This window comes from Choloepus didactylus, chromosome 6 (genome assembly GCF_015220235.1).
Source record: "Choloepus didactylus isolate mChoDid1 chromosome 6, mChoDid1.pri, whole genome shotgun sequence".
NCBI classification, from domain to species: Eukaryota; Metazoa; Chordata; class Mammalia; order Pilosa; family Megalonychidae; genus Choloepus; species Choloepus didactylus.
The window spans coordinates 12657058-12729146 of record NC_051312.1 but is presented as its reverse complement, the minus strand read 5'-3'; the positions used below and the strand labels follow the sequence as shown (position 1 = coordinate 12729146).

Genomic DNA, 72089 nt, shown 5'->3' with positions numbered 1-72089 from the left:
TTAACAATTCTGAAACCACCATACATGTACACTGGAACCAAACCATTAAGTGGATGGGAGGAGCCAGGTTCCTTGCTTGTTGGTGTGGAAAGTTACAGACAAGGAAAGGGAGGAGGAGAGAATGATCCAGGTGGGAATAGATTAGAGCTACAGACATCAGTATGAACTCATGTTTAGCTTAATGTAGGTATAGATAGTTGCATAAAGAATTATTTATAGATATGTATATATACATGAGTGAGTATACACACATCTATTTCCTTGCTCTGTTAGCTGAAAGGGTCTAGAAGAAACAAATGCAGTAGTGACCAGCACATCTGGTGCCCAGATTTTGGTTTCTAATACCACTCTCTAATTAGAAATGACTGATTCTAGGATTGGGTCAGGAAACATACAAGATGAGCCCAGAGCTACTTGTAACGCCAGAAAGTAAGAAAGTGCCCACCACCCACCCACAAAAGAAAAGCATGATGCTAGGGTATGTCAAAACAGTATGGGAGCCACCTGAAAGTGTTCCAATGGCCAAAGCTGGAAAAATTTGAGAAATAAAATAAAGTATTAGATTATAAGGGATTTATAAGCATAAAATAAATCCCTTAAAAAAAGGACTGTGAGAAGATACTATGCACAACTGTACACCAACAAATTGGATTACCTAGATGAAATGGACAAATTCCTAGAAACACACAAACTACTTACACTGACTCAAGCAGAAATAGAAGACCTCAATAAATCAAAACTAGTAAAGAGATTGAATCACTAATCAAAAACTTCCCAACAAAGAAAAGCACAAAACCAGATAGCTTCAGAGGGGAACTTTACCAAACATCCAATAAGAATTAACACCAATTCTGCTCAGACTTTTCAAAAAACTTGAAGAGGAGGGAACATTTCCTCACTCATTCTATGAGGCTAATATCACCCTAATATCAAAGCCAGATAAAATAAATGCCACAAGAAAAGAAAATTACAGACCAATATTCCTTATGAATATACATGCAAAAACCTCAACAAAAGACTAGCATGCTGAATCCCATAGCACATTAAAACAATTATACTCCTTGATCAAGTGGTATTCCTCCCAGGTATGCAAGGGTTGTTCAACATAGGAAAATCAATCAGTATAATATATCACATTAACAGAATGAAGAGGAAAAACCACATAATCATCCCAATTGATGCATAAAAGGCATTTGACAAAGTTCAGTACCTGTGCCAGTTTGAATGTATTGTGTTCCCCAAAACACCATTATCTTTGATGCAATCTTTTGTGGGTAGATGTATTAGGGTTAATTAGTTTGTAATCCTTTGATTGAGTGTTTCCATGGAGATGCAACCCACCCAACTATAGGTGATAACTCTGATTGGATAAATTTCCATGGAGATATGGCCCTGCCCACTCAGCATGGGCCTTGATTAGCTTCCTAGGGCACTATACAAGCTCAGACAGAAAAAGCGAGCTTGCTACAGCCAAGAGGACACATTGAAGAATGCATAGGAGCTGAGAGAGGAGCTGCAGTTTACAGAGACATTTTGGAGATGGCTGCTGAAAGCAGATGCCAACCACATGCCTTCCCAGCTAACAGATTTTCTGGACAGCAATGGCCATCCTCCAGTGAAGGTACCCAATTGTTGATGCATTCCCTTGGACACTTTATGGCCTTAATACTACAGCTGTGTAACCAAATAAACACACTTTTATAAAAGCCAATCCATTTCTGGTATTTTGCAAAAAGGCAGCGTTAGCAAACCAGAACAGTATCCCTTCTTGAAAAAAACTTAGAAAACTAGGAATAGAAGGAAATTTCCTCAACATGATAGAGGGGATATTTGAAAAACCCAGAGCTGATATCATACTTAACATGAGAGACTGAATGCTTTCCTTCTAATATCAGGAGAAAGACAAGGTTGACTGCTGTCACCACTATTTTTCAACATTGTTCTGGAAGTTCTAGACAGAGCAATTAAGCAACAGAAAGAAATACAGTGCATCCAAATTGGAAAGGAAGAAGTAAACTTTCCCTATCTGTAGATGACATGATCCTATATAGAGAAAATTCTGAAAAATCCCCAAGAAAGCTACTAGAGATAATAAATGAAGCCAGCAGGGTGGTAAGGCACCAGATCAACACCTAAAAATCAGTGGTATTTCTGTACACTAGTAGCAAACATTCTGAAGAAGAAATCAAGAAAAAAATTCTATTTACAATAGCAACTAAAAGAATCAAATATCTAGGATTAAATCTAACCAAGGATCCACAGGACTTGTACACAGAAAACTATGAAACATTACTAAAAGAAATCAAAGAAGACCTACATAAATGGAAGGACATTCTGTGTTCATGGATTGGAAGACTAAGTATCATTACCATGTCATTTCTACTCAAAGCAGTTTACAGATTCAAAGCAATCCCAATCAAAATTCCAACATCCTTCTTTGCAGAACTGGAAAAGCCAAGCATCAAATTTATATGAAAGGGTAAGGGGCCCTGAATAGCAAAAGCCATCTTGAAAAAGAAGAACAAAGTTGGAGGACTCAGATTTCCCAATCCTAAAACTTACAAAATCACAGTAATCAAACAGCATGGTAGGACAGAAGATGGTGGCATAGTGAGGAGTAGAAGCTAGTCTGTCCCCCTGGAAGAACTAATAAACAACCAGGAAGAACTAATAAACAACCAGGAGCAACTAGTAAATAATCTGGAATAACTGTGGGGGTGAGACAAACGTGACTGTCCACGCATAATACACCAACCTGAATTGGGAGGAATGCCTGAGATCACAGCAAGTAAATAAAAACTGCAGATCCAAGCCAGGAGCCCCTTCCCCCCATGGCCCAAACTGCAAAGCCTCATGGTGCTAGAGAGCAGCACTCTCCAAGCAAGTGAATATAGCTCAGCTGAGCTCCAACTGGGGTTTTAGTTAACAAACATGGACTGCTCAATACAAGATACAAATCCCTAACAAGCAGACAGAGGCTTTTGGTGATGACTGGCCTTGGAGAGCCGGAGGGTAGCCACAGACTGGTCCTGAAGGGGGTTTTCTGTCCCTTTTGCAGCTCAGTGGAGAAAGCCTCAGCCATTTTCAGTTCCCAGCACTCTGATCCAGAAAAGGGTGGAGATAGCTCAGGCAGAGAGACTATTCAAATATAAATGACCTCTCCCTAGGGGGTGTATCTTCCCCAAGAGGAAGAAGGTGGTGCCAAGCTCTACTACCTGCCTTCCATTCAGAACCAAACCCCAGAGCCTGGGGGAAAACAGCCATGGGCCACACCCCCTTACACCAGTCAAGAGCTACAGGCTGACAGGCACCACCTGCTGGGCAGAAAAGCACAGTGACTTAAGGTGTCACAAGGTGTACCAATCTTCTAAGACACAACCTCAGGGAAACATGATACTATTGTCTCCTTCTGTGCCTGAGCCCATTCTGGTGTGACCTGATTGGGGTAACCAAGGAAACCAGAAGCCTAGACAACAGAAAACTACAACCTACACAAAGAAGAATGAAGTTATGGTACAGTCAAAGGAACAAACTTACACTTCAACTGAGGTACAGGAATTGAAACAACTAATAATAAGTCAATTCAAAAAGTTTAGGGAAGATATAGTGAAAGAGATGAACCATATAATGAAAACATTGGGCATACATAAGGTAGAAATTGAAAGTTCAAAAAAACAACTGGCAGAACCTATGGAAATGAAAGGCACAACACAAGAGATGAAAGACACAATGGAGACAAACAACAGCAGATCAAAACTACAATGAGATACCATTTCACACCCACCAGAGTGGCTACTATTTTTTTTAATGGAGAGTTAGAAGTGTTGCAGGGGATATGGAGATATAGGAACACTCATTCATTGCTGGCAGGAGTGTAAAATGGTGCAGCACTGTGGAAGACAGTTCAATGGTTCCTCATAAATTAAGTATAGAATTACCATATGACTGGGCAATCCTATACCCAAAATTGTGAAAGCAATTTTTATACAGATATTCACACACTGATGTTCATAGCCATATTATACATAACTGCCAGAAGATGGAAGCAACCACGTCTATCAACTGATGAATGGATAAACAGAATGTAGTATATACACACAATGGAATATCATTCAGCCATAGAAAGGAATGAAGTTCTGATACATTCAATAACCTGGATAAACCCTGAAGACATCATATTGAGTGAAATAAGCCAGACAAAGAAAGACAAATATTGCATTATCTCACTGATATGAAATAATTAGAATAAGCAAATTCCTAGAATATTGGTTACCAGGGTCTAGAGTGGGGGTAGGGAATGGGGAGTTAATTCTTAACTTGCACAAAGTTTCTACTGGGATGATGAAAACATTTTGGTACATGATGGTGGTGATGGCAACAAAACATTGTGAACATAATTAACAGAACTGAATTATATATTTGAATATAGTCAAAAGGGGAAATTTTAGGATGTATATATATGTTACTAGAATAAAAGTTTTGTTTAATCCATAAAACTATACAACGCAAGCAGTGAATCCCAAAGTAATCCATGGATTATAGTTAATAGAATAATTATAGAAATGTTCTTTTATCAATTGTACCAAAATGCCACACAAATGCAAAGTGTTAATAATAGGGTAGTATATAGGAACTCTGTGTTTTATGTATGATTTTTCAGTAAAGCTAAAACTTCTCTTTAAAAAAATGAGGCAGAGATTAAGACATTCCCAGGTAAACAAAAGCTAAGGGAACTCATTGCCTCTAGACCAACCCTACAAGAGTTTCTAAACTTGAAAGGAATGGACTCTTGACAATAGATCAAAGGCACATGAAGAAATAAAGATCCCCAGTGAGGGTTTTGATATGGATAACAAAAATGCCAGCACTACTGTATTTTTTCTTTCTAACTCCACTTTTCACTTCTTAGGGGATCTAAAAGGCAAATGTATAAAATGTAATGATAAATCAGTGGTTTTGGACTCACAATACATAAATACGTGATTTGTGACAAGAACTACATAAAGGAGGGGGACAGAGGGGTATAGGAACATAGTTTGTCTATATTATTGAAGCTAATTTGATATCTAAGCAAACAAGATTATTATAGATTTCAGATGTTAAAATTAAGCCCATGGTAACTATGAAGAAAATATCAGAGAACATGAAAGCTCATAGAGAAAGAAATTAGAGTACAGTTTGCCATGAATGGGGGGCAGGGAGAATGGGAGTCAATTCATAATAGGTATGGGGTTTCCATTTGAAAAGAGGGGAAAGTTTTAGTAATGGAGAGTGGTGAATGGATCACAACATCATTTATGTGGTTAATCCCACTATATGGTATGCTTGAGAGTGGTTGAGATGGTAAAGTTTAAGTTGTATATATGTTCCCACAATTAAGAAAAAAAAAAAGAAAAAGCAACTAAAAAAACAATGACAATTAAATGTGACATGTGATCCTGGAGAGGATCTAACAAGGGAGGAGAAAAGCTCAAAGAGACACAATAGGGACATATGAAAAAAATTGGATTATAGACTGTAAGCTTTGTATCAATGTTAAATTTCTTAAACTTGAAAACTGCACTTAAGGTGGTTACATAAGTGACATTCTTGGGAATGTACATGGCAGTATTAAATGTTCAAGGACCATGATGTATACAACCTACACTCAAGTGTTCAGAAAATAAATTGATAAATAGACAGATAGATGAATAGGTAGAAGGATTGATTAATATATGGATAGATCAGTGAAATGATATGGCAAATGTAGCAAAATGTTAAAATTGGTGAATCTGAGTATCTGGGTTGTATTTGGAATATTTGGAGTTCTCTATATTGGGTTTGTATTTTTGTGCAACTATCCTGTAAGTTTGAAAGTATTTCAAAATTAAAAATGTAAAAATATTCATATGGAAGGGTAAGGGACCAGAATAGCCAAAAAAAAAAAAAAAAAAAAAAATCTTGAGAAAGAAAATCAAAGTTGGAGGACTCACACTTTACAATTTTAAAACTTACTACAGTGTTACAATAACAAAAACAGTGTGGTATTGTCACAAGGACAGACATTGAACCAATAGAAAAGAATTGAGAGTTCTGAAATAAACCCTCATCACTACGGCCAATTGATTTTTTTTTATTAAATTCAGTTTTATTGAAATACATTCACACACCATACAATCATCCATGATATACAATCCACTGTCCACAGTATGATAACATAGTTATGCGTTCATCACCACAATCTATCTCTGAACATTTTCCTTACATCAGAAAGAACCAGAACAAGAATAAAAAATAAAAGTGAAAAAAGAACACCCAAATCATCCCCCCATCCCACCCCATTTGTCCTTTAGTTTTTATCCCCATTCCTCCACTCATCCATACACTAGATAAAGGGGGTGTGATCCACAAGATCTTCACAATCACACTGTCACCCCTTGTAATCTACATTATTATATAATTGTCTTCAGGAGTCCAGACTGCTGGGTTGGAGTTTGGTAGTTTCAGGTATTTACTTCTAGCTATTCCAATACATTAAAGCCTAAGAGGTGTTATCTATATAGTGCATAAGAATGTCCACCAGAGTGACCTCTCAACTCCATTTGGAATCTCTCAGCCACTGAAACTATTTCGTCTCATTTTGCATCCCCCTTTTGGTCAAGAAGATACTCTCAGTCCCACGATGCCGGGTCCACATTCATCCCCGGGAGTCATACTCTGCGTTGCCAGGGAGATTTACACCCCTGGGAGTTGGGTCCCACGTAGGGGGGAGGGCAGTGAGTTCACCTGTCGAGACGGCTCAGTTAGAGAGAGAGAGTGGCCAATTGATCTTTGACAAGGTTAGAAGTTCACTCTTGAACTTCCAAGAATGGGGAAAGAATATTCCCTTCAACAAATGGTGCTGAGAAAACTGAATATCCACATGTAAAAGAATGAAAGTAGATCTCTGCCTCAAAATGTGTCAAATACCTAAAACTAAGTATTAAAATTCAAAAGCTCCTAGGAAAAATAAATAGAAAAACATCTTCAGGACCTTGTGTTAGGCAATGGTTTCTTAGACTTTATACCAAAACCCTGAGTAACAGAGAAAAAAAAAAAATGGTCCTCATCAAAGGACATTATCAAAAAGTAAAAAGACAACCTACAGAATGGGAGAAAATATTTGGAAATTATTTTGGAATATTTGGAAATTGTTGAGTTGGTTAAGTTGGTTTTTGAATGTTATGTATGGGTAGAGGTCAGGTGTGACACAATGGGAAACTGAGTCCAAAATGCATGAAAAGAGATAGTTTGTTGCTCACAGGTCCTAGAGAGAGAGGGATGCCATGGGGAATCGACAGGAAACACACCTGCCTCAGGTGGCTCAACCAGCAGGTGGAGAGCACACAAGCAGAGCAAGAGCAACCCATTAGCTGGTTCCTTTGTTGTGGTCCATGGGTGGAGATTAGTAGACTTCCCTTGAGAAATACCTTGGTTAATTTGTGAAACATCTTGATGTCTGGAGGCATCCTTTGTAAGTTAATTTTGACCCGCCCCATTTATTAATATATGTGCAGCAGGAGGTGGTTCTTACAGTGCAGACACCCCATTTTTTGGGCCAAGAGATAGTCTAAAGCTAGGGGGCTGCCCAAGATTACTTGGGCTAATGAATCTATTTGTCATTGTATGAGCTCATATTAGCCTACAGAGAGATGAGAGATCAGGCAAAGGAAATGAGGGCAAAAATGTGGGCCTGTAGATGTTGGAAGGCTGTGCCACAGAGGCTGGCAGAGTATAAGGCAGCTTTAAAATTGTGGGCGGTGTGGGATGCCACCTGCAGAGGAGAGGCCCACGTCATTTTAACCAAGTAGCATTTTGTTGGTTCTCTTTCCCTTTTCATAAGGCAGCATTTGGGATCATAAGCTGGCTCGAGCATAGTGGTGACTCTGGTTCATTTGGGTGACAGAAGCAGTGGTGGGTGACCCTCAGTGGTGATTTTGGAAAGTATGGTCTCCAGCAGTGAATTCATGGGCTGGGATGACACAATCTGAGGTGAGATGATGATCACCAAGGGTGGGTATCTCTCCTGATAGTAATCTATAAAGGAGGGGGACTATTGGCAGGGGCTTTTAAATATGATTGGGCTCAACCCATCATGAAATCACTGCACGTTTTTGCAAGATGGTTGCGTCACAGAACTCCATGACTTCTATGGAGTCATCTAGGATGCACCTAGCAAAGGCTTTAGCTGCAAGTTCCTGTGCAGCCCCCAGCACTTTCCTCCATAGGGAGAATATGTTTGGTCCACACTTATATGCCAATTGGGTGTTAATTCTTTGTAGGCCCTCTTTGTAATCTAAACTCTCATCTTAGAATAGTATGTCCGGCAGGCTGGGGTAGAGGACAGTTAGCCATGTAGGTTTTATTTGATCACACTCATGAAGCCACTGATGCTGTAAAAGAATCTTCTTTAGGTTATGCCTGGGTCAAGAATTATTTATGCATTGGTGCCTACAGATCCATTTGATATATAGGTTTTGGATAGCTTGGGGTCATTAACCACACTCAGTGGCATGTTGGGTTCAGGTGGTTGAGGAGCAACAACCAGCAATCTCCTCTGTCCTGTTCCCAGGTACAATTTTAGGATTACCCAAATATTGTTTGAGCATTAGGCCTGCATGGTGAGCCTTGTGGGTCAGTAAGTAGCCTATGACCCATGCAGCCAGCAAGAATACTAAAGAATACTAAAACAGCAACTGATGTCACACCAGTCAGCCAGGACCAGCTTCTGGAGCTGCAACTTGAATCATGACAGCCAGACTTGGTGGTGTTTCTCCCTTTCTGAGAGATTGCATAATCCTTTTCTTGGGGCTTGCTCAATGCCAGTATTTGCCAACCAGGGTACTGTACCTTGTATGGGTAAAAGGCACTCATTTTTTAAAGTGACTAGCATCCACCAGACATAACTTTTCTTCAATTCTAAAAACCATTCTACTGCTTAGTTTGGGAGCAATAATCTCCACTTCCTGGTGGCTCCAGCAGTGATGGGAAGTGGTCCTATCTGATCAACATTGCAAAAGGAGAAGGGTTTATCCCTCCTCCCCTGGTGGAACATGACCCCAACTATGGGATGCCAATGTTTGGTTTTGGAGCACAAATCACAGCCTTAAGTGACTATTGTGGCCAGTGATGGACCTAGAGGCAATCTCCTTTTATATGCCCACTCCTCCAGGGCAGCGGAACCCCTGATGCTTGAGATGCTTTGGGCCCAGTCCTCCAGCTGGAAGGGAAGCTTGTAGGGCTAAGGACTGGTCTCCGAGGGACCTGCAGATATGCTGTGTAGGGATGAATTGTAGGTGGTTTATTGGCAGTGTCATTGAACAGTGACTCTGGTACAGTGAGTTGAGCATGTGCGTAAATATGTGAGGCTGCAAGTTCTTTCCAAATGCAGAGCCCCCCATGAGGGCCTTCCTTGCATGGGAAAATTATTCTGTTTCCATTGGCCTAACCAGCCTGCCAGTCCATTGGCCACCATCCAAGAATAGTGGAGATTTGGAGATTGGGTACCTGGAGGCTCAGAGTATCCTGGAGGGCTAACTGGACCACTTCTAGTTCTGCCAACTGAGCAAAACCCAAACAGCCATCTTGGGTAAACAGTGTTTGATGCCAGGTAATATGCTTTTCACCGAGCTGCGTTGCATACATTAGTATTGCCATCAGTGAAATATACCTTTCCATGTCAGACAGTTGTCTGCAAGGAGCTCCCCACTTGGCTGGAGGAAGGGGCAATGGAGTTCCATCACCAGCAATTCAAGATCTGTGGGCAAGAGGCTGAGCATGGCAGAAGCCACAGCTCCCTGCAATTTAGAAAGGCCCTGTGTGCCAGGTTTAACCCTCTCCTGTAGGCACCATTTCCATGTTACCAGTGAGGCTTCAGTGGCCATGCTGAGTTCCTGCTGGGGATTATCCCTCACCCATGGCATTGTGGGAATCTCTGGGCACAGGCTGACTTGTCGGGGCCCTACAGGCACACAATAAGCAGCCAGAGTCTACTATACTTAGTCCAAGGACTTATGGACATATTTAGAGGTAGCCAAGGCCTCTAACCTAAAATCCATTCCCAGTGGGACAAACAACATGGTTTGGTGGCCTATTGTGACCATTCAAAGGTGCATTGTTGGGGCACTCCCCAATGGAAAGCAGCAGATGTACATGTGATTTTGTATATGGACTGTAATGAGAGTGAAAGAGGTGGGAGTGAGACTTCCAGAACATGGGTAATCCTCACTGGTGTTGTGCACATTCAGTGTCTGTGGTGGGCAGTGTTTGATGATGGTGGGAACCTTTCTGCCCTTAGGGAACCGGGTGACACCCAGGAATTTGGCAGAGTTTGATGGCTTTTATGTTGTATGGGGTGTTATGGTCCAGCCTTGTTTCTGAAAATGATGTGTAATTGTGGTTAGGTTCTCTTGGAAGCCCTCTTTAGAGTTGCCCCTTAATCAATGTCAGCTAGTTAATGCCAGTAATAAGTGGTTTTTTGAGGTCCATTTAAGGACCATTTTTAAGGTCTTGGCTGAAGCCATTAGGAATTTATTTACTTAAATTTTTAGGGATTGGCACTGAGTAAAACATGTTGACCAATTCAGTCACAGCAAATCAATTGCCCATGCTCCTGTGTATATCTTTTTATTAATTCAATGATGTCAGGTATAGGAGCATTGATGGGCAGAACGTGTGCATTGAGGTTGATATAATTGATGGTTAAACACCCTTCACTGGTGGAGGCTTTAAGAACTGGCCAAATTGGGCTATTTTATGGGAAGATGGAAAGCTTAATGACTCCCTCTTTGAGGAGACCTTGGATTACAGGCCAGGCCCCACAGAACTTTGTTTCAGGTGATATGATAGCATCTGTCACCTTGATTGGTAGGGGCAGCTCCATGGAGGTCCAATTCAGCATGGCCCACCAAGGGAGCCAAGGATTTGATCTCATTCCAGGTGACATGTTAAAGCATTAATACCTATAGTGGAGAAAATAAGAGCAAAAGATGCCATCACTAGAGGTAACTTTAAATAAGAATTGTTATGGGTGATGTCATCAACATGGCAACATAAACAGCTACTGAAAACTTCTCTCCAGAGATTCAGTGAAAAAAAGGACAATTCTGAATTGGTTAAAACTCTGGAGGAGGCAATAGACTGAAGAAAGACCCTGCTAATGCTGAATTGAAGAAAGAGAAGAAATATCAGGTAGAAATTTTCTGTCCTGGACCAGCTGGTCATCTCCTCTCCCCCTCACTCTGTCTCCATGTGGGAAGGCACAAAAACAGCAGATGGGAGCCCTCCCACCAAGGACACAGATTTTAAAATCTCAGCAGTGAAAAATACCCTCACTGTTTGAAGACCCAGGGCACAGGGGAGGACATTTCAAGGCCCAGATCAGTGAGGGAAAAAAGAGACTGAGAAAACGTGGCCAGAGACATGTTTCCAGCCCTGTGTCTGAAAGCCCTTCCCCCAATCTTTGAGGGAAGCAGCACCCTGTGGCCATGCTCCCAGGCAGGCCAGCCTCTAGGACAAGTAAATTACCAAACAGCACCATCTGCTAGTCAGTTCTGAAAGTACAAGGACCCTTTCTTAGGAACACAGGAGTTGTCCACATGCCCTGTATGGAATCCTAGCCCTGTTTGGGCTGAGAAATAGGGAAGACCCAACTGTTAAAGCAGGGCCTCAAAACAAACCCAGGTCTTGCAAGCCGGTTGAAAATAGAGCATCACTGGGAGCCAGCAGATTTGTATTACCACACACAGTAAACTTGCTGGGGTGCCCAGTGCCTACCTCCCATCCCTGTGGCAGACCACAGTGGGCCCCTGATTTGGGGGAGAAGAATGGGAGGCAGAGCCAATCTGAAAACTGGCCAGGGAGATAAAAAAGAAAAGACAGAGACCAAAGTCAACCAACAAGAAAACCTTAGGCAAAAAAGGAAACAGCCTCCAGAGTAAACTAATCAAGAAAGTCAGATGCCAAGACACCAGCAAAAAATCACAAGCCACATCAGGAAACAAGAAGATACAGCCCAGTCAAAGGAAGAAACTAACATTTCAACTGATATTCAGGAGCTGAAACAACTAATTATAGATGTTCAAACAAATCTTTTAAATCAAATCAATGAGGTGAGAGAGAATGTGATGAAAGAGATGAAGGATATGAAGACACTGCGTGATCATAGGGAAGAATTCATAAGCTTGAGAAAACAAATGCAGAACTTATGGGAATGAAAGACACAATAGAAGAAATGAAAAACACAATGGAGACATACAACAGCAGACTTGGAGAGGTAGAAGAAAGGCTCAGTGAGATGGAGTACAGGACATCTGAAATCCTGCACACAAAGGAACAGATAGGGAAAAGAATGGAAAAATATGAGCAGGGTCTCAGGGAACTGAAAGACAATATGAAGTGCATGAAAATACATGATATAAGTGTCCCAGAAAGAGAAGGGGAAAGCACAGAAGGAATAATAGAGGAAATAATCAATGAAAATTTCCCAACTCTTTATGAAAGACATAAAATTACAGGTCCAAGAAACACAGGGTACCCCAAACAGAATTGATCCAAATAGACCTACTCCAAGGCACTTACTAATCAGAGTTTCAAATGTCAAAGACAAAGAGGGAATTCTGAAAGCAGCAAGAGAAAAGCAATCCATCACATACAAGTGAAGCTCAGTAAGACTATATGCAGATCTCTCAGCAGAAACCATGGGGGTGAGAAGGCACTGGTATGACATATTCAAGTTACTGAAAGAGAAAAACTGCCAAGAATCCTATATCCAGCAAAACTGTCCTTCAAAAATGAGGGAGAGTTTAAAATACTTACAGATAAACAGATGCTGAGAGAGTTCGTGAACAGGAGACCTCCTCTAAAGGAAATACTAAAGGGAGTGTTACAGACAGATCAGAAAAGACAGGAGAGAGAGATTTGGAGGAGTGTAGAAATGAAGATATCAGGAGATAGAAAGATGGTAGAGATCAGGCATTTGATGTTGAAGGAGTATAGAATGTTCTAGAGAATTGATTGTGTAGATCTAGAAATGGATAGCACAATACTGTGTGATGGTAGCAGAGTATTTTAAGTACACTGAAAAAAGATGACTGTGAATACGGTTGAAAAAGGAAGATTAGGGCTCTGTATGATACCAGAAGATAAAGACTGGGGACTGTATAGCTTAGTGAAACCTAGAGTGGTCAATGAGTGTGATTAAGTATACAAATATAAGAATGTTTTTGCATAAGGGATCAGCAAGAAGGAATGAAGTGAATGGACTGTGAGGACAGTAGGTTGACTGAAATAAACCAGAAATCAAATGACAAACATAATGCCCCACTAAAATGGACTAATAACAATATGTAAACTCCGAGAATTGAATCTGTGAGCATGGGTTATAAGAGGAAGGCTTAAGTAAATGTTCCTAGATTGTAAGCTCTTATAGCAGTCACATTTATTCATGAGTTTTAACAGTTATTTTTAAATTTTGAGATTCTGAGCTGTTTGTGTGTGGTGTGGTTGGTCCCTGGGGCCTCGGGTGTCTGTGTGGCACTTGGGACTCAGAATCAGAGTTCAGAAGCTGTGAGTGTTGCCATTGCCCCATGAATCAACTGTTAAAGAGGCTGAAAAGGAGATCAAACCTTGATTGGAGATATGAACGAAATGGATTTGGTTGAGAGTAGCATATATCAGACTAAAGGGTAGAGGATGATATCAACCATGTTCCAAAACTTTGGCTTCTGTGTGGGACCAAAGGAAGAAATGGTTATATGGTGCAAAATCTATATTTTCTGTAGCGCACTACATAATTTAACATGTATGGTCAGTTTACTCAAATGCCATAATTACATGGAACATTGACTAGAGGGTGAGACCTTGTTGTTTGTACGGGTTAGCATGAAGCCCTGCAAGAACCCAGAGTAATTTGGGCAGAGAATAAAAAGTATTTGCAAAGCCCCCTTGAGGGACTGGGGGAAAATGTGGAAATATTAAACTTCCCCAGCTGGGGAATTCCTGATGTTCTCACAAGCATTGGGGACTAATAATTTAGTAGGTTGGGCTCTCAATGTTGGGGCTTGCCCTTATAAAGCTTGTTACTGCAAAGGAGAAGCTAAACCTACTCATAATTGTGCCTAATAGTCACCCTCAGGGGGGCATCTTCTGTTGCTCAGATGTGGCCTCTCTCTCCAAGCCAACTCAACAAGTAAACTCACTGTCCTCCCCATTATGTGGGACAGGACTCCCAGGGGTATAAATCTCCCTGGCAATGTGGAACATGACTCCTGGGGCTGAGCCTGGATCCTGCATCATGTGACTGAAAAAGACTTCTGGACCAAAAGGGGGAAGAGAATTGAAACAAAATAAAGTTTCAGTGGCTGAGAGATTTCAAATGGAGTTGATAGGTCATTCTGGAGGTAACTCTTATGTGTTATATAGATATCCCTTTTTAGTTCTTAGTTTATTAGAAGAGTCAGAAGGAAATATCTGAAACTGTTGAACTGCAATGCAGTATCCTTGATTCTTGAAGGCAATCGTATAACTATATAGTTGTATGGTGTGACCGTGTGATTATGAAAATCTTATGGCTCACACTCCCTTTGCCCAGTGGAAAAATGGGGACAAAAAATAATAAATAAGAAGGAGGAGAGGGGTATGGGATGTTTTGGGTGTTCTTTTTACTTCTATTTTTTTTCTTATTTTTATTTTTTGCAGTAATGAAAATGTTCAGAAATTGATTGTGGTGATGAATGTACAACTATATGAAGATACTGTGAAAATTGTTTCACACTTTGGATGATTGTATGGTATGTGAATATATTTCAATTAAAAAAAAGAGGCTTAAAAAAAAGTTAAGGGAAGAATGGGTATTGGGGGACAACTTACAGTCTGCCAGATGGTTGTTTTAAAAAAATAGATAGACTCCTGTTTATTGGAAAAGTAATGCTCACAGAAGGAGCATTACTTTTTTAAAATAAATAGGGAAATGAAATGAATTCATTGAATAAATTCATTAAAATAAATAAGAAAATAAAAAAAAATAAAAATTGCTCCCAATTGTCACAACTCCCAGGAAAGGGGGGGACTGGGCATTTGATATGCAGGAGGAGGAGGCTAGAGCCCTGTAGGGGAGGGGTCATGTGCCTCTCCCCCCCATAGGGCAGCCTCCTGGGCCTGAGAAGCCAGGATCTGGGAGTCTGATGGCTCCCTCCTGTCTTACAATAGCTCCACCCCATCCATAGCTTCCTGGATAGTATGGACCATGCCAATAAGGTTGAGCAAGGCAGTCTGGGAATTGGGGGGAGGTGGTTCCTGTAAGAAAACCATCCATGACTCAGTGTCACAGGGGCCCTCCTCAGGGCTGGAGGTGAATTTTGGATTTCTTGTTCAAATGCTCAATAAAAAAAAAAATGCCATGCCCATTGCATCATCTCAACTTTTCCAAGTATCAATCGGGCCTCATTAATTTGTTTGCCAGAGGTCATCTGCCTACCTGCTATGAATGGGTGTGTCTTTCTTTTTTATGCCATTAATATTTAAGTCAATAAGGGAGGGGCTCAGACTCTTTACCATTACTAGCCACTTGCCTCATTTTGGGGGATGAGAGTGACAACTCGGACCCCCTGTTAAAGACTCAGCAACCAATCTGCCTCTTCCTCCTTGTCCTCTTGAACAAAATCTTTAAGTATGATTTGAATCTCTGATCAAGTGAACATGTGAGTTTTGGGCTCCCTTTTGGGGCCCTGCTTATGCTTACTCATGGTGACGGGGAAGATTTGTGGTTCCTGCCAACCGGACTCATAGGCAACTGTGTCTGTCTTTGTAGGGTGTCCCAATCGACCTCAGCAGGGTTGGGTTTGTTTTCACTAGCATGATGGTGGTGGGATCATCAGACGGTCCTCAGACCACAGGAAGGCAAACCGAGGCTTTGGCGTGGGAGTCTTATATTTCATAAGCAATTTAGAAACTTCCTCTGGAGTCTGAGGGGTGCTGGCACAATATGCTCTGGCCCTTCTTTTTCGCCCAATAGTTCCTTAGTCACCTTGCACCAGGGTTTAGATCCTCTATATCCCATGGGGTCAAGAGACAAAGAGCAACAGCAATGGGGACAGCAGCAACATAAGGATTACAGACCCTTGGACACCGTGCTTGCAGGGTGTCGTGGAGCTTTCCACTAAGGATGGGTTTATGACCTAGAGACAGGGTTCACACACAGTGGCTGGAGTCTCCCGCAGCAGTCTCCCAACACTCTCCCTTTCAGCCCACATGCATTAGTCTTAACTGCCTCAGGTGCAAGGCACAGCTCAGGGCAGGTGTGCCAGTTTGAATGTATTATGTCCCCCCAAATGCCATTATCTTTGATGTAATCTTGTGTGGGCAGACCTATCACTGTTAATTAGATTGTGATTCTTTGAGTGTTTCCATGGAGATGTGCCCCACCCAACTGTGGGTGATGACTCCGATTGGATTGGAGATGTTGGCCTCTACATTGCATGGTTCTGAATTAAATTACTGGTGCACTATATAAGATCAGACAGAAGGGGCAAGCTGGCTATAGCCAAGAGGGACACTTTGAAGAAAACACAGGAGCCGCATATGAGACAGATTGAAGACAGCCATTGAAAGCAGACTCTTGCTCCGGGGAAGCTGAGAGAGGACAAATATCCCAAGTGCAACTAAGAGTAACATTTTTGAGGAACTGCAGCCTAGAGAGGAACGTCCTGGGAGAAAGCCATTTTGAAACCAGAACTTTGGAGCAGATGCCAGCCATGTGCCTTCCCAGCTAACAGAGGTTTTCCGGACATCACTGGCCATCCTCCAGTGAAGGTACCCGATTGCTGATGTGTTACCTTGGACACTTTATGGCCCTAAGACTGTAACTGTGTAACCAAATAAACCCCTTTTATAAAAGCCAATCTGTCTCTGGTGTTTTGCATTCCAGCAGCATTAGCAAACCAGAACAGCGGGGTTGCCCATCTCTTCCTACTGTCAGAACCACAACAAGACCCTGCTATGCAGCCATTGTTGCTCAGTGTTGCTGTCACTCGATGTCAGTCCTTCCCATTCAGAGGAGCACTAGAAACCAGTTTCCCCTCTTGCCATACTAGGGGTGGCCATTTGTGGCTCTTGGGGAGAACTCTGATCTACTGGACTGCTAATTTGGGATGAGAAACTTAGACAATACCAGGCAGAGGCAACAGGTGGCAGTGCGAAGCAGCATGGATGGACGTCAGCAAGCTATGAACACTTTCCATGTAATATTCTAGCCGAAAGAGCCCGTCAGGAAACCAAGAGCAGCCAAAGGCACAATGCCTCATTTCTCATGGTCATGACCAACACATCCTGCTCATGGTGCCACTTGTTTTCAATTAATTAAGTTGGATTTTAAATTTGGGTACAGGTGGAGGTCAAGTGCAACACAATGGAAGACTGAGGCCATAATGCATGAGAAAAAAATAGTTCTTTACTCACAGATCCCAGAGAAAGAGGGGTACTTCGAGGGGTCGATGGGAAGCATGATCGGCTCAGGGGGCTCAGCCAGCAGGTGGTGAGCACACAAGCAGAGCAAGAGGGACCCATTGGCTGGTGCCTTTATTGCAGTCCACAGGTGTGGTTACTAGACTTCCTGTCAGAGTCAAGATGTGGTTAATTTAAAGCAAATGCACATGAAAAGGTGAAGGGACTGGGGGTCTGAAGGCAGTGGAGGTGGTTAGGTTATCATTTGAGACCAAAGGCTTAAGGTAAGGTGTGTGGGTGGTGTAAGTTATGGTCACAGACGCAAGTTTGGGCTCTGGTGAAGTTTATGCCCCAAAGCTGGGAAGCTGCTTATTAACGAGGTCAAAGGTCAGTGTTGAAGCAAGGGCTTAGCCAAAGTGAGATGGACGTTGAAGCAGCACACAAAAAAATTTGAATAGTTTGACACCATATATCTGATAAGGGTTCAGTATCTGGAATATTTAAAAAAATTCCTACCACTCACCAACCAAAAGGCAAACAACCCAATTAAATATGAGCAAAGGACTTGAAAAGACATTTCTCCAAAGAAGACATAAAAATGGACAATAAGCTGTTAGGGATATGCAAATCAAACCCACAAACCACAATGAGATATCATTTCACACGTACTAGAATGGATATGGTTCAAAAAAAAAAAAACAGAAAATAGCAAGTGTTGGTGAGGATGCGGAGAAATAGGAACCCTCGCACATTGTTGGTGAGAATGTAAACTGGTGTAGCCTCTGTGGAAAACAGTTGGTGGTTCCCCAGAAAGTTAAGTAGGGAATTACCATATGACCTGGCAATCCCATGTTTAGGTAAATACCCAAAATAAATCAAAGCAGGGATTCAACAGATATTTGCACACTGATGTTCAGTGCAGCATTATTCACAATTGCCAAAAGGTGGAAGCAACCCATATTCAAACAATGGAATAGGAAAGAAACAAAATGTGGTTTATCCATACAATGGAATATTATTCCTCTGTAAAAAGGAATGAAATTCTGATACATGCTACAACATTGATAGACCTTGATATCATGTTGAGTGAAATAAGCCAGACACAAAAGGACAAATATTGTATGATCTCACTGACATGAAATAATTAGAACATGCAAATTCATAAAGTCAAAAATTAGAATATACATTACCAGAGATGGGGGGAATGAGGATTCAATGCCCAATTGATGCAGAGTGTCTGTTTGGGGTGACAGAAGAGTTTTGGTAATGGATGGTGGTAATGGTAGCACAACTTTATGAATGTAATTAACACCATTGTATTGCACACTTTAAAGTGGTCAAAATGATTCATTTTAGGTTGTACATATGTTACCAGAACAGAACTGTACAACACAAAGTATGAACCCTAATGTAAACTACAGACTATAATTAATATAATTATAATGGCAATGTTTCATCAATACTAACAAAAGTACCACACTAATGCAAAATGTTAATAGGGAAAACTGCGTTGAGGTGGGCAGTAATATGGGAACTCTTTCTGCATTATTTTTCTGTAAACCCACAACTACTCTAATAAAAAAAATAATTGTTTCAAACAGGACTGCTAGCAAAATCTTTGAGGCAAGAAAATGTTAACATAATTTTCAAAAAGAAATGTGGCAAATGCATGAATATGCTAATCTGACAGCAATTCTAGATTTATCAAACAAATCTTTGTGAGCTTTTAGGTCAGAAGTTGTGCTCTCCAGGAACGAGCAGGTGTTCATGAAAAAAAAAGCCACTTTTTTTTTAATTTGGAGATACTAGATTAGAAATCAGGGACAATGCAGTAGATAAGGACAATGTGCTATTAAAATCTAAATAAATAATGTATCTGATTTGGGAAGTGGGAACTCAGTGGTAAAAAGCAAATTTGCAGGTGATTTCATTCAATAAGCAATTTTTGAGCTGCTTCTTCCTCTAAGGCACTAAGAATAAAAATATAAATAAGTTATGTCTTAAAAGACATCATGTGTTGCTGACAGGGTGATGCAGGAACAAAACACAGACACAAAGTTATGATTTAAGGGAGCAGGGGATCCACAGCATCTTGTGCTAAGTGGATACCAGTATCTCCGTGCCCCAGCTATTTATTTGTTTCATAATACAGGAAAGCATATGCTACGTGTCTTGTGACACCTTCACTCCATTAGATGCCTGTTTACATCTTGTCGCATATCAGAAAGAACAACCTAGGTACAGGACAATAGTACACCGGGGTCGTCATGCCCCAAGACACATATCTTTGTGAGATGTGCCTGCACAGTGTTCCGTGCAGGCTTGTGGCTTAGCATTCCAAGCCACCACCCCAGACATGGTTTAAGAAACATGGAAGACTCAGTTTCCCACATGTCCCCCTTTTTGTTTCTTCAATGCTGACAAGATGGACCAAGCACCTTCCTTCTGCTTTAGGTCTGAGAGGGTTTTTCTTGTCCATCTGAGGACTAAGCAAAGACAAAAAATGATCAATAACACTAAGAGAATACTACCCAGGAATCCTCCACCAAGGGATTTTACCCAAACTATAGGATTTAATTTTTTAAAGCCATCAGCGATGCCCTGCATTGTTTCTGGTTCCAATAAAGCATTAAAATTAGCACTTTGTTGTATGTAATGGTGCCTAAGAGTCTCCCCCTGAGTACCTCTCTGTTGCTCAGATGTGGCCCTCTCTCTCTCTAACTGAGCCATCTCGACAGGTGAACTCGCTGCCCTCCCCCCTACATGGGACCCAACTCCCAGGGGTGTAAATCTCCCTGGCAACGCAGAGTATGACTCCCGGGGATGAATGCGGACCCAGCATAGTGGGACTGAGAGTATCTTCTTGACCAAAAGGGGGATGCAAAATGAGACAAAATAGTTTCAGTGGCTGAGAGATTTCAAATGGAGTCAAGAGGTCACTCTGGTGGACATTCTTATGCACTATATAGATAACACCTCTTAGGCTTTAATGTATTGGAATAGCTAGAAGTAAATACCTGAAACTACCAAACTCCAACCCAGCAGTCTGGACTCCTGAAGACAATTATATAATAATGTAGACTACAAGGGGTGACAGTGTGATTGTGAAGACCTTGTGGATCATACCCCCTTTATCTAGTGTATGGATGAGTGGAGGAATGGGGATAAAAACTAAAGGACAAATGGGGTGGGACGGGGGGATGATTTGGGTGTTCTTTTTTCACTTTTATTTCTTATTCTTGTTCTGGCTCTTTATGATGTAAGGAAAATGTTCAGAGATAGATTGTGGTGATGAACGCATAACTATGTTATACTGTGGACAGTGGATTGTATATCATGGATGATTGTATGGTGTGTAAATGTATTTCAATAAAACTGAATTTAATAAAAAAAAATACTATTTCAAAAAAAAAATTAGCACTTTGGATATTATCTACTGTTTCTTGCAGCTTTAAAATGTCTAAGGTAAGATTGCCGTAATGTCCAACCAAATGTTTTTTGACTTTATCCCATGTAAAGTATGTGTCATTATATTTATGAGGAGTGACACAAAATGATGATGTATTCCAATCACACGGTAACTTAAACTGATACCGTAAGTTTTCCACTTCTTCTCCTAAAAGGAGAACAGTATTTTCTAAATCAACAAGGCAAGCACTGATCTCTTTATCAATTTGCAACTGTTCTCCCCATGCTTTACTTGCATTTTTATGCCACTCTTGAACAAATTCTGTAGTTTGAAGAGACTGATGTAGTGCTGTTCCTGCTACAGCGGCTGTTGTTGCAATAGCTATTATCCCAGTAATAAAAGCTATTAACATTTCCAGAAATCTTGTTCTTCTTTTATAAACTTTCTCTAGAATTTGTAATAACACATGCAAATCAGGTGATGATTCCCATGGTCTGTGCTGTGAAACAGGAAGCCACAGACCTTTGCGTCATCTAAGAATTACAATAGTAATATTAGTAGAGCCTATAGTGTTATTTAGGCAAGTATAAAGTGAACAAATTTTGTTTTCCATGCAGGTGATTTCCTTAGTAGTAGTATTAATAGTGATGTTTCCTACCCAAAACACATAGGGGTCTCTAACACAGGCTTGTATTCCAAAAGTATCTATTTTTGTGAAATTTAGAGTATAAGTAGGTTTATTCGTATAGTTCCCATCCCATCGGGAAATGTTATGTAAACTAATGGGGACCCTCCAAAGCGTATCTTGAACATAGGAATTATTTAAAGTAGGTCTGGCCTTGTGGATCACACCCCCTTTATCTAGTGTATGGATGAGTGGAGGAATGGGGATAAAAACTAAAGGACAAAAAAAAAAAAAAAAAAACTAAAGGACAAATGGGGTGGGATGGGGGGATGATTTGGGTGTTCTTTTTTCACTTTTATTTTTTATTCTTGTTCTGGTTCTTTCTAATGTAAGGAAAATGTTCAGAGATAGATTGTGGTGATGAACACATAACTATGTTATCATACTGTGGACAGTGGATTGTATATCATGGATGATTGTATGGTGTGTGAATGTATTTCAATAAAACTGAATTTAATAAAAAAATCAATTGTGGTGATGAAGCACAACTGTATGGTGGTACTGTGAACAAATGATTGTATACTGTGGATGATCATATGGTATGCTAATATATCCCAATAAAACTGAATTTAACAAAAAAAAAAAAAAAAGTAGGTCTGGGCAGGGACCAACCAACACTGTGCCAAATAATAGGATTTTTAGCTTGAGTTTGGATACTGTAAGACTCATTAAACATAGAATGGTTATATCCATGAACCGTCCATCTTAACTTCTCATGATCAGAGCAATTTGCATTGGTGCACTTCTGAACTGCATACCCCTTAGGGGACCAGTCAGTCACAATTCCATAGGAACCATTCTGCACCAACACTCCTCTAGTTGCTCTACAATCATCCCAATGTACTCTCTGCATTTCTGGCACCCAAGATTGTGGTATGTCACAAATAGGCCACTGGGGTGCATGGTCAGTGATTGTAATATTTTCATTATAGACAAAACTATATCCAGATGTTAAGAACAGGGATGCTTTTGAATGGTTATCTTTCTTGGGTATGACTGGGAACCATGCTTGCCAAGTCAGGGTTAGGCACCCTTCACCCTGTCCCACACACAAAGGTAAATGTGTAAAAGCCAATGATTGAGAATAGTTTTTTCCTTCATCTCCAGGAAACTGGGGAAGTCTTTCATCAGTGGGAGGAGGCAGCCAAGTACCATTGCTAAAATATACAGTGGGGGTAGGGTGGTCCCATTCTACAGGCTGCAGCAATGGAGGATTTGGAGTTTAAGCCCAATAAGCATAATTTCCAGGATGAGCACATGCCAGAGATATACTCACAGCAATAGCAATAAGAGCCAACATTGCTGCCGTCAGGTTAGGACCTGTCATAGGCAGCTGAACTTGCTGAATTTGTTTTTCAGCATCCTGACACAATTTCTTTATCTGCCCCGAGGTTGGGTGTCGAGCTTCTCTAGTTCGGGGTGTCGGCCAGAGCACTGTTGTCTTCAGAGTTAACTCCTGCATCTGCATCACAGGAGGCTCGACATCCTACAGCCATTTTCTTTTCTCCAGAGTCATGATATGGTTTCAGTTGTTGAGCCGGAACCCAAATTGGTGTACCTACGTCACCTGGGGAGACACAAGCATAACCTCATCCCCATGTTAACAAAGTACCCATTGTCCATTCATTAGTTAACACATCTTTCCACCATATAGAGGGTGCTTTATGAAAATAGTGTTTCAACGTAGTTTTTTCTGCCAGAAAGTGTCTTTCTGTTGTAGTACCTCCCAACTTCTCATAAAAATTTAAAAAGTTTAAAGTAAACAAGGCTTTTGACGAACATTCATGAGGAGTTCCATCACCTCCCCTTTTTGTTCTGTTAACATAGTTTTCAGGGTCTGATGGGCACGTTCAACAATGGCCTGCCCCTGAGGGTTATAAGGAATGTCAGTGGTATGGCAAATACTCCAAGCTGTAGTAAAAGTAGCAAATTTAGCAGCATAGGCAGGGCCATTGTCAGTTTTGAGGGCACGAGGTAAGCCCATGGAAGCAAAACAAGCAAAAAGATGAGCACAAACATGGTGAAATGTCTCACCAGACTGTGCTGTAGCCCAAAGAAAGCCAGAATATGTATCAATACTAACGTGAACAGCAGCCAGACGGCCAAAGGAAGGAACATGGGTAACATCCATTTGCCACAAATCATTGGGGGCCAGGCCACAGGGGTTAACACCAGGGTCCTGTAGGGGCAGAGCAGAAAGAAGCTGACAGCCGGGACAAGAAGAAACAATGTCCTTAGCTTGTGCCCTAGTGAGCAGAAAACAGCGCATAAGGCCGTGCACTTTAAGATGAGTAAGTGAATGAAAATGAGCTGCTTCTGAAAGCACAGGTAACAATAATTTATCTGCAGCAGCACTGCCAGCTGTCAGAGGACCTGGAAGCTATGTATGAGAATGATTGTGTGTAATATAAAAAGGAGCCGTATGAGCATGAATAACTGTAGCTCAGAAAAAAGAGTGGCCAATCGAGGTGGCAGCTGTTGCTTAATAAGAGCAGTTTCAGTAGTACTTGCAACGTGAACAGCATAAGCCGAGTCAGAAAAAATATTGACAGCCTCCGGAAAATCAGTTAACACAGCGATAACAGCTGCCAGTTCAGCCTGCTGAGCAGTAAAATCCGATAGCTGTAACATTTGAACTTTGGACCCATGTAAGCAGCTCGACCCTTAGAGGACCCATCAGTAAAAACAATGGAAGCATTAACTAGAGGTGCACAAGAAGTAATTTTAGGCAAGATCCATTGAGTGCGTCAGATGAATTGAAAAAGTTCATTTTTCGGGTAATGATTATCTAGCTGGCCAACATAATCAGCAAGGGCAATTTGCCAAGGCAGATGTTTTTGCAAAATAACTGAGAGTTCTTTTGTAATTATGGGGAGAATGATCAAACAAAGGTCAAAACCATTAAGTTGTTTTGCTCTTTTCTTTGCTTGGGCAACCAACTTGGCCAGAAAATCTAGATAAGGGGATATGGATTTTACTGAAGAATTAGGCAAAAATAGCCATTCTACAAGTTTTTCATTTTGCAGGAGCAAACCAGTGGAGGAATGTGGGGTAGAAAAAAACAAGCAAAGACAATGTCTTCTGTGGATTAGCACGAGACATCTGGGCCTGTTGAATCTTTGCTTCCACCAATTGTAATTCCTTTTCTGCAGCAGGAGTCAAAGATCTGGGGCTAGTTAATTTTCAATCCCCACAGAGTAGCAAAACCAAATTGGTAAGCTCATAATTTACTATACCGACTTTCAGGCAAAGCCAATTAATATCTCCTAATAATTTTTGTAAGTCATTTAATGTGGTGACAGCATCTCTTTGAAGCTGCACCGTTTGGGGGCAAATTGTTAGCCTATTGATAGTGGAACCCAAATGTTGAACTGGCAAAGTGTGTTGCACTTTATCAGTGGCAATATGTAGACTGACAGCTTGCAAGTCACTCTGAACAGCTAGGAACAAAGCTTCTACTTCAGCCTCTTGGGGAGCAGAACACAAAATATCATCCATATAATGAATGATGTAGGCTTTAGGAAATTTTGAATAGACCGGCTGTAAGACACAGTCCACATAGTACTGACATATTGTAGGGCTATTCAGCATGCCCTGTGGTAAGACTTTCCACTGATATCATTTTGAAGGAGTTTTGTTGTTAAGGGACAAAATAGTAAATGCAAACTTCTCCTTATCCTGTTCTGTCAGAGGGATAGAGAAGAAACAGTCCTTGATATCAATAACCACTAAAGCCCAATTTTCAGGAATCATACTGGGATTTGGGATCCCTGGTTGTAAAGGTCCCATAGGCTGAATAACAGCATTAACACCTCACAAATCAGTCAGCATTCTCCATTTTCCTGACTTTTTCTTAATAGGAAACACAGGAGAATTCCAAGGGCTAAAAACTCTTCAATATGTTGTAAAGATAATTGTTCTTGAACAAGTTCATGTAAGGCCTCTAATTTTTCTTTTGTAAGCGGCCACTGTTCCACCCATACCGGTTTTGTAGTGGACCAGACTAGTGGAACGGGTTGAGGAGACAAATGAACAGAGGCCACCACTAAAAAGGTTTATATCCTAAACCAAATCTGTCACACTTTGGTGCAATTTGTATAGGTGAAGGGGTGCCCTGGAGGCACACACCGAGCCCACGACCCAGGACGTACCCCATGTCTGCCATCATATTTTGACTCTGAATACTATATACCCCATTGGGGGAAGGGATATGCACGGTAGCTCCCATTGTTCAAGTAAGTCTCTGCCCCAAAGATTAAGAGGCAGAGCAGTCACGTAGGGTTGCAAAGTGGCCTTTTGTCCGTCAGGACCAAGGCATGGTAAAATGTGAACACTCTGCATCAGTCCTCGGGGAGACCCTAAACCTACAACAGTAATCCCTGCCTCTTGCAATGGCCAGTGTCGCAGCCAATGCTGTTGACTAATGATAGACACATCGGCACCAGTATCTATAAGGCCAGTAAAACTATGTCCATGAATAGCAAGTGTGCAGATAGGGCGTGACTCCTGAAGAGCCTCAGTAAGGAAAATTCCACCCTTACCAGCACTGCCGAAACCTCCATCGCCCCGTTGCTTTGAGGAGGAGCCGACAGGGACATATGGCAACAAAAGATGTTGGACAATCCTTTCTCCTTTATGAGCAGTCCATGGGATAGTGGAGGACATAACTACCTGAATTTCCCCACTATAGTCAGTCAATAACCTCAGTATGTACACGGACACCTTTAAGATTAAGAGAACTGCATCCAAGCAGGAGACCTACTGTCCCTTTAGGCAAGGGACCATAATATCCAGTAAGAACTTTTACAGGAGAATTATTGGGAAGGAGGCACACTTCAGCATTAGCAGCAAGATCTACTGCTGCGCTCCCTGCGGTGGCTGGGGAAAGTTCCAAGATGGAAGGCCTTGGAGTTGGTGGAGGGATTGCATGCAAGTCCTGATGCTGGATCGGAAATGCTCCCTTTCAGCGAAGGGCTAGGAGCTTTCCCCAATTGTCGTTTCCCGAAAGGGAGGTTCCATCTTTATGAAAAGCAGACCGGCATTGATTAGCCCAGTGCCATCCCTTTTGACATTTTGGACACATTCCAGGTTGCTTTTGAGAGGGCTTATTTGTAGAGCGATTACATTCTTTTCGAGTATGTCCAATTTTTCCACAGGAAAAACATTTTCCTGGAAACCAAGATCCAACTCTCAAATTAGCCATCACCTGAGCCATCATTTCAGCTTTATAACCCTCAGTTCCAATGTCCTGACATAGGCAAATACAGCCAGTAATATCAGTTTTGCCTTTGAATGGGGCTATAGCCTGCTGACAATCCTTATTAGCATTTTCATAAGCTAGTAGGCACAAGAGCGTATCAGAGGCTTCTATGTTATTGACCTGATGTTTTATAGCCTCATGAAGCCGTGCAATAAAATCTGGGTAGGGCTCCTTTGGTACCTGCAAAACTTTTTGGAAGGACTGAGCAGCCTTTCCTTTAGTTTCAATTCTTTCCCAAGCCCTCAAACAACAATGTCGAAGCTGTTCAATAGCCTGATTATCATAGACTGATTGATTTGCAATAGTAGAGTAAGCCCCAGTCCCCAGCAATTGCTCTATAGTTATATTTACATTATTCCTGTGATTCTCAGCAGCCTGGATTTCTGCATGCTCCGCCCACCAAGTCTTAAATTGCAAATACTCTCCTGAGCTTAAAACTGTTCAAGCTAAGGTAGTCCAATCAATAGGGATTAAGCATGAACCCTCAGCGAGACCTTGAAGAATACCAAATGTAAAAGGAGAATGAAGCCCATAAGTTTACACTGATTTTTTAAGTTCCTTAACAACCGCAAAAGGAACAGATTCATGGGCATAACTATATATTCCTTGTGGGTAATTCGCATCTTGGCCAGGGGGCACTTCCTCAGTAACAGTGACAGGAGAAGCAACAGGATAACATATTGCCTCTAAATCCCCGTGCCACCTAGCCTCAGCAAGACCTTATTGAACAGCTGATAGACGGGCTGGCTTAGTCAGTGGAACACCACTAGACACAGAAACAGGAGGAGGAGGGGGAGGAGGTGGGGGCCATTCCTCTGAGCAGAGAGCTGTGGGAGGACATGAGCCAGAACAGAAAATTTTCTTGCACTTGTTCAACTTGTGCGAAACAACCTCGTCATCTGCAGGCATATCAGGGCCTGAATCATCTTCAAGCTCTTCCCCCTCTTCCTCCTCATCATCAGTTTTCAGAGGCTCAAGGACAGATTTAATTAACGCCCAAGTAGATCAAATAGTAATTGGTAAAGTGACTCCCTGCAGATGTTTTTGCTTTAGCTCTTTACCTACCCGTTCCCAGTCATGTAATTCAAGAGAGCCAAGAGTGGGAAACCAGGAACAATATTTTTCAATAACTTGCAACAATTCCAAAATCTGGAACTTCCCAACCTTAACTTCGCCAGCCCGCAGCAGCTGTTGCAGAAGAGAAATATATGGCATATATTTATTATGTCCTTCTACATTACCCATTACCCTGCTAAAATGCTCGGGGTCATTCTACAAGGAACTCAGATAAAAAGACAGCCGTTAGCTCCACCCAAGTTCCAGCGTCGTTCTACCTCAGTTGTTCGAGCAATTCTTCTGTCAGGAACCAGGTCCGGTCCTTTGAGCCCCACGTTGGGCGCCACTTGTTGCTGACAGGGCAATGCAGGAATGAAATACAGACACAAAGTTATGATTTAAGGGAGCAGGGGATCCACAGCAACTCATGCTAAGTGGATACCAGTATCTCCACGCCCCAGCTATTTGTTTCATAATACAGGAAAGCATATGGTACGTGTCTTGTGACACCTTCACTCCATCAGATGCCTCTGTTTACATCTTGTCACGTATCAGAAAGAACAATCTAGGTACAGGACAATAGGGCAGGGGAATGGGGCCCCAGCTAGAAAGAACAAGAAGCACCTCCGTGAACATGGCTAAAATTTAGAGAGAATAAGACAGGGAGGAAGGAGAAAAAGATAGAGGCAAATCATTTTAAAACTTATGGAGGTACTGCTTAGTGGGTACAGAGTGTTTGGAAATTTGGGAAATTTTTTAATAAAATTAATTTTAAAAACTTAAAGTGCTTGCACTTTCTCCTGGAGGTAATGGAAAGGCAAGTGTGGAGGGTGGATTGAAGCAGGGCAAAAATGGAGGCAAGGAGGCCATTAAGAAAAGCTATTGCAACTGTTCAGGCAAGAAATGGTGATAGCCTCATTTCAACTTGTCAGTTGGAATGCTTTTAACAGCAAGTAAAAGAAGCCCCAATTCAAAATGGCTGCAACAATAGGGGAAATATGATCTCAAATAAGAAGCCTGAAGGCAGGATGCTGCAGGGTTAATTCAGTGATTCATAGATAACCTCAAGGAAACAAGTTCTGCCATCTTTTTGTGCAGCCATTTTCACATGTCATGCTAACTCAGCTTATTTCCTTCATGGTCCCAAGATGGCTGCCACAGTTCCAGGCATCACATATAGGCATGATGATGTCCAGCAACAGAATATTCTTAGTCTTTCATTTGGAGACAGTGCTGCTAACATTTTATGTAGCCCTTACTATCTGCTAAATCCTTTACAAGAATTGACTCATGTATTCCTCTAACAACCCTGCCAGGTACCATAATATTTTCTCTCCTTTATCTACCTGAAGAAGCTGGAGATTTACATCACAGATCTAGCAGGAGTCTGAGCCAGAACCTCAGCAATCCTGCTACAGAGTCTCTGCCTTGAACTACTTACCTACATCTGCTTTTAAAATATTAGTGTGCTGGTTTGGATTCATTATGTCTCCCAAAACACCATTATCTTTTATGCAGTCCTGTGTGGGCAGGAAACATATTAGTGTTGATTGAGTTGGATACTTTTGATTGGATGTTTCCATGGAGATGTGATCACTCAACTGTGGGCGAGATCTTTCATTGGATAACTTCCATGGATGTGTGGCCCTGCCCATTCAGCATGGGCCTTGATTAGTTTACTGGAGCACTATATAAGCTCAGACAGAAGGAGCAACCTTGCTATAGCTGAGAAGGACACTTTGAAGAACACACAGGAGCTGAGAAGAGAGGAGCTGCAGGTGAGAGACAATTTGAAGACGGCCATTGAAAGCAGACTCTTGCTCCAGAGAAGCTAAGAGAAGACAAACACCCTAAGAGCAACTAAGAGTGACATTTTTGAGGAACTGCAGCCTAGAGAGGAACATCCTGGAAGAAAGCCATTTTGAAACCAGAACTCTGGAGCAGACACCAGCCACGTGCCTTCCCAGCTAACAGAGGTTTTCCGGACACCATTGGCCATCCTTCAGTGAAGGTACCTGATTGCTGATGACTTACCTTGGACACTTTATGGCCTTAAGACTGTAATTTTGTAACCAAATAAACCCCCTTTATAAAAGCCGATCCATTTCTGGTGTTTTGCAAAAAGGCAGCTGTGCCGGTTTGAATGTATTGTGTCCCCCAAATGCCATTGTCTTTGTAGTCTTGTGGGGCAGGCATTTTGGTGATGGTTGGATTTGCTTGGAATGTGCCCCACCCAGCTGTGGGTAATGATTCTGATGAGATGTTCCCATGGAGGCGTGGCCCCGCCCATTCAGGGTGGGCCTTGATCGGTGGAGCTATATAAATGAGCTGACTCGGGGAGGGAACTAACGGAGTGCAGCTGGGAGTGATGTTTTGAAGAGGAGCAAGCTTGCTGGAGAGGAGCATCCTGGGAGAAAGCCGTTTTGAGGCTGGAGCTTTGGAGCAGATGCCAGCTGCCTTCCCAGCTAACAGAGGTTTTCCGGACGCCATTGGCCATCCTCTGGTGAAGGTACCTGATTGCTGAGGTGTTACCTTGGACACTTTGTGGCCTTAAGACTATAACTGTGTAGTGAAATAAACCCCCATTTTATAAAAGCCTATCCATCTCTGGTGTTTTGCATTCTGCAGCATTAGCAAACTAAGACAGCAGCATTAGCAAACTGGAACAGATTTTGGTACCAGAGAAGTGGGATGCTACTGAGTTTGCAAATACCAAACATGTTCGAACGGCTTTTTAAATGGATAAGGGGAAGACTCTGGAAGAATTCTGAGGAGATTGATAGAAAAGGCCTAGACTGCTTTGAAGAGACTGTTGGTAGAAATATGGACTCTAAAGATACTTCTGATGAGGCCTTGAGCAGAAATGATGAATGTGTTGTTGCAAACTGGAAGAAAGGCAATCCTTGTTTTAAACTGGCAGAGAATTTGGCAAAATTGAGTACCAGGACTCAATTTGGAAGGAAGAATTTGACAGTGACGAGATGGGACACTTGGCTGATGAGATTTCAAAACTAAAAGTTGTGGATCTAGCATGGCTTCTCCTTGCAGCTTATAGTAAAATGCAAGTGGAGAGAGATAAACTTATTACTGAAATCTTGGGTTCAAAGAAACCAGAAACTGATGGCTTGGAAAATTATGAGCTTCCAGGGGGTGGAATCCCAGAAGCTACAGCCCAATGTGAAGATTTAACTAAACATGGAAACCAGCCACCATTTCAGTACAAGCCAAGATTGGAGATGGAATTATCCAGAAAGGATTTGTGGAAAGTCCTATTGTCTAATGGCTTTGACCCCTGTGTGCTTCATGCAAAGCCAAAAGAATTTTTGTGAGATCTTTATAGACAGAGCCATTGCCGGTCAGGACTGGAGGACACAGATAAGGAAAAAATTGAAGGAAAAATTTCTTCAAAGACAGAGCCATGGAGGTTGAGGTCTGGAGTCAAGAGGCCTTGGGCTAGGAGAGTGGAGCAGCCCACATGCATGGAAAGGGTGAGTTTGCCCTGGAGGTCGAGGGTGGGCCTTCTGTCTCGATGCTCTGGAAGAGTTTTGCCACCTCAGGTCCCAAAGAGGGTGGAGCACATTCCCAAGGAATTGGGGAGAGCCTGGCTGCCACCACACTGTTCTGAAGGGGTTGAGCATGTGCCCTGGAGATGGAAGGGAATCCAGGAGCTGCCCCAATGTTTGAGGAGGGTGGGGCCAAGAAGGTGGTCTCCGCAATGTGTGGATATGTTGGAGCACTCACCCAAGCATTTGGAGAGGAAAGGGCTGCTGAAAAGGCCCTTAGGAAGGGTTAGGCTCCCACTCTCTCAAGCCCCAAGGATGCAACGTTGTTCTGTAAGTGACTCTCAGACATTGAAATCTAATGGAGTTTGTCCTGCAGGTTTTAGGAACTGTTTTGGCCCTGTTAACCCTGTTTTCCTTACTCTTTCTCCTTATGGCAATGGGAATGTTTATCCTATGAATGTCCCTCCTTTGTATACTGGAAGCACATAACTTGTTCTAAGTTCACAGATCCAAAGCTAAAGGAGAACTATGCCTTAGGACCGACCACGCCTATAATTGATTTTGATAGGATCTTGTACTTAACTTTTGTTACTGAAATGATTTAAGTTTTTGTGATATTGTGATAGAATGAATGTATTTTGTATTTGGAAAGATAATGTCATTTTGGGGTCCAGGGGGTGGAATGCGCCAATTTGAATGTATTGTGTCCCCCAAACGCCATTATCTTTGATGTAGTCTTGTCGGACAGACTTTGGTGCTGATTAGATTTGCTTGGAATGTGCCCCACCCAGCTGTGGGTGGTGACTCTGGTGGGATACTCCCATGGAGGTGTGGCCCTGCCCATTCAGGGTGGGCCTTGATCAGTGGAGCCATATAAATGAGCTGACTCAAAGAGAAGAAACTCAGTGCAGCTGTGAGTGATGTTTTGAAGAGGAGCAAGCTTGCTAGAGAGGAACGTCCTGGGAGAAAGCCATTTTGAAACCAGAACTTTAGAGCAGATGCAGCCACGTGCCTTCCCAGCTAACAGAGGTTTTCTGGACGCCATTGGCCATCCTCCAGTGAAGGTACCCGATTACTGATGTGTTACCTTGGACACTTTATGGCCTTAAGACTGTAACTGTGTAGCTAAATAAACCCCCTTTTTATAAAAGCCAATCCATCTCTGGTGTTTTGCATTCCGCAGCATTAGCAAACTAGAACAGAGACTTTTTTCCAGTTTTATTGAATATATTCACATACCATACAATCATCCATGGTATACAATCAACTGTTCACAGTACCATCTTATAGTTGTGCATTCATCACCCCAATCTATTTTTGAACATTTTCCTTACAACAGAATCAGAATCAGAATAAAAAATAAAAATAAAAAAGAACACCCAAATCACCCCCCCCCTCCATCTCACCCTATTTTTCATTTAGGTTTTGTCCCCATTCTTCTACTCATCAGGTTGGAGACTTGATTGGATGTTTCCGTGGAGATGTGATCACTCAGCTGTGGGCGAGATCTTTCATCGGATAATTTTTATCCACGGAGGTGTGGCCCCGCCCATACAGCATGGGCCGTGTTTAGTTTACTGGAGCACTATATAAGCTTAGACAGAAGGAGCAACCTTGCTACAGCCAAGAGGAACACTTTGAAGAATGCACAAGAGCTGAGAAGAGAGGAGCTGCAGGTGAGAGACAGTTTGAAGACGGCCGTTGAAAGCAGACTCTTGCTCCAGAGAAGCTAAGAGAGGAAAAACGCCCCAAGAGCAACCAGGAGTGACATTTTTGAGGAACTGCAGCCTAGAGAGGGACATCCTGGGAGAAAGCCATTTTGAAACCAGAACTCTGAAGCAGACGCTAGCCACGTGCCTTCCCAGCTAACAGAGGTTTTCCGGACACCATTGGCCATCCTCCAGTGAAGGTACTTGATTGCTGATGACTTACCTTGGACACTTTATGGCCTTAAGACTGTAACTGTGTAACCAAATAAACCCCCTTTATAAAAGCCGATCCATTTCTGGTGTTTTGCGGAAAGGCCACATTAGCAAACCGGAACAATTAGTTACTTCCTATTCTGGGGGTTACAAATGCCTGTCTCTCTTTACAAAACACTAGCTTTTTAAATTTTTCCTTATTATGCAAACACCAATTGCTCATTGAAGGTACAGACACGAAGAAAATAAAAGGTGCTGGTAATCCAGCCAGCCAAATATTTAAAATAAATAAAATAAATAGGGCCACACCAATGAAGAAGACGGGGGAAAATCTTTGTCTCCTACGTTAGAACTTTCTATAGTAAGTAACAGAAACTCACCTCACCCTATCTTAGGCAAAAAAAAAAAAAGTGGGGGGGGGGTTGGAGGGCTATTCACTCACATATTTAGGAAAGACCATGAGTAAGTGTTTTGGTTTGCTAAAGCTTCTGAAATGCAATATACCAGAAATGGACTGGCTTCTAACAATGGGGATTTATTAGCTTACAAATTTAACATTCTAAGGCCATGAAAATGTCCAAATTAAGGAATCAACAAGACTACCCTTTCTCTGAAGGAATCACATAACTTACCGAAAACTGTAATATTCATGGATACAGTTTATTACAGGGAAAGGATACAAATTAAAATTGGCCAAGGGAAGGGGTACAAGGGGCAGAGTCCAGGAGCTTTCCAAACAGACGTCCCAGCTGTCCTTTCCCACTGGAGATGCAGACAGTGCAAATTTCTCCCAGCAATAATGTGTGACAATACAAATGGAGTACTGCCAACCAGGAAGCTCACTCGAGCCTTGGCACTCAGAGTTTTTGTTGGGGCTGGTCACACAGGCGTGGCTGACTATCCGTAGGGTTGACTTTAGTTTCCAGCCCCCTGGAGGTCAAGCTGATATCACATGGGCCAGAACCCCCACATAATTCACACTGTTAGACCCTCCAGTGTGGCCCAAGGTCCCCAGGTAAATGGAGACACTCTTATCAGGCAGGACATTCCAAGGGTTTAGAGATCGCCTCCCAGGAGCCAAGGACAAAGGCTGGATCTCTCTTTGAGTAAGGTTAAATTCTTTACTACACAACTTCATTCTATAGACAAACTCTCTACACGTTGGGAAAGATGACAACCAACAGCCTCAAACCAACACCCTTCCTCTTTAGCATTAGACAGAACTTCTTTCTTCTAATGTCCATACTTCCATCCTACAGAAGTTCCATAATTGGCCTTGCTTGGGTCAAATGGCTACCTCTTGGACAAATTACTGTTGCATTTTGAGCCAATGGCTACCGAGGTTGTGGTTTGGCTTCTGGGACTCGTCTGTAGCAGAAGTTGCCGCAGCATTCTATTTTTATATAAGGTCTGGCCATTGTCCATTTGTATATTCAGTTTCACAGGAAGGAATCAGCCATGTTGCTGTTGGTATCTTAAGTGTGTGTGTTGGGGGAAGGGGTGAGTGGCATTTGTTGGACCAAGTGAAAGTTCATCTTGGACATTGGCTCATCTAACCAATTACAAGTATAAAGCAAGTTTATAAGGGAAATAAAATCATAACTCAAAAAGACTAGTAAGGTATCCTTCAGTCCATGCCGTTAATCTAGTACCTTACAGTACTTCGTTTTACCAGCTAAAAATGTAAACTCTTTCCCTTCCCCTTGACTCCTAGAAGGACGTCTTGGTAACTGACTTGGTAAGGAGACTCTTGGGTAGCTCCAGGTCCAATATAGATATTTGGTCCACTCACCTGAAGGGTCAGAGCCTTTAAGGACCGCTCAGGAACAGAGGAGGAAAGGTGTCCACATAAAAATAAAACGAGCTTGTGGGTGTAGGAATTTAGAGCTGGGATCCTGAGGCGCAGGGAGGATGGAATAAAACTAGGGATTTTCAGACTCTCAGTGCACCCCAGGCACAGAACCGGACCAATCATAGACATTTTTACAGTTTATCTTTCTGTTCTTTACGAAGATTAAGAGAAAAGACAAAGAATGGAAGAGATCTGAGTTTAAACTAACTAGCAAGCCTGCCAAACATCTTGGGCAGAGAGAGCACAGTACGTGGCTGTGGTGCTTTCCCATTTGCATCTCGGGCAGAGTACAGTACATGCCGTGGTGCTTTTCCACTTGCAATACAAAATCTTTGCACACTTCACGAATCTCGCCACCACCAAATCCCCATCCGCCCCACCCCGCCCCACCCTCCCCCTCCCCCCTAAGCCTCCGGTCTCATAAGGAGGAAGAGGTTCACCCGCAACCCGCCAGGAAGCTCGCGTCGGTGGGTGAGCCAGCGTCGCCGTTCTGGGAGCCGGGAGCACAGACTCCGAGAAAGGTAGGAGACGGTGCGCCGCGGCGGAGCTTTACGGTAATTCTCCGCGGCGCTGAGGCCCGTCCGTCGTGCGCAGGCGCGCGAACGGTTGCGGGTGTAGCGGTTGCCGGCCCCGCGGTCTCCAGGGCCCGCCTGGCCGAGGGGCGGGAGGGTGCGGAGGCCGGCCGGGCGGCTCCAACCAGCCGCGGAGCCCTCGGTAAGTCCACGGCCCTGTCAGAGGAGCTCCGGGAGATCCGGGGCTGGTGGACAAAAATGTAAAGGTACCACCCTTCCTCGGGGCCGGGGGTTCGAGGCGGGTGGGCACTGAAGAGCTCCAGCCCTCGGGCCTCCCGGGCCCCTCGGGGGGAGTAGGGGATGAGGGGCAAGTCCCCGGGGAAACTGAGGCCTGACGGCAGACGGTGAGGAGGGGGCTCGGGCTCTGGGTCCGGCATCACCTTCTCACCCCCGATGCCGCCAGGTGCCCCAGGCCGGGGGCGGGCGGGGAAGGGAGGGCCGCGAGACCCTCGCTCCGAGGGCGTCCTGGACTTTGCGTCCAAAGTTCCCCTTCTTGGTGTCAGGAAATTGCCTGGCCGTCAACCTCCCGGAGTAGAAACCGGACCTTGCCCCCAAGATCATTCCCCAGGCGGCTTTCTTGGACGGCCTCTAGGAACGCCGACATGAATCCGGTGGTGGTAGTCCACGGAGGCGGGGCCAGCAGTATCTCCCAGGACCGGAAAGAGCGAGTGCGCCGGGGCATCGTCCAAGCCGCCACGGTGGGTTACAACATCCTCAAGGAGGGAGGGAGCGCAGTCGATGCGGTGGAAGGAGCCGTGGTCGTCCTCGAAAATGACCCCGAGTTCAACGCAGGTGAATTTGCACTGCCACTCTTAAATAATATCAAACCAGGTTATGCTTCTCCCCCGGAATAAATAGGATCCTTCTCAAATGTCACTGAATCCATTCAGCTTTGTGGTAAAATTATTCTGAAAGGAAACGATGTTTTTTTTTTTTCTTTTTACCTGTTGACCAAGTTGCTTTAAGAATTTTTATATCCGTTAATTCACCTCTTTTTCGTTGAAGTACTTCCTGAAAGTCACATTTCAAGACAGGTTTGTTTTTTTTTTTCCATCTTTTTGGGGGGTGGGGTGGGAGTAGACTACTTTACATACCATAAACTTTTAAGTTTTGAAAAAATGTGTGCACATGTGTAACCACCACCACAACCATAATCAAGATTTAAAACATTGCTATCACCCCACAAAAAGTCCTTGGTGCTACTCTGCAATTATTCTGTCCTCCATCCCCAGCTCCAGGCATTCACTGATTGCATCCTGTCTATGGATTAGTTTGCATGTTCTTAAATTCAGTATATACATGGAATAATCACACAGAATGTGTTCTTTTGTGTTTGGCTTCTTTCACTTAATACACTTCTTTTTAGAATAATCATCTTAGGCTATATGAGTATCTATTATGTAGCAGGCAATAGTTTAAGTAATTTTACATGATTATCACATTTAATCTGCACTGCTGTCCAGGAGGTTAGGTATAGTTATTACACTCTTTTCTCAGATGAGAAAACTGAGGCACAAAAAGGTTAAGTAACTTGCTGGACACTTCACTTTATTTTAAAATAGAAAACCTAAGATCTAGGGTCAAAATACTTGTTGGAATTACTCCCCATCTCCCCCTCCTCTCAACATCTGTCAATGAAAATTTCAGGTAATCTTAACCAATTAGTCATCAAATGTTTACTGAATATTCTGTCCCCTTGACTCTGCTAAGCACTATTTAATAGTTATGCAAAGTTTTATGAGTCTGCTTGACCTTAGGGTGAGGGATAACAGTGCATTTTTATGGCTGTTGTGCTAGAATTTACCAGATGGGGACCAACCTTGCCAGCAGGGAGAGCAGCCCACTGTTTCAGGGGGAATCAGAACCTCCTTAACTAACAAACCCTCACTTACTGACTCAAGACCTTCATTTGGAGCAGTTCATTCTGGTCTCTCACTCTAACAGGATCAGTGATCTGCATGGATTGGGAAAGTACAAAATAGGAAACTGGAGCAGTTAGTTTTCATTTCTTTGCTCTATCCCAAAGGCCTTCTTTCTGAGCATCTTCCCTCTAATTTACCAGATGTCTGCTATTCAGCATATTAAGGGAAAAGAGAGTAGGGTTGAAAAGAAGGAAATCAGAGATTTAGGAGGAAAAGTTCAGACTTTTAACAGCATTCAGTCTACCTTGAGCTCAAACAGTATTCAGCGTTCCAGTCAGCAAGCAAACAGCATTTCCAGCAGCTTCTGCTATAATCACTAGTATTACTGTTCGGGAGCCTCAAACAAGAAGCTGATACCCAATAATTACTGTGTTAGGTGGAATTAATTTGCATTCATGATGTGGTTGAAGTGTTTGTAAAAACATTGTCTTGTTTATGTGGACATTCTAACATTTTAAATATGCATTTTACTTGACATTTAAAGCTGGCTGCATAATACTTAGTTCATTTAAAAGTAGATTATTATTTACCAACACTGTAAAAATTGAACTTTTAGATCTGAATGCTAGATATATTCTTTAAAGACCTACTTAGATTGACAACAAAATAATGACTCTGCTTTTACTGGAGTTGAGCCATATTCACAGAGCAGTTTAAATAGTTGTTATTTATTCTCTTTACATTTCAATTTTATAAAATATCAAAGAGTCTTTTAGATTACAGAATTTTTTCATTTGTCACCCCCCTTTCAGAACTCTATGTAGCAACATCTAGAAGGCATCAATCTTTGGTTGGTCCAGGAATTGCTTTCTGTGTTGGTTTGGGTTGTTTGTTTACTTGTTTTAAAAATCTCCAGGTGTTTCTGAGGTACAGTCAGGTTTAGAATCCACTAGCCTAATACCTCACAATTTTAAAGGTTTTTTTAATTCTCATATTTTAAAATTAAAGTATAATTTAATATAGCAAAATTCCCCCTTTTTAGTGTACAGTTCCATGATGGAGAATAACACATTTACTTGTGTAACCATCACTACAATCAAAATACAAAACAGTTTCAGCTCTCAGAAATTATCCCATATCTCTTTGAGTTCCCTCCTTTTACCCCTAGCCCCTGGCAATAACTGATCAGTTTTCTATCCCTATCATTTTGTTTTTCCCAGGATGTCGTAAACAGAACTGTATAGTACATAGCCATTTGAGTCTGGATTCTTCCACTTAGCATAATGCATTTGAAGGCCATCCAGGTTGACACTGGCATCAGTAGTTCATCCCTTTTTATTGTTGAGTAGTATTCCATTGTATGAATATATCACACTTTATCCATTTACCAGCTAAAGGGCATTTGGTTGCTTCCAGTTTTGAGCCAATTCAAATAAAACCACTATAAACATTTGCATAAAGGTTTTCGTGTGAATAGAAGTTTTATTTCTCTTGGCTAAGTACCTAGGAGTAGAATTACTGGGTCATATGGTGAGTGTGTATTTAACTTTGTTAGAAACTGCCAAACTGTACCATTGTCCGCACATGCCAGCAATGTATGAAAGTTCCAGGTGCTCCGCATCTTCATCAGCACTTGGTACTGTTGGTATTTTTTATTTTAGCCATTCTCATAGGTGCTTGTGCAATCTCATTGTGTTGATTTGCATTTCTCTAAAGATGTTTAGCATCATTTTATGTGCTTTTGCTGTCCTCATTTCTTCTTTGGTAAGGTATCTATGCAAGTCTCATGTCCATTTCTTTAATGGGTCTTTTATTTTTTTCCTTATAACTGAGTTCTAAGAGTTCTTTATATATTCTAGATATGTCTTTTACTAAATATGTGATTTGCAGTTATTTTTTCCTAGTCTGTGACTTGTCTTTTCCTCCTCTTAGCAGTGTTGTTCAAAGGGCAAAAGTTCTTATTTTTTAGAAGTCTAACCATGAAAATACTACCTGGCTAAAATCACAGACTGCCTAATCATGGGCCCCCTTCTCCTTATAGCACAGACACCCCATTTTTTGGCCAAGAGTTGGTCTAAAGCTAGGGGGCTACCCAAGATTACCTGGGCTTAAGGAATCTATTTGTTGTTGTATGGGCCCATATTAGCCCTCGAAGGAATGAGAGATCAGGCAAAGGACCTGAGGGCAAAAATGTGAGCATCTAGATGTTGGAAGATTGTGCCAGTAGAGGCTGCAGAGTATGAGGCCACTTTATAATTGTGGGGTCACCGCCTATGGAGGAAGGGTTCACATCATTTTAGCCAGGTAGCATCTTGGTTCTTGCCGTTTCTCAAGGCAGCATCTGGCATCATTAGCTGGCTCAAGCATAGGGGTGGCTCTGGTTCGTCAGGGTAACAGGAGTGGCAGTGGGTAACCCTCAGTGGTGGTTTATAGAAAGTGTTGTTTCCAGCAGTGAATTCGTGGGCTGGGACGATGTTGTCTGAGGTAATGTGGTGATCACTGGGGACTATTGGCAGAGGCTTTTAAATACCATTGGGTTTGATATCTTTGCAGGTTTTTGTAAAATGGTTATCGTCACAGAGCTCCATGACTTTCAGGAGGTCATCTAGGATCCTCCTAGCAAAGACTTTAGCTGCATGTTTATGTGCAGCCCCCAGCACTTCTCCCCACAGGGAGAATGTGTTTGACCCACACTTATATGCCAGTTGGGTATTAATTCTTTATAGCCCTTCTTTGTAATCTCAACACTTGTCTTATAATAGTCAGTCTGGCAGGCTGGGTAGAAGACGATTAGCTATGCAGGTTTGATTTGATTATGCTCATGAAGAAATTGGTGCTGTATCAGAACCTTATTTAGGCTATGCCTGGGTGGAGAATCATTTATGCATTGATGCCAGCAGAAACATTGAATATATAGGTTAAATAGCTTTGGGACATCAGCCACCCTCGGTGGCATGTTAGGTGAAGGAGGTTGAGGAGTGACAGCCAGGAACCTTTTTTGTGCCATCAATGGGCACAATTTTAGGATTGACCGAGTATTGTTTGTGCATTCCTGGGCCTGCATGGTGAAGCCTTGTGGGTCAGTATGTAAGCCTGTATGACCTGTGCAGCCAGCAAAATTACTAAAACTCAGAGCCAGGGTGAACACTGACATTGCACAAGTAGGCAAGGACCAGCTTCTGGGGCTGCAACTTGTATCCAGCTAGACTTGATGGTGTTTCTCTCGTTCCAAGAGATTGCATAATGCTTTTCTTCAGGGCTTGCTCAATGTCTGGTGCTTGCAAGCCTGGATACGGTACCTTCTATGGGTATGCCAGTTGGAATGTATTGTTCCCCAAAAACGCCATTATCTTTGATGTAATCTTGTGTGGGCAGATGTATCAGTGTTGATTAGATTGTAATTCTCTGAGTGTTTCCATGGAGATGCGACCCACCCAACTGTGGGTGATGACTCTGATTGGATAGTTTCCATGGCCCCACCCATTCAGTTTTGGCCTTGATTAGTTTACTAGAGCACTGTATAAACTCAGACAGAAGGAGCAAGCTTGCAACAGCCAAGTGGGATGCTTTGAAAAACACACAGGAGCTGAGAGAGAAGCTGCAGATGAGAGACAGTTTGCAAATGGCCGTTGAAAGCAACCTTTTGCTCTGGAGAAGCTAAGAGAGGAAAAACACCCCAAGAGCAACTAAGAGTGACATTTTTGAGGAACTGCAGCCTAGAGAGGAACATCCTGGAGAAAGCCGTTTTGAAACCAGAACTCTGGAGCAGACGCCAGCCACGTGCCTTCCCAGCTAACAGAGGTTTTCCTGACACCATTGGCCATCCTCCAGTGAAGGTGCCCAATTGTTGATGACATACCTTGGACACTTTATGCCCTTAAGACTATAACTTTGTAACCAGATAAACCCCCTTTATAAAAGCTGATCCATTTCTGGTGTTCTGCATTCTGGCAGCATTACCAAACTAGAACAATGGGTAACAGGCCTCATGGGAGGGTAAAAGGAGGTCATTTTTGAAGTGACTGGCAACTACCATCCATAGCTTCCCAAAAAGGATGGGCCATGCTGATAAGGTTGAACAAGGCTGTCCATTAATTCTAGGGGATGGCACTCTCTATAAAAAAAATTTTCCATCACTGTCAAAGGGCCCTCCTCAGGGTTGGAGATGAACTCTAGGTTTTGTTTTGTTTTGTTTGTTGTTGTTTGAATGCTCAGGAAACGCTATGCCCATTGCATCACCTCAATCTTTCTAAGTAACAATCAGGCTCATTATTTGCCAGTGGGCATCTGCCTTGGTGGTAATACCCACTATGGATGGGTGTGTCCTTTTTTTAATATGCCATAAATATTTAAGTCAATAACAGTAAGGGCTCAGAATCTTTAGTGATACCAACCAATTGCCTCATTTTTTGGGATGAGAGTGGCAACTCAGACTCTATAAAAGACTCTCAGCAACCAATCTGCCCCTTACTCCTTGTTCCCTTGAATAGTCTTTCAGTATGATTTGAATCTCCAAGTTAATTTTTGAGTTGTCGTTTCCAATTTGGGCCTCCCTTTGGGGCCCTGCTTAACCTTACATGTGGTGATGGGGAAGAGTTGTGGTTCCTCCTGACCAGACTCATAGGCAGCTGTGTCTCCCTCTCTAGGGTGTCCCAGTTGGCCTCATCAGGTTTGGGGTTTGTTTGCACTAGCTTGATCATTAGGAATAGCCTACAGACTGCAGGAAGGCTAACCAACGCTTTGGCATTCTGATAAGTGGCAGCACTGAGTAGGGCCCATGCACATTAAATGGGAATCTTACATTTCTTAAGCAGTTTAGAAACTTCCTCTGGGTCTGAGGGAGTGCTGACACAATATTCTCTGGTGCCTTCTTATTTGCCCATTAGTTCCTTAGCCATCTTGCACCGGGGTCAGATCCTCTATATCCCACGGAATCGGGAGACAAAGAGCAACAATAGCAGAGACAGCAGCAACGTAAGGATACCTTGTAACACTGTTGCTTGCAGGGTGCCATTTTGCTTCCCATGAAGAGGGCCCTCTCAACCTAGGGGCAGATTTAAGACCCAGATGAACCATCCACAGACACAGTGGTTGGAATCTCCCACAGCAGTCTCCCTGCAGTAGGCCTTGAGGGTTCCTACTGTTGGAACCATGACAAGACTTTCATTCAGGGAAGCGCTAGAAACCACAGAGTTTCCCCTCTTGCCATACTAGGGCTGGCCATTTGTAGCTCCTGGGGAGGACACCAAACTACAGGACTGCCAGTTGGGGTGGGAAGCTTAGACCACAACTGGCAAAGAAACAGTCGGCAGTGCAGAGTGGCACAGATGTACATCAGGAAGCCATGGACCCTTCCCAGATAGTATTACTATATGAGAGAGCCAAGTAGTAAGCCAAGAGCAGCCAGAAGGCATTGTTGTGGTTTGAAGCTATTATGTACCCCAGAAAAATCCATGTTCTTTTAATACATTCATGTGTGTACACACCTGTTTAGATGGGATCTTTTGATTAGGTTAATTCAATTGAGACATGACCCATCTCATTCAAGGTAGGCACATCTTAATCCACTTATTGGAGTCCTTTATAAGAGGATAAAACATATTCAGAAGCTAAGAGAAGAAATTAAGAGACGCTCACAGAGAAGCATCCGGAGAAGTTAGAGAAAAGTTCCGGAGAAGCCAGGAGAGGATCCACAGAAAACAGAGAGGAAGTCAGAAGCTGGAAGCAACAAAACCCAGGAGAGAAGGACCAGCAGACACCAGCCATGTGACAGAGGTGTCCCAGATGCTGGCAGCCTGTCTTCAGAGTCCACGTATCATCCTGTTGATGCTTTGAGTTGGGACATTTTCACAGCCTAAGAACTGTAAATTGTAAGTTAATAAATCCCCATCATTGTAAAAGCCAACCCATTTCTGGTATATTTACCAAACCAAAACAGGCATTATGCCTCATTTCCCATGGTCATGACAAACACACCCTGCTTGCTGCACTACCTGTTTCAGATTAGTTACACTGAATTTTAAATTTTGGTCTAGGTAGCAGTCAAGTGCAACATAATGGGAAACCAAAACCATAAGGCATGAGAAAAGATAATTTATTACTCACAGGTCCCAGAGAGAGAGGAGTCCCATAAGGAGTCGATGGGAAGCATAGACAGCTCGGGTGGCTCATCCAGCAAGTGGGAAGCACACAAGCAGAGCAGAAGGGACCCCATGGGCTTGTACCTTTATTGTGGTCCAGCATTGGAAGTTAGTAGATTTCCAGTGGGAGCAAGGATTGGTTAGATTAAAGCAAACATGCATGGAAAAGTGAAGGGACTGGAGTCCTAAGGTGGTAGAGAGGATTAGCTTATAATTTGGGACCAGCTGTGGGTTTGGGGTCAGGTATGTGGGTGTGTGGAGAGTCCAGATGCAGGTTTGGCCTTGGGGGAATTTATGCCCCACAGCTGGAAAGCTGTTTATTAACTAGGCCAAAGATGAATAATGAGAGAAGTGGCTTAGCCAAAGTAAGGTGAATGCCAAAGCAGCACTCAAAGAATATGATCATTATGGCAGGTACTTTTAAAGATTTCAATTACCAATTACTCATTGCTAGTATATAAAAATACAATTGATTTTTTTAACTTGTTATTTTGAAGTAATTATAGTGCAGCAAGATCTGGTGTACACTTCACCCAGTTTCCTCTAGTGGGTAAAAATCTTGTTTAACCATAGTACATATCAAAACCAGGAAACTGACATCAGCACTATGTGTGTGTATAGTTGTGTGCCATTTTATCTCATCTGTAGATTCCTGCAACCACCACTGTAATTGAAGATATAGACTTTTCCATCACCAGGAAGATCTCTCCTCCATGCTACCCCTTTTTTTTGTCACACTTACCTCCCTCCCCATCTCAAAACCCCTAGCAATCACATATCTGCTTCCCACTTGTGTTATTTCTCATTTTGACAGTGTTATATAAATGGAATAATACAGTTTGTGACTTGAGGAAATGGCTTTTTCACTTAGCATAATGTCCTTGAGATCCATCCAGTTATTGCCTGTATCAATAGTTTGCTCCTTCTTATTGCTAAGTAGTATTCTCTGATATTGTTATATCACAATTTATTGAAATACTCAGCTGTTGAAGTACATTTTGATTGTTTCCATGTTTTGGCTATTACAAATATGAACTTCATGAACAGATTTTCATTTGAAACATAAGTTTTCATTTCTCTAAATACCAGGGAGTAGGATTGCTGGGTCATATGGTAGACAGCCTATACTTGGTTCATATTTTTATCTACTCTCTCAGTCTCTCTGTCTTTAAATTAGTATATTTAGACCATTTACATTTAATATAATCATTGATGTGTTAGGGCTTAAATCTGCCGTTTTATGCTTTATTTTTTGTTTGCTCCCTCTTTGTGTTTTCTTGCCTTCCTGTGAGTTATGTATATTTTTTAGAATTCCACGTTGATTTACTTATGGTGTTTTTGAGTGTGCCTCTTTTTATAGATTTTTTAAGATGGTACTCTCGTACATTACACATGCATAACTTATCACTGTCTGCCAATGTTGACATTTTACCAATTCAAGTAAAGGATAGAAACACTCTCTTTAAATTCCTTTACTCTCACCCATTTATAATATAATTAATATACTGTAATAATATAATACAATTTTCTTAAATATTTCTTCTATATATGTTGAGAACCACATCAATGTTAAATAATTTTTGCTTTAACTGTAAAACATAATTTTAAAAACTCAGAAAGAAAGTCCATTGTATTTACCCATGTTTTCACTCTTTATTCTTTCTTCCTTCCTCATTGTCCAAGTTTCCTTCTTTTATAGTTTTCTTTCTGTTTCAGGAACTTCCTTTAGCCATTCTTTTTGGGTAGGTCTGCTGACAACAGATTCTCTTAGTTTCATCCGTCTGAGACTATCTTGATTTCCCCTACAATTTCTGAAGGATATTTTCACTGGATATAGAATTCTGAGTTGATAGTGCTATTCTTTCATCACTCAAAAAAATGTTGTACTACCGTTTTTGGCCTCCATTGTGTCTAGTGGGAAATCTATTGACATTTTATTTGTTTTCCTCTATAGAGTGTGTGGTGTTTCTCTCTGGCTGTTTTCATGATGTTTTTCTTTGTCTTTAGTTTTCAAAGTTTATTATGACATGTCCTGGTGGAAATTTCTTTGGATTTAATCCTGTATGGGGTTCACTCAGCCTCTTGAACCTGTGGATTTCTGTCTTTAGCGAAATTTGGGGAAAGTTCAACCATTAGTTCTTAATTTATTTTGAATACTTTTCAGCCACACCCTCTTTCTTCTCTCCTTCTGGAATTCTGATGACATGAATATTAGAGCTTTAGTTATGATACTACAGATCCCTTAGACTCAGTTCCTTTATTTTTATTATTATTATTTCTATTTTCTCTCCATTTTTCAGCTTAGGTAATTTCTATTATTATATCTCCAAGTTCCCTGATTTCTTTCCTCTGTCTTCTCCATTCTGCTGTTGAACCCATCCATTGAGTTTTTTATTTTGGTTATTGTATTTTTCAGTTCTAAAATTTCCATTTGGTTTTTCTTTATATTTCTTTGCTGAGCCTTTCTTTCTTTTTTTCATTTGTTACAACCTCCTTAACTTGTTGAAACATTTTTATGATGGTGATTTTAAATCATTGTTAGATAATTCTAACATCTGTGTCATGTCAGTGTTGGCATCTGTTGACTGTCTTTTCTCATTCCGGTTGAGATTTTCCTCATTCTTAGCATGACAGTTGATTTTTATTTGTATTGTGTACATTTTGGATATTTGTGTGATAAGACTGCATTAGTCAGTGTCCTCCAGAAAACAGAACTAACAGGATGTATAGATATGTAAATAAAAGAGACTTATTATACGAGTTGGCTCACATGACCATGGGGATTGCAAGTCCAATTTCTGGCAGGCAGGCTACAAATTGGGAATGCCAGTGAAGGTGAAGATGAATTCTCCAGAAGAAGCTGGCTGGCTGAAGTAGAGATAGAAATTGTTCTTCCTGGCTGCTGAAAGCTCCCTGTAAGGCCTTCAGTTGCTTGGTTGAGGAAACTTTCATTGCTGAAGGCAGTCTTCTTTGTTGACTGTAGATGTGAATAGCCATAGATGCAGTCAACTAGTGATTTAAATCTTTCTATGAAATAACCTCACAGAACAATCAGGCCAGTTCTTGCTTGACCAAACAACTAGACACTATAACCTAGCCATCTGACACATGAAATTAATGCAAAAACTCTGAATCTTATTTAAATCTTCTGTTTTAGCAGACCTTCTCTGACACTGCACCAATGGAGAAAGCAGGTGCCACCTTGTTACTACCAGGTGGGCGTGGAAGTCCAAGTTTCTCAATTCAGTGTCTTTTGACACCAGGGAGTAAGAGAGGAGACCCCTTATTATTACTGAACCTGCCTGGGAAAAGAATACTCTTGATTTTTATGTATTGGCTTTGAATCCTACGACCTTCTTAAATTCACTTATTCCAGGAGCATTCTTGTTGATTCTTTGGGATTTCCTATGCAGATAATCAGGTCGTCTGCAAGTAGAGACAGTTTTATTTCTTCCTTTCCAATCTGGATGCTTTTTATTTCCTTTTCTTGCCTTATTGCACTGGCTGTGCCATCTGTTCCCATTTGCTAATGCTGCCGTTTTGCAAAATACCAGAAATGGATTGGCTTTTATAAAGGGGGCTTATTTAGTTACAAAGTTACAGTCTTAAGGCCATAAAGTGTCCAAGGTAAGGCATCAACAATAGGGTACCATCTCTGAAGGATGGCTGATGGCGTCTGGAAAACCTCTGTTATCTGGGAAGGCACATGGCTGGCATCTGCTTTGGAGTTCCGATTTCAAAATGGCTTTCTCCCAGGATGTTTTCTCTCTAGGTATCTGGGGGTATTCTCTTAGTTTCTCCCAGGCAAACTCTGGATTAGCAAAAGTCTACTTTCAGTGGCCATCTCAAAAATGTCTGTCTATCAGCTGCAGCTGCTCTGAGGTCCTTCTGTTTGTGAGCTTTTATAGGGCTCCAGTAACTAATCAAGCCCATGCTGAATGGGCGGGACCACACCTCCATGGAAATAATCTAATTAAAGGTATTGGATGGGTCACATCTCCATGCAAACAGCGTAATCCAAAGATTCCAGCCTAATCAACACTAATATACGTCAGCCCCCACAAGATTGCATTAAAGAACATGGCATTTAGGGGGCCATAATACGTCCAAACTGGCACACCATCCAATACTATGTTGAACAGGGATGGTGAGAGCAGATATCCTTGCCTGGTTACCAGTCTTAGGGAGTAAGTATTCAGTCTTTCACCATTAAGTATGATGTTGATGGTAAGATATTATAGATGCCCTTTATCAGGTTGAGGGTAAACCCTTATTCTAGTTTACTGAGATTTTTTTTAATCTATGAAGGCTAAATTTGTCAAATGCTTTTTCCATATCAAGATGATTGTATGGCTTTTTGTCTTTTGTCTGTTGTTATGGTAAAGTGACTGATTTTCAAAAACCAGGCTTGCATTCCTGAGATTAACACCACTTTGTCACGATGTGTTATCTTTTTATATCTTGCTGGGTTTGATTTGCTAGTGTTTTCTTGAGCGTTTTTCATCTATGTTCATGAGGGATACCAGTCTGTAGTTCTGTTTTTTTGTTTTTGTTTTTGATAAAGAAGCATTTATTTTCAAAGCTCCAGGAGTTTTTTTTAATCAAATTTTTTATTCTGGAATATAACATATATACATAGAAGTGATGACTTTCCAAGTGCAATTTAACAAGTAGTTAGAGAGCAAATTTCAAAGAATGTCATGGGTTATAGTTTCAGTTATTTCCTTATTGTGAAATATATTTGCAAAAAGAAGAAGAAAATTTATAGAGATTCAGTATTCGTAATTCTTTGTTAAATTCCATCTTGTCTGTTGCTACCTCTTCCTCTAGTTTGATCACTTTCCCAATCTTCAGGGATGTCTAGGCAGTGACCACCCTAACTTGTTCATCTTTGAAAAGGGGTATCAACATTATGGGGAAAAGGAACACATTTGGTTGATGTTCTTGAAGAGGCTATTACCTCTGGGTTTGGGGACTTAGATGACGTAGGAGTTCTCTGGAGGATTTAAATTTCTGAAGAATAAACTTAGTGAAACTTTTATAGAGTCTCAGATAGGGATCCAGGTATTCTTCAAGGTTTGGGGGACTACTGTTGACTTGGGCTTATCATACTGTGGTCATTTGGCATATTTAGCTGAAGCTTGCATAGGAGTAACCTCCAGGATAGTATGTTGACTCTATTTGAATTCTCTTAGCCACTGAAACCTTATTTTGTTGCCTATCTTCCCCTTTTGGTCAAAAAGGATTCTGAACCCCTAGATGCCAGGGTCAGGCTCATTCCAGGAATCCATGTCCCACATTACTAGGGAGACTCATTCATCTGGGGAGTCCTGTCCCATATCAGGGGGAGGGTAATGAATTTACTTGCAGAGTAGAGAAAGTCCACATTTGAACAACAAAAGAGGTTCTCTGGAGGTGACTCCTAGGCATAATTATAGGTGGGCTTAGCCTCCCCTTTACAACCATAAGTTTCAAAAGAGCAAGCCTCAAGATTGAGGGCTTGACTTATAAAGTAGGGGGTTCCTAAGTTCACATCATATATATTATGTCCATGGTAATCCATCCATATCTCATATTATCAAATGTTTTTATTTTCTTATAATTTCTGTCTGCTTTTGGTATAAGAGTAATGCTGGCATCACATGATGAATTAGGAAGTGTCTGTTTTTCTTGATGAGTTTGTGTAGACTTGATATCACTTCTTCCTAAACGTTGGGTAGAATTTGCCACTGAAGCCATCTGGGCCTAGAGTTTTTTGGTTTGCTTTTTTGTTTTGTTTCCTTGGAAGGTTTTTAAAGATTTTAATTTCTTTAATAGATAAGTTATGATTTGTGTGATATATTTCTTTCTTAAGTGAGCTTTGCCAGATGTGTCTTCCAGGGAATGTTTCTATTTCCTATAAGGTAGAAGGCAGTTTTGTTCACACAGCATACATTCCATCCTAAGTAAACAATCATTGGTTCCCTGTATAGTCATGTATTTATGTATTCAGCACCATTGCCACTATCTATATAAGGACACAAAGAAGGAGGAAGAGTCAAAGAAATTAGACAAAAGAAAAAAAAAAAACAAAAACAAAGAGAAAAAAAAAAACATGACAGCTACAAAGCAACAAAAGGAAAGATAGCATTAGACTAAAGTAGAATAAAGAGTCAGACAACATCACCAGTGCCAGGAGTCCCATACCCTGGCACTCGTATGCATTTAGCTTTGGTATATTGCCTTTGTTATATTAAAGGAAGCATAATACAATGTTTCTGTTAATTATAGTCTCCAGTTTGCATTGATTGTATTTCCCCTCCCCCAATCCCACCCTATTTTTAACACCTTGCAATGTTGACATTCATTTGTTCTACCTCATGTAAAAACATATTTGTACCTTTTTTTACAATCTTTGAACACCCTAGGTTTCACTGAGTTATACAGTCCCAGTCTTTATCTTTCATCTTTTGTTCTGGTGTCCCACATGCTCCTAACCTTCCTCTTTCAACCATACTCACAGTCATCTTTGTTCAGTGTACTTACATTGCTGTGCTACTATCTCCCAAAATTGTTTTCCAAACCTCCTACTCCTGTCTTTTCCTTACTGTCTGCAGTGCTTTCTTTAGTGTTTCCTGTAGAGCAGGTATCTTGTTCACAAACTCTGTCATTGTCTGTCAGAAAATAGTTTAAGCTCTCCCTCATGTTTGAAGGACAGTTTTGCCATACATAGGATTCTTGGCTGGTGGTTTTTCTCTTTCAGTATCTTAAATATATCACCACACTTCCTTCTGTTGAGAAATCCACACATAATCTTATCAAGCTTCCTTCGTATGTGATGGATCGCTTTTCTGTTGCTGCATTCAGGATTCTCTCTTTATCTTTGACATTTGATAATCTGATTGTTAAGTGTCATGGCATAGGCCTATTCTGATCTATTCTGTTTGGCATATGCTATGCTTCTTGGATCCGTAATTTCATGTCTTTCATAAGAGATGGGAAATTTTCATTGATTATTTCCTCTTTTACTGCCTCTGCCCCTTTTCCCTTCTCTTCTCCTTCTGGGACACCATGACACATACATTCCTGCATTTCATTTTGTCCCTAAGTTCCCAGAGATGTTGCTCATATTTTTCCATTCTTTTCTCCATCTCTTCTTTTGTGTGTAGTCTTTCAGGTTTCTTGTTCTCCAGTTCCTGAGTGTTTTCATCTGCCTCTTGAGATCTGCTGTTGTATGTTTCCATTGTGTCTTTCATCTCTATTGTTATGCCTTTCATTTCCATAGATTCTGCCAGTTGTTTTTTTCAAACTTTCGATTTCTACCTTATGCATGCCCAGTGTTTTCATTATACGCTTCATCTCTTTTGCCATATCTTCCCTAAACTTTTTGAATTGATTTAGTATTAGTTGTTTAAATTCCTGTATCTCAGTTGAAGTGTAAGTTTGTTCCTTTGACTGAGCCATAACTTGATTTTTCTTAGTGTAGGTTTTAATTTTCTGTTATCTAGGCATCTGATTTCCTTGGCAACTCCAATCAGGTTTTCCCAGACCAGAACGGGCTCAGGTCTGAGAAGGAGGCAATAGTATCACATCTCCCTGAGGGTGTGTCTTAGAAGATTGGTACACCCTGTGAGGTCTCAAATCACTGTGCTTTTCTGCCCAGCAGGTGGCGACTGTCAGCCTGTAGCTCCAGACTAGTATAAGGATGTGTGGCCGGTGGCTGTTTTCCTGCAGCCTCTGGGGTCTGGTTCTGAATGGAAGGCGGGTAGTAGAGCTTGGCACCACCTTCTTCCTCTTAGGGAAGATACAGCCCCTAGGGAGAGGTCATTTACATATGAATAGTCTCTCTGCCTGAGCTATCTCCACCCTTGTCTGGGTCAGAGTGCTGGGAACTGAAAGTGGCTGCGGCTTTCTCCACTGAGCTGAAAAAGGGACAGAAAGTCCCCTTCAGGGCCGGTCTGCGGCCACCCTCCAGCTCTCCAAGGTCAGTCGTCACTAAAAGCCTCTGTCTGCTTGTTGGGGATTCATTTCTTGTATCTAGCAGTCCACATTTGTTAATTAAAACCCCAGCTGGAGCTCAGCTGAGCTATATTCACTTGCTGGGAGAGTGCTGCTCTCTAGCACAGTGAGGCTTTCCAGTTCGGGCCATGGTGGGAAGGGGCTCCCAGCTTGGATCCGCAGTTTTTACTTACAGATTTTGTGCTGCAGTCTCAGGCATTCCCCTGGATTCAGGTTGGTGTATGATGAGTGGACAGTCACGTTTTTCCCCCCTGCAGTTATTCCAGATTATTTACTAGTTGTTCCTGGTTGTTTATTAGTTGTTCCAGGGGGACAAACTAGATTCCACTCCTCTCTATGCCACAGTCTTCTTCCGTCTCCTAGACCTCTTTTTTTAAAAATTGGTTGCTTTAAGGTTTATAGTATACATCTCTAACTTACCACAGTCTACCTTCAAGTGATACTATTTCTTACTTCATGTGTAGTTTAAAAACCTTTACATCAGCATTTTTCTGTTTCCCTTTTCCTAGCCTCTGTGGTGGTGTTGTGGGACACTTTACTTCTGTGTATGTTACAAATTCCATAATACATTGTTACTATTTTTGTTTTAAAGCTGTATTTTAAAGGTATTATCAAAATATCCATATATTTACTATTTCCAGGGCTTTCCATTCCTCTGTAAGCATCCTGATTGCTATCTTGTATCATTTTCATTCTGCCTGAAGGATTTCCTTTAACATTTCTTATATTGCACATCTTCTATTTTATGAATTCTTTCAGCTTTTATGTCTCTGAAAAGGGTTTTGTTTTGCCTTCATTTTTCAAAGATTTTTTCTAGGTTCAGAATTCTAACTTGATAGGTTATTTGTTTGTTTGTTTTTTCTTTCGGGGTTTTGAAGATACTGCTCCACTGTCTTCCGGCTTGCTTTGTTTCCAACAAGAAATCTGCTATAATTCTTATCTTTTTCCCTCACTACCTAATGAACCCTTTTTCTCTGGCTGCTTTTAAGATTTTCTCTTCATCATTAGTGCTAAGCAGTTTGATCATGATATGCCTGGGTATAGTTTTCTTCATGTTTTGAGGGGTTTGGAGTTCATCAAGTTTTTCAGATCTGTGCCCTTACAGTTTTCATGAAATTTGAAAAAGAAAAAAAAAAAATCTACCATTTCCTTAAATACTTTTTGTCTGTCTCTCTCTCCTCGCCTTTGGAACCTCCAATTACACATATATTAGGCTGCTTGAAATTGTTCTTGAGCTCATTGATGCTCTGTTCAATTGTATTCAGTCTTTATTCTGCTTTTTGATTTGGGTGGTTCTGTTGCTGTGTCTTTAAATTCATTCATCTTTTCTGCTGCATGGTATAATCTACTGCAGTATATCCTATCCAGTATTTTTTTTCATTTCAGGCTCTTTTTTTCCATCTCTAGAAATTCTGTTGGGTCATGTTTATATCTTCCATGTCTCCTTTAAATGTTCATGTTTTTCTCCACATTCTGAAACATATGGTATATAGTTATAACAGTTGTTTTAATGTCCTTGTCTGCTAATTCTAACATTTGTGTCATTTTTGCGTCTTTTGCTACTGATTTTTTTTTTCCAACTCTTTGTGGGCCATATTTTCCTGTTCCTTTGCCTACCTGGTAGTTTCCTTTTTTTTTTTTTTTTTTTCCTTTGTTAGAGAAGTTGTGGGTTTACAGAACAATCATGCATAAAATACAGGATTCCCATACACCACCCCACCAGCAACACCTTGCACTTTTATAATAACTATAGTCTGTAGTTTGACTCAGGGTTCCCTATTTGTGTATCATAGTTCCATGGATTTTTTTAAATTTTTTATTCCTTTACCATATATGCAACCTAACATTTCCTCTTTTAATCAAATTCAGATTTGTATTTCAGTACTGTTAGTTGCATTCATAATGTTGTGCTACCATCTGGTAATTTCTTATTGGATACCAGACTTTGTGAATTTTACCTTCTCAGGTGCTGGATATTTTGTATTACTTTAAATATCCTTGAGCTTTGTTCTGAGAAATACTTAAGTTCCTTGAAAACAGTTTGATCCATTTGAGGCTTGCCTTTAAGCCTTGTGAGGTGGCCCTAGAGCAGTCTTTAACCTAGGTCTGATTTTGCCCACTACTGATGCAAGATGCTTTTGAGTACTTTACTCTCTGCCCCATGATTAGAAGGTTTTTCACTCTGGATTTTGTGAATATGAAGTATTTCCATCCCTGGGTGAGCTTTAGGTTAATTCCACCAATTCCTTTCTGTTGGTTCTCCCTCTTACCTCACATTCATGTGCTGATCATTACTCAGCTGAAAACTCAAAAAGAACCCTCTGCAATATCTCCAGAGTTCACTCACTCTCTATATGTGGCTCTCTCTCTGTGCAGCTGTCTCCCCTCAAGTACTGTGCCCCACAAATTCCAGACACTCTGGATTCCCAAATTCCCTATTCTGTCTCTTCAGCTAAGGAAAACTGCCAGCCTTTCTTTGGGTTCCTTGTCCTGCACTGCATTTCTATAAACTGTCCAGGCAGTAAACCGAGGCAATTTCAGGGCTCCCCTCTTTTGTTTCCCCTCTCTCAGGGATCAGTGGAGCAGTCTGTTGTCTGAAAATCACTATATCATATATTTTGAGCATCTGTCTAGTTGTTTTAAGACAGGAGAGTAAGCCTCAACCTGTTACTCCACCTTGGCTACAATTCCACACAATTTAACTTTAGCATGACACTAACTTGTATAATTTTTCATTTCTTCTCAGTTGAGTTCTAAATCTTTCAAGAGTTATTTCTGTTACTTCTCACTAACTAGCCACTTATCAGAAACATCTTGGGTGGAATGGGGATAGTCTTTTAATTTATTTTTTTATTCATGAAACTTGCAGTAGTCAACCATGTATCTACCAATATTCCTTCCCTGTTATCTTCTAATATGCCCCATACATTTTGTATAAACATAATTCTGTTGTACTTGCTTCCCTTTAAATAGCATGCACTCAACAAATAGTTGAGTATATACTATGTCCTAGGTTAGGAAACAATAGTAAAATTTTTTTGCAGCCATAATATAGACTTTTCTTTCTGCAAGACAAATTTAGTGAAGTAAATTCCTATTATCGTAACCCAAATGAAGTAAAGGTCTCAGGTTTGGTTTTCCTAGTCACTTGCTTCCCACATTAGCCAAGCAAATGGAGTATTATTCCCTTAAAGCAAAATATTAAAGCATCTCATTCTCTACCCAAAAGAGAGCTGATGTTGCCTTTAAATTTTTAAAAAGTAATTTTAAGAAATTAATATTACTTACATTCTCAGTCCCATAAGATTTTCTAGTTTAATTTTCTCCTTTAACCCTGAAATAACTGCTTCTGTAGTTGGGTTTTATTTGACAATCCACCAAGGCATCAAAATTTAATGGAAAATATGTGTACTTCCTTGGTAGAAGGAAATAGCTATCTAAACCACAGACCTGGATTTGATTCCTAGCTCATCATCTAATAGATATTTCATGTTGGGAAAGTTGCTTTTTGGGTTTTCTTATTTGTTATATTGGTATAGAATCAGAGCAGTTAAGACCTATTGCATGCTTACACATGCCAGGTACAATTCCAAGTGTTTAACATGCATTATCTACATCATCGGTGGTTGTGAGGATTCAATGAGTTAATGTTCTTACCCTGTGAGGAGACAGAGGCAGGAAGAGGTTAACATTGCTAGATTGGTGGGCATTCTCTAGGCAGAGAAAGTTGGAGAAAGGGGGCTAGTGGTAAAGGGAGCAGCATGTGCAAGGGCACAGAGGGTAGTGAGACCTTATGGTACATTCAAGGAAACCTCATATCTCAGTAGAATGTAGCCTAGGAAAGGAGATGAAGCTGGAAAAGTAGGAAAAAGGCCAATCATGAAGGGCATCATGGGATACCAAGTTAGATTTTTGTTTTAAAGTGATCCTGCAACAATGAAGTAGATTACAAAGTAAAGGGGGCAGGTTAGAGGAAACTCGGAAGCCAGTTTTAAATTCTTAATTCTTGCTTTTCATCTTCTTTCTTGTTTTAGGTTGTGGCTCTGTGTTAAATGTAAATGGTGAAGTCGAGATGGATGCTAGCATCATGGATGGAAAAGATCTGTCCACAGGAGCAGTATCTGCAGTCCGCTGTATAGCAAATCCCATTAAACTTGCGCGTCTTGTTATGGAAAAGGTGTGCATGACTAAAGAATACTTTTCCTAAGGAATTGCTACTGCTGTACTTCAGTGACTAAACAGGGATCTGACTCCGGGGAAATACTTAATCACTGTCCTCCTAAGATTATATTAAAAAACAGAAGCACCATTATTTGAGTTTCCAAATAGGCCAAGATTCTGACTCTATTGACGGTGTAACTTGATCGGTAATCACTGGACCAGTGATTACTTTGTTTTCATGTTATCTTCCTGTGTTTTCTTCAGACTTCTATCAAGACATATAGCCCAACACGTACAACCCGAACAGACCAACTAATTAGTAGCATGTGTTAAATAAAATGAATTAAGTTCTATAAATTTAAGAACATATGTAATACGTATCTCCAATAATATTCCATCTTTTTTTTTAATACAAAAACTCAAACAATAACCTAGGCTTTTTTCAACGTTCAGAAAAACAAGCCAGTAGATTTTATATTTTTCAGCTTTTTCACCCAGAGAGAAGTAATTATCTCCACACATTTGAAACAGTTAAAAAAAGAAAAAAATTTCAAAAATAACTATTTTTCCTTTTCTTTTTGGCTCAGACACCTCATTGCTTTCTTACTGACCAAGGTGCAGCAAAATTTGCAGCTGCCATGGGGATTCCAGAGATTCCTGGAGAGCAACTGGTAACAGAAAGAAGTAAAAAGCACCTGGAAAAAGAGAAGCTTGAAAAAGATGTTAAAAATTCAGACTGTGAAAAGTAAGTATCATCCGTGGCTCGCATTTGTGGGAGTCAATCAGTGTAAAAGTTAGACAAATGTCTGATTATCTAAATTTATTAAAGTCAAATATTTAGTATTTTTTAATATTTTCAGTTTTTGTACAAAATAATTCAAACTAAATAATGGAAATTCTGCTCTTGTGAGTCTTAAATATGTCTATTATTCTTATGAATAGTAACTCAGATTAGGCTAACAGTTCATTCTCTGACATGATTTCATAGAAGAGTGCCTTAATTAACGTATTAATCATCTGGATGCTTCTTGATCAGTTTATCTTAAGTAGAACAGTCAGGTTCTCTTTGATCTAGTATACCTCATGAACTTACTTAAACACTCTCGTCATAGTGCAGAGAAATCAGTATTCTCTTAAAAATTCTAATTATCATATGTACTGAATTAAAGTTTTCTGTTACAGATTCAAAATCCCAAATGAAAGTCCCCTTATTTAAAGCAAAATTTGAAAAACAAAATGTGAATATGGGCTGGGAGTTTATAATGGCATTCAGTTTACTAATTCTGCATCCTTTTTTAGAATTTTAATATTTACCCAGAGGTACACCTTAGAATCACTTGGAGAGCTTTTTCAAATACACATCTGGACCTCATCCCTAAAGAATGTCATTTAATGCATCTTGAGGTGGAAAGGCCCAGCATGTATATTATGAAAATGTTTCCCAGGTAATTGTGATATATACCCAGGTTAAGAATCTTTTACAAGATTAGCCAGGTGTTGATGGCTGTTGATAGCCTTACCTGGTATGCTCCTGTGTCTGTAGGCTATAGAGTCACAGGAAGGGGGCTGCTTTGTCAGTGGTTCATGTACTAATTTTAGTAGATATTGCCAGATTGCTTTCCAAAACTTCTGTAACAATACACATCTCCGCTATCCATGACTGCTCTTTAGCTATAAGCATGAGTGGTTTGGGCCCTACACTTTAGAGTGCCCTCATAACACAAATATACAGAGCAACCAGTTTATCACAGAACACAAGGGGAGACCTTTGGCACTCAACACCGGCACAGCATGACCCACACCCTAATCGTCCACACTTGTGACTAACACCGTCCAGCCCCCAGGGAAGTGCTTCTCCACATCTCTTGCCTTATGCCTTGGAAGCAAAAGGCCACCTGAATCCAGAAACTTGTGGATTGTGCCGCAGCTGAAATCAGAAATGGACACTGCTTTGAAGTGTGGGGAGGTTTAAGCAGCAAAAAGTCATAGGTAAGTGAAAAGTAGATTCCTGTATAACGAAGTATGCTTTTGCAGTAGTGTCAAGTGTCCATTTTCTTGCTTCTCTACCTCTCCCAATTCCATTCTGGAGGTATTCGTGAATTAGCATGGTATATGCAAGCATAGTTGCATGTAGGTGCTGAGGAACATTTGGCAACATTAAATGATTCCTATTACTCTTAAATTTATGTATTGGTATGTCCAGATCAACACTGTCCAATAGAAGTAAAATGAGAGCTACATACATAATTTAAAATTTTCTAGTAGCCACATTAAAAAAAGTAAAAGAAAACTGCTGAAATTAATAATGTATTTTATTTAAACCAGTATGTCCAAAGTATCATTTCAACATGCAAACAATATAAGAAATTATTTATGAGATCATTTACATTATTTTTTCAAACAGCCTTCTAAGTCTGATGTGTATTTTATGCTTACAGCTTCTCTCAATTCAGACTACCCACATTTCCAGTGCTCAGTAGCCATGGCTACTGAACAACTCAGATCTAGATGAAACATGCATAACGAACAAACTCTTTATGTTGACAACTAAATGGACATTGAATACAAGAATTATGAATGATTTTAGTTTTACTAAAATATTTTAACTATTAAATTTTCAAAATTTTGTTAAAATTTTTAGCTTTTACGTAATTTTGATTTAAAAATTTATATTCATTAATAATTCATATTTTAAATTACATCTGAAATTATATCTGAAAAAAATTTTATTTTTCAATTTTTTTGGATTCTTTTATTTTTGATGAAAATATATTTTAATTTTGTACACTGAATATAATTACATTTTATTTTTTAATCCTTTAGACTATTGAGAATGACTATAAGTCAAGATTTTGATAGAAAAAGAAACTAACATGGAGCTCAAAAAAGAATAAAGAAGCAGAAGTCTTCAAAGAAGTGATCTGCTTGCATTTTTAAAACCTGGAAATGGTAAAAGTAAACAGTCTCTGTCCAGGCTGAGCCACACAAAATTCACAAACAGGTCCTTATAGATTCTTGGTTAAATGAAGATTTAATTTCTTGTCAAAACAATGAAAATTAATGAGAAAATTATTCTCTCCAAATCCACAACTTGAACAGGTCAGATGAAATCCCTACAACTTTATATCCTTTACTAAAGGAAGATTTAATTGCTGATCACAATCAATCAGACACATGAAAAATCACACATGCAGTCACTAGAACTGGAATAAAAAGACTGAATAAATGACAAACAATTGATAATACTAGAAAAAGACAACAATATAAAACATTGAAGTGTAGTGTTCTTGAAAGGATAATGTAACGTGCCCAGTATTTAAGCCAAGACTGATGATGCTTTTCATGGCACCATCAGCATGATGTTTACAGAAAACAATGGAAAATTTCTAGATTTAGTAAAAATTATTTCAAAATTTGATGATAAAATGAATACCATACATATAATTAGGACAAAAAATAATAAAACCAGTGGTCACCTTATAGGATGAAGAATTCAAGCTAAGATTATTAATTTGATGGGTAATAGAGTGAGAGATGAAATCATACATAAAATTTTAAAAAACAAAATACTTCAACTAAAATGTACTATGGTCAGAAGCAACATTTATTATGTGTGTCATTGCACTACTTGAAAAAAAACAAGTCTGAATCAAATGAGTGTTTCATTGGCTTCACACCTGCTTTCAAAAATACAGGTTTCGACTTAAGTGAAGAATTGAAAAAAAAACTTTCAATCTTAGGCATTAATTTAAAAGATTGTCAAAGGCAAGCCTGTGATAATGGAACTAAGATGACTGGTAAATAAAAACTATATAAGGGAAGACATTTGGCTGAAGATCCAGAAATATTCTCTGTAACATATGTGGTTCGCAGTTTGAATTTTTTTCAAGGAAATGTAACCTCAACTGTGCCTATGGTGATGATGCTTTGAAACAACAGAGAGATTAAATACAGTGCTTTCTAGGAATGTCTGAAGATGGAACACCTTGACTGAATTTTTATTTGACCTTGTAAACAACTCTCAGACACATGATGGGAATTCCAACTAACTGCTGTTAAAGTAATTAAATTTTATTTAAGATAAGAAGAGTTAAGCAAAACCACAGAAGATCTTCAAAGAGCAAATCATGGACTTTAATAGAAAATGAAATTAATTTTGAATTTATGCTAACCACAGTTATTTAGCATGAACTATTTATTTCTAGTAACAATCTTAACAAGAGCTTTAAAAAGATGTGCATCAGCTATTTCACTTTTAAAAGGATTATAAAATATTTTTTAAAGTTTGGAGAAACAAAAACAAAACTCCATATGACATATGCAACAAAAATGACATTCCAATAAAATGTAAGGAAATTGAAGCAAGGGAACAAAAATATTTGCCTGACTTGAAAGAGAAGATTCATGTGCAAATAATCCCCAAATTTATTTCTGTAGACCTATTTTTCTGTTCATTGTAAATCAAAGTATATTATAATTTGAAGAGAGACTTGAACAAAATTGAACAGGATACCTCTGTTTTCATTTTTCCTTATAATATACCAGCATTGAAATTTGAAAGAACTTCAGATATTCTGCATGAACCTAGATACTCCTTAGAGATGATGAAAATGACTATAAGAGTTGATGGTGATTTATATGATCAAATAAAAATATTTTGTAATATCTTCTGTGATAACAGTTCCATATGTAACCCCATTATGGTGTTTGAATGTGATAATTTAAAAAGCAAGTTTCTTTTCCAAATCTAAACATAGCTTTAAGAAATTTACTGATCATTCCAGTTGCTACTGCCTCAAAAGAGTGAAGCTTCTCCAAATTAAAATTATTAAAAAGTATCTAAGAACTATAATGACTTGAAAAAGGTTGTATTATTTGTCATTTTGCCAATGAAATGCATATTGTATGAAAATTTTGATTACAAGTATGTAATTCATGCTTTCACTGAAATGAAAGCAAAAAAATTAATTTTACAAAATAAATATGTAATACTTTATGAATTGTACTTATAAGTGCGTCTCTTTCTGCACTCATCCGGGCATCAGTAGCCGATCATCAAAGCATCTAGATATGCACAGTAATAACAAAAATAAGTTGTTGTGGTTTGTCAACTTTCAATCATAAGCAAACTATAGCCTCACAATATTTTTCAGAGTATACTTGTCATGGTAAGAGGATAGAACATATTTATAACTTTCAAGTATTAAATATATGATATGTGGTCCTCCATTTGTGTTTGTATGCTGACCTCCAACCCCTTGCAGATGTTGGGGTGGGCCTGACACCAGCAATGACTGACACTTTAGCCATTTTTCAGATGAAGGATGTTGTTGTTATTTTACTTTGCTATTCCCTGATTGTTAGTTGTGTTTGAGCATCTTGCATGTGTGGATCATTCTTTTCTATGCATTTGCCTATTTTGTCGTTTTTTTTGTCTTAGGTGGTTTGGTCCCCTTCTGATCAGCCTTAAGTGCTTGGGCTATCCTCTGTGTTGAAAAAAAAATTTCCCCCCAAATCTTGTTATTTTCCTTTTACTTTGTGATATTTCTACTATATAAAAGTTTTGAATTTTTTTGTAATCAAATTATTTACCTCTTCTTTTTAGTTTTTTAGTAAAACTAGAGATGTAGAAGATATCCCCACCCTGAAACGTATACTCACCTAGAGTTTTCTGAAGGATTTTTGTTTTATTTTTTATATTTTTAAGTCATCTGGAATTGCTCTTTGTGTATGATGGAAAATAGGGTCCAAATTTTTTCTAGATAAAACGTCAAATTTCTCTTTGCAGATTTGGTACCTCCCTTAAGTCAGAGTACAATTTGTCATTCAGACTCTCCATTTGATTGCCTTATAGGTACCTCAAGCTTATGTCCAAAACTGAACTATTGGTTTCCCCACCCCACTTTGCCTCCCCACACACACCAACAACAAAACAAAAACCTATTCCTATAGTCTTCTGCATTTCAGCAGATGGTTCCTGCATCCTTTCAGTTGCTCAGACCAAAAACATTATTCATGATTTCTCTTTTTCTTACAGTCCACCTGCAAATCCCATCACCTCTACCTTCAAAATGTTTCAACTCTAGCCTACTTCTCACCCTTGCCACTGAAACCACCCTAACACAAACCACCATCTCTTCAAGCTTCCTGACTGCTGTTTCCACTCTTGCCTCCCTCAGTCAATTCCGTACAATAGCCAGAATGATTCCTTTAATAAAAACATGCTGTTGAAGCATAGCATGCTTCAAATCATATATGTACACCTTGGTGAATTTTCAGAGTAAATGTACCCACGTAATAAGCACTCAGATCAAAAAAAAAAAAAAAAGGACATTGCCGGAAGGTTCTCTTCTTGCCTCCTTCCATTCACTAGCCTCCCCCTAAGGTAACCGCTCATCTGACTTCTAACACCAAAGATTAGTTTTACCTGTTTTTGAACTTGGAATAGAAGCCCTTACCATGGCCTGTAAATAGGATGACCATATGATTTAGTCTCCAAACTGGAATGTTTTTGAGAGTGAGTGGGGGCACTATTAATAAGTTGAGACAGCAGGCATAAATGAGGTCCTTGGTGACCAGAATGTGTGGTCACCCCACCTGTCAGAGCCTTCATGATTTTCATGAATTCATAATTAATTAGAAAATTTAATGTAATCTTCCCAACAATCTCATGAAACAGGCAAAATGGGGTCCATGAACTGACAGCATCAGCATCACCTGAGAGGGTGTTAAAATGCAGATTCTTGGGTCCTACCTTATACCTACCAAATCAAAATCATAGTGGTTTCTTATGCACACTAAAGTTTGAAATGCACTGTGTATTATTTTTTATCCTCTTTTTATAGATGGAGAGAATGAGACATTGTAAAACTGAAGTCAGTGAAAAAACGGTGGTGCTGAGATTGGATGTATGATACTCTTAAATTTGAGGTCGAAGGGAATGTCTAGCAATCCAACTGTAACTGGCATGTAGAATAAAAAGCAGACAGTGTTTCTTTGCCCTTTCCAAGAGTCTGGAATGTTGGAATCAAAGTGTATCCCATTAGCCATGAACATATGACCTGGGACTTTGAGTGGTATTAGGCTACATGGATACTCAGGGAAGTGTTCCTCATCTTCAATCTGTTCCTTTTTTGTTTACTTTTGTCAGAAACTTGGGAACTGTGGGTGCTGTTGCCTTGGACTGCAAAGGAAACGTAGCCTACGCAACTTCTACAGGGGGCATCATTAACAAAATGGCTGGCCGAGTGGGCGACTCACCATGTGTAGGTAGGACTGATGGTGACACCTGCCCCTTCTCTTTTACTTCCCCTATCATCAGGTTCTCCTCATTCTCTAGTCTCTGGACGCCTTCTCCCCCTGCAGGAAGAGGGGCAATTGAGTTGGAAGTTAAGGGGAGGCAGTTGGATTGGAAGGTGTCCTTTAGCGTACTACTGCCTTGGAGGGGCATTTCTATCTAGTAAACGCTGTTTTTCCTAGATCGCTTGTCTTTTGAGAATGACTTGAGGGAGATGGAGATGGGAGATACTAAAATTGCCCCCAAATTACCCTCAGTGCCTCTTGCTTTTCTTTAGCTCCTGTTTCAGAATCTGCTGACTGACTTATTCCCAAAGGATTAAGTACATGAAACCTCTTCCCCAGCATGGATTTGAATTTATAATCTAAGAAAACTGAGAATATAAATTTACAGTTATTAGATTTGAGTAGTATGAATAGATTCCCAAAGTGAAACACTTCTACCACAGAAATAATAGATTGAAGTGTTATTTGCTTTAACACTGAAGCACATGACCTAATTCCCAGGGGCAGTAGATGGTGGGGCTGGGGGTGGGCATGGCTTATATGTTTCACCAGACTTTTCTTGTGGGAAGTCCCACTAACCCCTGCAGATGATTGAAGTTTTGAGTTCACCTGCCCAAAAGAACAGCTTACACTTTTAGTCAAAAACTAACCCTACCGTCCCTTTTTCATTTGTTGCTCAAGTCTTTAGGAGTAATTTACACTGTTGACAATTCTTGATACCCTTTATTCCATCATAAACTCAGAGGAAAAGTCATTCTCCATAGCACAGATCCTACCATAATATGTCAGGTCATTGTAAGCCCAGCTTACATCCAGGCTACAGGGCCATGCCAGAGCAGATCCTAGAAACTAATTTCCAACCTGCTGAGTTAAGATGCTAAAGTATTGAAAGAGAGTGAGCAGACAGAACCTAAATTCTCAGAAGTCCTTGATTCTGAACATCAGGTGTGCCTGGACTCAGCCCTTTCCTGCCCAGTCCCAGCTCTCTCTGCTCAGCCTCTCTGATGAGCCCTCCACTGAGAGCATTCCAGCAGGCTGCAGATGACACCCCTGTGTGGACACCTAGGAGAGGGTGATGCTAGGCACATAGCAACATGCGCCTCAGACAACACAGCTGTCTTCTTGAGAAGTGGATCTATGTGGGTGGATGCCTGCCCAATCTGGGTACACTTGTCAGGACCCTTCTTTCAGCCAGCTTGGCCTTTGTGTCTGAGGGTAATTGCAAAGAAGACAGAGACTGGTCTGGTAGCTTTATTGGCACAATGGGAACTGGCCTGCTCACTCCCATAGAAGAAGTTTGTCAGAAAATAGAAAAATACCTCCTCCCATTGCAATAATTCACATTCGCTACCCAGTTGCAGCTCCCTCCAAAACTAGAACCCAGAAGTTATCTGCCTTTGTGTATCCTTGGGACCTTGTGACTTTCAGTGCAACATCTCAATGCTTGAGCCCTCTCCCCATGTCCAGCATCAGTAAATAAGGCAAATGTCAATCATAGAATAGCTGCGTGTCAACTAGGGGAGGGTAAAGGGAAAACTTGTCAAGGCTGAAGCGCTCTCAGGCTGGTAGTTATGTGTTAACAGATACAGAATGCAGAATGATGGTGAGAAGGCTATAAGGTTGCTCAATCCTGGACCAAAATAAGGAAGAAATCTGAGTAGCTTTAGTTCCAGATCCCCATGTAAGTGGGGAGCCCAGAATATTTCCCTCAGGTCCAGTTAAGCCATTCTCAATAAATAGTGCTGTCCTGCAAATTGTTGGACAGGGTGCATAGCTGTTAGATTTGGTGGTACTCGTTTTCCCAAAATTATTTTACTGTAGTGGTTTTCCTAGTGATCCACACAACATGGTTATGTTGTCCTTCCTTCGTATGTGTGAGGGGTGTGGAGGAGAAGGAGGAGGGCTTCTGAGCAAGATGCGGGGAGATACACTTTGGGGCAGAGGGGCCATCCACCTGCTGTGAGCCTCCCTCTGTGCCTTCCTTCGTCCTCCTGGATTTGGGGGCATTCTTACAGCAATTATTAGTCTAGCTTTGCATCCACAAGGTCATGGCTGCTAATCCAACCTTTGCCTACACTTTAGCACTCTTTGGGACATAATATTTATGTAGCATTAGACATGTTACATGTGTTTGCATTTCTTGACTGTTGCTGCTCAGTAAGAACCAATCACTTTCTTGTTTGAGCAGGGTCTGGAGGTTATGCTGACAATCTCATTGGAGCCATTTCAACCACGGGGCATGGAGAAAGCATCCTGAAAGTGAATCTGGCCAGACTCACTCTCTTCCACACAGAGCAAGGTCATAATTCATAAGGATGAGTAAATACAAGCTATTTGAAGAATATGAAACCCTTTCTTATTTGCTACAGATGTTGCTTTCAGGGTGTTAAGACTATTTCGATTCCTTCCCAGTTTCTATTAGGACCTAAATTAGGAAAGCATTTAAAAATAAAATACTATTTGTCTTTCCTGTCTCAGGAGGAAGGGAAGTAGAAGGACATTGAGCCTGGGTGTGGGAGAGAAGGCAGATCTGCTTGAACTCAGTGCAAGGAGGGCCTTTTGGGGGGAGGTTCCTCATTTTAAGCATTCAGAAGTTATTTCCCAAAATCTTTGTTAACTCATTAACTTGCTTTGGTTTTTCATATCATAAATGATGTTTTTCCTTTCAATAACATGTGTTGTTTCATAACCCTTCCTTTTTTCAGGAAAGACATTAGAAGAAGCTGCTGACCTGTCATTGGGTTATATGAAGTCAAGGCTTAAAGGTTTAGGTGGTGTCATCTTGGTCAGCAAAACAGGAGACTGGGCAGTAAAGTGGACCTCGGCATCCATGCCCTGGGCAGCCGCGAAGGATGGCAAGCTGCACTCTGGAATTGATGTGGACGAAACAACTACCACCAACCTGCCCTAAGCCCATGGGAGATTGTATACTAGGATGCTAGCTTGGAGGTAAAACAGTCTCCTGTTGCAGAGACTCGGCTTAATCAATTAGATCTAAAAATGGAAAAACATCTGTCACTCGTTTTGTTGCTTTGATCAGTAAGCATCTATCTGAATGATTGACTGAGGAGTGGGTTTTGATGTGGTGAGACAACTGCCTGTATTGAGATCAAAATAAGACCAGTGAAAATGATAAACTCTAGTGAGCCTTTCTCTTGAACAGTTCTCATTGGGTTAGGTCAGAAAGAAGAAATAACACGATCTTGACTTGACAGAAACTGCCTCAGTTCAGGGGGTGCATTTTAGCTTCAGGAGACCCGGAGCAGTGACAGAATATGTGGGCTTGAAAGATGCAGGGATCCAGCAGAGACCCATGCTCCCTGGGGCTCTCGGTTGCAGACTTTCTAAAGGACCAGTGAAGGGGGCAGGGTGGGAAGGAAAGGTTATGGTGGAGGTTTCTGAAAGCAAGACAGGAGCAGCCGCAGAAGAGCTGATGGGAGAAGCCCAGGTGACCCTCACAGTGTCACAGGGTTCATTTTGAGTCAGTAAAACAAGCAGCATAAGCATCAGGTAAAATCATGAAAATCCTTTACAGGAGATGTTCCCCATTTATGAGAGAGTAAACTGATTTTTCTAAAAAAGTTCAAATCTTTTCTAACTAATGTAGACATGTTTCCAGAGGCTTGGAAAACACTCTCTGGTAACCCAGAGCTCCCTGATCTGGAGACATAAAGGTCCTAGTGGAGACCGGCAGGCACTGTAGGGTTTCTGGAAGTCTGAGGGTTTTCTGCTCACCTTGACCACACGGTGCCCTCCCACTGGCCAGCATGCCTGAGTGGAGCCAGCTCCCACCTGTCACAGACCCTCTGTGTCCTCGTGTAGTGAGTAGCCAGGCCCGAGACCTCCCCAGCCTCTAACGACAGGGAGGGGCCAGTGGATGAGATGACACTGGGACTTGTGTTTGCACACTGCCCCTTAGTTCAGGATTTCCCCTCCCACTGATTTGGGTGTGTGTACAATGTGGTCAGCATGGTAAAGAAAGTAATTTCCTAAGTGGAGAATATTCCTATTCTCTCTTTACACTGGAAATGCTATTTCTACTGTGACATATCTGCTCGATTTTTTAGTCTGTCAGAGCTAACCTTCACTCTGGAAAAAATTGCTTAACTTTAAATTCCACGTGCCACTAATAAAATATATTTTGAAAGAATAACAGTGTGGTTAGGAGTCACTGTTGCAAAGACCAGAATGTGCACACACTCTCCCCATGGTCTGTCAGTTCAGACAGGTGTCCTAGACAAAGAGACCTTTAGTGACAAGGTGGCGTGTGGGTGTGATCATGTGTCCTGCCTTGAGGAGTCTATTCCCGAGTTTTTCAGAAGAACTGAGCTTTTTCTGAATGGTTCAGGGAAGACACCAAACCACCATTTGAGTTATCACTGGGTTTAGGAATTAGTCTTCTTGCAGATTCCATTATTCACCCCCAGATACAGTCTCACAAGTCTAGCTCCCACCCCACCACCCTCCCTGGACCCTTGTCAGCTGCTCTGAACCAAAGAGGACGAGTGAGGTACTTGGAGGCAGAACCGAGTTTGACCCTGGGCAAGTTAACTTTTACAAATTTTTTCATCAATAAAATAGATTACTGTGAAGATTAAAGAAGATTAAAGAAAAACCGCTCAGTGTTTAAGGATCCCATGGAAAATATAGAAACTGTGGGCAGGCCCAGGAGAGGATCTATGTGTTTATGTCCTTGAAAACCTCAATGTGCAACAAATGCCCCTTTTGAGATAAGAATTGTGTTAGGAGGCAAAGAAGAATCATGTTAGGTGTTGAAAGGGAGAGGCCCGTTGGAGGAGAAGAAAATCATGAGGGAGATGAGGGAAAAGGAAGAAGGGAGGTGGGCCATGAGGATGCCTGTGGAAAGATCTGATTTTAAGCTTATCTCATTCCCAAGCCAAGTGACTGTAGTTACCGAGTACTGCCGAGGCGCGGCTTGTGCCCAGCCCAGGGGGAGCCCATGTGGCGTTCTCTCTTTAGCCCCTCAGAGTGTCCAGTGGCCTGGTCTGTAACTGTCTGTGGAACAAATAAATGAGCCAAGTACTCTCTGAAAGAGGAAGGATGAGCTTTTATCGCTTCTGTGCCACAAGAGGGCAGCAAACTATAAAATATCTTCCAACAGAGCAACAGCCCAAAGGAGGTATTTATCTTGACTCTGAATCAAAACAATCTGCTCAGAACATTTGGAACCACAAGAGGGTTCCTGTTCCTGACTTTGTTTCATCTGAATAAACAGAAGTGTCCAAAACACCAACTCTAGGAAATGCCCCACAGAACCCATCCCATCAACCATGTCTTTTTGGCTCAAACTTCTTGAAGCCTTCTCTGCTAGTTACTAGTTGCTGGGATCCCAAGGTGAGCAGGCCCAAGCAGTCCCAGTCCCTGCCCTCGGCTGCTCCTTCTGGCCAGAAAGACAGATAAGTTGTAATTTGGCCAATACTTACCAAAGACGGGGAGGATAAGGTGCGCCAGGAGGGGCCCAGATCCACGAGTGTCTGCCTGGGCAGGTGATGCTGCAGCCGGCCCACCAGCCCACTTCGTAGAGCCTAGAATAAAAGCCCTGAGTGAGGAAGGATGGTAACCTTGGAGCTGTTGCACAGCAAGTGCTGTTTCTGTTTCCACTTCAAATAATGGCCTTTCCAGACTTGCTTCTAGCATGATAAGATTCGAATCCCTGAGTGCAGAGGAAGGTGGCATGGGATGGACTTCAGTTTTCTTCAGTGTCCATATAATCAGAAATAAATGGTGTGCGGGTAAAGCTGGCAGGGACACTTCACACATTCCTCCAGCCCCACACCTCCTCTCAAGTCCTCCCATCAGCTCTCACCTTTGTACAAAACATCACTTTGAGGGAGCAAGGAAGAGCCCCCACAGAGCTTGTCCAGCTAAGAAAGACACAGGTGTTCTCTCTCGTGACCCAGAAAGGAATTGGGGCTGGCAGAAGGACAGAGGTAAAGCCAGGTGGAGGAATGGGTTGGGGAGGGAGCTGGGACCTGGAACACAGAGTTGGGGTCAGGGGAGGGTGAGGTCCCCATTAGTGGTGCCATCCAAAGTACAAACACCAAGTGGGAAAGTAGCCTTTCTGCCTCACCCCACTCCACACACCGCACCCTAAGAGAATTGAGCTGTAGATGTAGATAGCTCATCTCTTCTCGGAAGTTCAGTGTACAAGGGGAGGCACAGGGATTATTCTGCCCTTTAGAAAGGTGAAAAAATAAGGCCCAGAGAAATAGGAGTTACCAGCAGCACATTCCTCTGTTTATCTCTGCCTCCCTATTTGCGAAGCCTGTGGCATGACAGTCCTCAGACCCCTGGTGGCAACTAGAGACCCAGGGGCAGTTCTGGAGAGGTCTGGGTGAGAAGCAGGAAAGAATAGCACGTCTTGATAACTTTGCCTTTCACATTTGTTTCCTTCCAACCCACTACTAAAATGAAGTTGAATTTTCCAGACTAAGAGGTATGGACTGGGTTGGTAGAAGAAACCAATCTGGGATTTGTTTTTGTTTTAATCACAGGATCATCCCACAATTAACTGTATTTTGCATTATCAGGACTTTCTAGATCTTGTGCAGAACTCCAGTGGGGGCTTGGGTTCCAAGCTACAGCTGGGAGCAAAGGAGCAAAGGAGGCTATTTCCACCCCCAGGGGCACCCGAATGCCCCAGTGAGGCAGCACCCTCAGCTGTTAGCTTGCAGGGAGGCAATTTTTTACTCAACATTTTAAAGTTAAAAATAACATTTTAATAAAACAAAAGCAGCATGTGTGCATTGTAGAAATTTGGGGAAAAAACAAAATAAGAAAATAGCAATAAAAATTTTTAAATGAGTGTTGGAAAATGCAGATCAACAAAAACAAGAGAAACATTCAGAAAAAAATCCTACAAAAAGTAGGGTTTTTTATATAGTTAACAGCCTGTATCACTGTTAACTCCCTATTGTATAGCCTTTCACATCTTTTTCTAGATGTGTATGTATGTGTATATTCAAACAATATATACATAAGCAGTTTTTCCAAAATGAAATCATGCCATGCATACTATTTGTAATCCTTTTTCAGTTAATCTCCCCTTCTCCATGACAATAAATTTCCACCCAGTCAAGGTTTATATGTCCTCAGTTTTCTCCAAAACGCCCCTTACAGCAGGTTTGTCCGAATCCTCCCCTTGCCTGGATTGCTGAGTGTGCCCTGCGTCTCCTCTCACAAAGCCCCTGCCTCTTTAACGGCACTGACTTGTGCATCAGCTTACTTCCCTGGGCATCACAGGGCCGCTGGGTGCCAGGCAGACCATTTCAAGTGGAAACGTGGGCACCTTCTGCTGTAGAAGCCTAGCAGTGCCGGGCAGGGAGAACTGGATTGGGCTTAAGGCTTGGGAAGGGAAATGTGGGTTGTGCCAAAATTACAAGGCCCCACCCAGGAGTTTGGCAAAGGGCAGCTTCAAGTCAGAAGAGCAGGTGGGGAGAGCGTACACCCTGTGCAGCTTCCAGGAAAGGACGCGCCCCCCACCCTTCCTCCTCAGGGCCTCCTCTGGCCGCCGCTCTTCCCCTCGGACAAAGGGTTGGTTTGTGCTCCTTCCCCAGCTCAGCTCACCTTCACCCTTTCCCAGGGCCTGCTCTCCTGCACTGTAAGCAAGAGCTACCCAAGGTGCCTCTGGAGCAAAGGGCCGTTTGCAGAAGGACTGACCAGTTAGTGCAGGTGGATGCTGCTCTCTCTCACCGACCCCAGGCATATTCCCCACAGGCTGAGGAGAAAGGCTCTGGAATACTGTGGTTCCCGGCCTTCTGGAACAACGTTCCACCTCCGCCCTGTGCCAGATCACGGGGGCATCGAACTCTCCCAGCTTTCTACCCAAACCAAGTGTTTAACCTTTTTAAAAGTAAAAAAGACGAAGCAAGGCGAGTCCTTCCGTTCCTTACATGGGCCCAACCAGCCCGAGGTGTGGCCCGCTGTCCCATCTCCCACCAGCTCACTGTGGGCCCCGCGTGCTTTCCCAGTGACCTCACCCCGGACACGGCCCTTCTGCCTTTGCTGCCTCCCCGATCTTTCTGGCCATCTCCCGTCATCTTATCTCTAGCTCTCACACGGCTGTCACACCCTGGATGCCTCATGACTGAAGACTGCCGCTTCCCCCAAGCCCTTTCCCACCCTGTCCCTGTCTTCATTAGAAATTCCTGCATTTGTCAACTACTCTCAAGTAGAAAGGGTCAGAAGACAGGGTGGGGCCCTCTGCAGAACTGAGAGGGCTCTCCCCAGGCACGTACTCTCTCAGCACTTCCAGCCCCAAGCCCGTACATGCGTGTGCTGCAAAGAACAGGTGCCCAGTACCTGTGACCTGTATTTCATCATAATGTCCTGCAATGTGATTTAGTTTCAGACCGCAAGGCCTCCACCATGGCCACTCTACAGTGGCCTCCCTGGGAAGAGGCTTCATTTTGTCAGAGAAAAAGTACCGGCCCTGCTCCCCATCTTTAACCACCACCACGGTGCCGCTCCACCCCCCTCAACACCCCACCACACACCCTGTGGTGCCCAGGCTCGTGCAGGGCTCAGACCAGCAATGCGGGGGGTCAGGCCCCAGGATGGAATGTCCTTGGCCCCTGCCTGGCGTTTGTAGGCCCAGGACGAGGTCCCAGGCCATTTGGCTGCCATCCTGGCCCCACCAGGATTCTGAGGCCTCGAACCCACACCACACACAGTCCAGCTTCTGACCGGTCTTGGTGTCGAGGCTTCCCATGGGGGCCACTTGGGTGGCAGCTGGGCCTGCACTCAAGTATGAAGACAGAAGAATGAGGAAACCCCACCTCATTCCTTGGAATCTGAAACCCAGCAGCGAGGCTGTCACAGCCCCCGCCTCCCAGGAGCCCACCCACCCCTCAACGATGAGGTCACCCAAGAGCTCACAGGGGTACCTAC

General features: G+C 41.5%; 1 protein-coding gene and 1 long non-coding RNA gene across 6 annotated transcripts; one reads left to right on the top strand and one right to left on the bottom strand.

Annotated features, from left to right (window-relative positions):
- Window positions 1-19558: 19558 nt before the first annotated feature.
- LOC119538827 lies at window positions 19559-28246 on the bottom strand. The gene is made up of 3 exons (XR_005217653.1): window positions 28146-28246; window positions 22828-23118; window positions 19559-19943 (listed from the first exon to the last, which is right to left on the bottom strand). It is a non-coding gene; the product is annotated as an uncharacterized LOC119538827 (long non-coding RNA).
- A 7301-nt stretch (window positions 28247-35547) lies between these two features.
- Window positions 35548-67329, top strand: ASRGL1 (asparaginase and isoaspartyl peptidase 1). Of its 5 annotated transcripts, none has more exons than XM_037838401.1 (7): window positions 35548-35665; window positions 36220-36508; window positions 55751-55893; window positions 56465-56622; window positions 63028-63146; window positions 65368-65478; window positions 65885-67329. In XM_037838401.1, exons 2-7 carry the CDS (start codon window positions 36319-36321, stop codon window positions 66088-66090), a joined length of 927 nt encoding a protein of 308 aa, XP_037694329.1. In that variant the 5' UTR covers window positions 35548-35665; window positions 36220-36318; the 3' UTR covers window positions 66091-67329. The 5 variants fall into 5 exon arrangements, with proteins under 5 accessions (XP_037694329.1, XP_037694333.1, XP_037694330.1 ...); XM_037838405.1 differs by having other exon boundaries at window positions 35563-35665; window positions 36309-36508; XM_037838402.1 differs by lacking the exon at window positions 35548-35665 and adding an exon at window positions 35721-35858.
- Window positions 67330-72089: the final 4760 nt, after the last annotated feature.

Coding starts and splice junctions, on each gene's coding strand:
- ASRGL1 (XM_037838401.1), top strand. CDS start 36,319: ATGAATCCGGTGGTGGTAGTCCACGGAGGCGGGGCCAGCAGTATCTCC. Junction 36,509..55,750: donor TGACCCCGAGTTCAACGCAG/GTGAATTTGCAC, acceptor TTCTTGTTTTAG/GTTGTGGCTCTGTGTTAAAT. Junction 65,479..65,884: donor TCTCTTCCACACAGAGCAAG/GTCATAATTCAT, acceptor TCCTTTTTTCAG/GAAAGACATTAGAAGAAGCT.